The sequence below is a fragment of the Caretta caretta genome, chromosome 10, assembly GCF_965140235.1.
Source record: "Caretta caretta isolate rCarCar2 chromosome 10, rCarCar1.hap1, whole genome shotgun sequence".
NCBI lineage: Eukaryota > Metazoa > Chordata > Testudines > Cheloniidae > Caretta > Caretta caretta.
In genome coordinates this window covers 30,036,144-30,107,662 of record NC_134215.1, presented here as the reverse complement: position 1 = coordinate 30,107,662, position 71,519 = coordinate 30,036,144, and the positions used below count along the sequence as shown (strand labels likewise).

At 42.5% G+C, this 71,519-nt stretch overlaps 3 protein-coding genes across 4 annotated transcripts in view; 1 reads left to right on the top strand and 2 right to left on the bottom strand.

Moving 5' to 3' along the window:
- Positions 1-13,771: 13,771 nt before the first annotated feature.
- Positions 13,772-31,686, bottom strand: C10H16orf89 (chromosome 10 C16orf89 homolog). Of its 2 annotated transcripts, none has more exons than XM_048868075.2 (5): positions 31,404-31,686; positions 21,836-21,953; positions 19,611-19,746; positions 17,219-17,302; positions 13,772-15,867 (listed from the first exon to the last, which is right to left on the bottom strand). In XM_048868075.2, the coding sequence occupies exons 1-5, from the start codon at positions 31,577-31,579 to the stop codon at positions 15,800-15,802; spliced, it is 582 nt and encodes a 193-aa protein (XP_048724032.2). In that variant the 5' UTR covers positions 31,580-31,686; the 3' UTR covers positions 13,772-15,799. The 2 variants fall into 2 exon arrangements, with proteins under 2 accessions (XP_048724032.2, XP_074988901.1); XM_075132800.1 differs by lacking the exon at positions 31,404-31,686 and adding an exon at positions 22,176-22,564.
- A 2,752-nt stretch (positions 31,687-34,438) lies between these two features.
- ALG1 (ALG1 chitobiosyldiphosphodolichol beta-mannosyltransferase) lies at positions 34,439-60,475 on the top strand. The gene is made up of 13 exons (XM_048866387.2): positions 34,439-34,779; positions 35,690-35,767; positions 36,364-36,467; positions 37,917-38,065; positions 39,503-39,592; positions 45,210-45,320; positions 52,052-52,173; positions 53,000-53,038; positions 54,703-54,762; positions 55,541-55,651; positions 57,470-57,584; positions 59,668-59,743; positions 60,238-60,475. Exons 1-13 carry the CDS (start codon positions 34,557-34,559, stop codon positions 60,367-60,369), a joined length of 1,410 nt encoding a protein of 469 aa, XP_048722344.2. The 5' UTR covers positions 34,439-34,556; the 3' UTR covers positions 60,370-60,475.
- A 7,601-nt stretch (positions 60,476-68,076) lies between these two features.
- Positions 68,077-71,519, bottom strand: part of EEF2KMT (eukaryotic elongation factor 2 lysine methyltransferase) — a 14,713-nt gene continuing 11,270 nt past the window's right edge. The window contains exons 7-8 of the mRNA XM_048866390.2: positions 69,455-69,604; positions 68,077-68,744 (exon numbers count right to left, since the gene is read on the bottom strand). Of these exons, the coding sequence (XP_048722347.2) occupies positions 68,644-68,744; positions 69,455-69,604 (251 nt within the window). The 3' untranslated portion in view covers positions 68,077-68,643. The remainder of the gene's footprint in view (positions 68,745-69,454; positions 69,605-71,519) is intronic.

Genomic DNA, 71,519 nt, shown 5'->3' with positions numbered 1-71,519 from the left:
TTAAAAAGAAATACTATGTAGGGGGATTCTTTTTATTTACCTTCTTATCTTTAAGGCTTTAGGATTCACATGGGGAGGATGACACACATACACCTCTACCCCACCCCACACACGGGGTGAGGTGACACCCACACACTCCCATACATCATATGGGGGGCGGGCACGGGGTGACCGACCAACCCTCCCTGCCCAGCGCTCTCCACCCTCCAAGCCTATCTGGGTCCCCCACCTCTCCTGGTACCTGGTGCTGCATCTTCCTAAGGCAACACGTTGGAGGGAAGCACGCAGGGTCACATGCCCCCCTCCCCAGATTTCTGCCTGGGTTCACACCAGAACGTGGCCATCAGCAGCCTTTCAGAACTTTGTGGGAGGGAGGGGACAGGAGCTACTTCCAGCCACAGGGGCGGGGGTGGGGGATGGGCAAAGGGATGACCTGGCCTATGTCTTTGCAGAGCTCATCTCTTCTTTCCCTCCGCTCCCCCATCCCTGTGTGGCTGGAAGCAGCTTGTTCCTTTCTGCCGGCACAGTGTATAAAGGCAGCTAACACCTCTAGGCTGCTGCTGGCCACCAACATAACCCAGCTGTCTCCGGCTACAGTGTGGGCAGGAAGGGGTTAAGCCCTAAGGCTGCATTGTGCACCAGGGCTCAGGGAACCTGACTGCAGGGCCTTCAGCAAACCTGACCAGAGAGGCAGGGGAGGGTGCCTAGGGGATGCAGGGTTGGGGTGGGGTGGAAGAGGGTGCTAAGCCCCTGCCCCAGGAGCTGCTGTGCAGCCGGCAGGTTTGGGGTGGGAACAGGCTAGAAATCACTCCCCCTGCCCCCCACTCCAGAGCTTCGCTGAGGGGTGGAGAGGCTTCCTCGTGCCAGAGCTGTGCAGGATTTTGGTACATAAAGGGCTCGGTTCCTCCTGGCCAGCGCCCTGGGCTAGAGGGTCTTGAGGCAGTAGGGGAAGGAAGCAGCCTGCTGGCCAGGCTGTTGGTGAGCTGAGTGCTCCAACAAGGGGTTGGTTTTCTGCACAGTGCTGGGAGTGGGATGTGCCCCGCCAGGCCAGGTATGGAGAAGCAGTCGGGCTAGGGGGTGTGAAGGAGCAAAGCAAGGAGAGGACAGTGAGAGGGGGAGCACGTAAAGGGTCCATGGGTGGGCAGCAGAGGAGTCACGTAATTGGCCACTGCCTAGCGCCTGTCTGCACTCACTGGCCATTGCAGCTCACAACGCGCAGCCAGTGCCAGCCAGAAACAGGATGGGGGGTGGGGCCCCGCTGGCTGAGAGTCTGCACGCAGCGGGGGCTGCGCTGATGGACTAGCAGGGGGAGTGGCCGGCCCCAGGCACTGCATCTTTGCCCCGCCACCAGCCTTGCACACCCATCCCCATCGTCGGCCACTGGACCCACCCCCACTCATCGCTGGTAGGCAGATGGCTGGTAAGCAGGGATCTGTCCAGCAGCAGGACCCACAAGCACTGATTCATAGATATTAAGGTCAGAAGGGACCATTATGATCATCTAGTCCAACCTCCTGCACAACGCAGGCCACAGAATCTCACCCACCCACTCCTGCGAAAAACCTCTCACCTATGTCTGAGCTATTGAAGACCTCAAATCATGGTTTAAAGACTTCAAGGAGCAGAGAATCCTCCAGCAAGTGACCCGTGTCCCATGCTACAGAGGAAGGCGAAAAACCTCCAGGGCCTCTTCCAATCTGCCCTGGAGGAAAATTCCTTCCCGACCCCAAATATGGCGATCAACTGAACCCTGAGCATATGGGCAAGATTCACCAGCCAGATACCCAGGAAAGAATTCTCTGTAGTAACTCAGATCCCACCCCATCTAACATCCCATCACAGGCCATTTGGCCTATTTACCATGAATATTTAAAGATCAATTAATTGCTAAAATCATATTATCCCATCATACCATCTCCTCCATAAACTTATCGAGTTTAATCTTAAAGCCAGATAGGTCTTTTGCCCCCACTGCTTCCCTTGGAAGGCTATTCCAAAACTTTTCTCCTCTGATGGTTAAAACCTTCGTCTAATTTCTAGTCTAAATTTCCTAGTGGCCAGTTTATATCCATTTGTTCTTGTGTCCACATTGGTACTGAGCTTAAATAATTCCTCTCCCTCTCCGTTATTTATCCCTCTGATATATTTATAGAGAGCAAACATATCTCCCCTTAACCTTCTTTTAGTTAGGCTAAACAAGCCAAGCTCCTTGAGTCTCCTTTTATAAGACAGGTTTTCCATTCCTCGGATCATCCTAGTAGCCCTTTTCTGTACCTGTTCCAGTTTAAATTCATCCTTCTTAAACATGGGAGGCCAGAACTGCACACAGTATTCCAGGTGAGGTCTCACCAGTGCCTTGTATAACAGTACTAACACCTCCTTATCTCAACTGGAAATACCTCACCTGATGCATCCCAAGACCGCATTAGCTCTTTTCACAGCCATATCACATTGGCGGCTCATAGGCATGCTATGATCAACCAATACTCCAAGGTCCTTCTCCTCCTCCGTTACTTCTAATTGATTCACCCCCAGCTTATAACTAAAATTCTTGTTATTAATCCCTAAATGCATAAGCTTACACTTCTCACTATTAAATTTCATCCTATAACTATTACTCCAGTTTACAAGATCATCCAAATTTTCCTGTATGATATCCTGGTCTCTCTCTAAATTGGCAATACCTCCCAGCTTTCTATCATCTGCAAACTTTATTTGCGCACACCCACTTTTTGTGCCAAGGTCAGTAATAAAAACATTAAATAAGATTGGTCCCAAAACTGATCCCTGAGGAACTCCACTGGTAACCTCCCTCCAGCCTGACAGTTCTCCTTTCAGTAGGACCCACTGTAGTCTCCCTTATAACCAATTCCTTATCCACCTTTCAATTTATCCCCATCTTTTCCAATTTAACTAATAATTCCCCATGTGGCACCATATCAAACGCCTTATTGAAATCTAGGTAAATTAGATCAACTGCATTTCCTTTGTCTAAAAAAATCTGTTACTTTCTCAAAGAAGGAGATCAGGTTGGTTTGGCACGATCTACCTTTTGTAAAACCATGTTATATTTTGTCCCATTTACCATTGACCTCAATGTCCTTAACTACTTTCTCCTTCAAATTTTTTTCCAAGACCTTGCATACTACAGATGTCAAACTAACAGGCCTGTAGTTACCGGGATCACTTTTTTCCCTTTCTTAAAAATAGGAACTATGTTAGCAATTCTCCAATCATATGGTACAACCCCTGAGTTTATAGATTCATTAAAAATTCTTGCTAATGGGCTTGCAATTTCATGTGCCAATTCCTTTAATATTCTTGGATGAAAGAATATGATGGGGGGGTGGGGGGTGGACACAGAAACCACGGGACATTTTGCCCATTTTAAAGAAAAAGTCAGGACACCTGCAGGAGGGCTTAAAAACGGGACTGTCCCTTTAAAAACGGGACGTCTGGTCACCCTAAGCAGAAGTGAATGCATTTCTCCCAGAACAGTGGGTGATTTTTTTCAGATGACACACAGTGAAAACTCCCATTTCTTGTGAAATTGGCTCACTATCATTTGTCTGATGAGAAATATGTGTTTGTTGTGCAGGCTGTGCAAGATTGATGGTGTCCTCAGCTCGTCGTTTCCTTGCTGTTAGGAGTTTGGTTTTGTAACCATGTTATAGGTAACTATGCTGCTGTTTCTCAGGCAGGTGGCATGAGGCAAACTTGGCTCATCCTGTGCAGTGGAGTTCAGGAAGTAGACCAGACAGCTGCATAAGCAGAAACCAGTGCATTCCAAGATGTCATGATGAACTGTTTGCACTGTTTGGACTATTGTTCCAAGTGCCTCCCATTCACGTTGGGAGAGTGGAGCCTCCATAGGTGGTTAGTTTCATTCAGAGTTGGAAGCAAAGGAGAATACTGTATCTAGGTGAAACTGAAGGGTGAATGATTTCTTTCAGAGTAACAGCCGTGTTAGTCTGTATTCGCAAAAAGAAAAGGAGTGCTTGTGGCACCTTAGAGACTAACCAATTTATTTGAGCATAAGCTTTCGTGAGCTACAGCTCACTTCATCGGATGCATACTGTGGAAAGTGAAGAAGATCTTTTTATATACACACAAAGCATGAAAAAATACCTCCTCCCACCCCACTCTCCTGCTGGTAATAGCTTATCTAAAGTGATCACTCTCCTTACAATGTGTATGATAATCAAGGTGGAACAGATTGATAGAGCCAGAAGAGTTCCCAGAAATCACCTACTACAGGACAGGCCTAACAAAGAAAATAACAGAATGCCACTAGCCGTCACCTTCAGCCCTCAACTAAACCCCTCCAACGCATTATTAAGGATCTACAACCTTCCTGAAGGATGACCCAACACTCTCACAAATCTTGGGAGACAGGCCAGTCCTTGCCTACAGACAGCCCCCCAACCTGAAGCAAATACTCACCAGCAACCACATACCACACAACAGAACCACTAACCCAGGAACCTATCCTTGCAACAAAGCCCGTTGCCAACTGTGCCCACATATCTATTCAGGGGACACCATCACAGGGCCTAATAACATCAGAGCCTATCTATCACACTATCAGAGGCTCATTCACCTGCACATCTACCAATGTGATATATGCCATCATGTGCCAGCAATGCCCCTCTGCCATGTACATTGGTCAAACTGGACAGTCTCTACGTAAAAGAATAAATGGACACAAATCAGACTGGACTGTCTCTACGTAAAAGAATAAATGGACACAAATCAGATGTCAAGAATTATAACATTCATAAACCAGTCGGAGAATACTTCAATCTCTCTGGTCACGCGATTACAGACATGAAAGTTGCTATATTACAACAAAAAAACTTCAAATCCAGACTCCAGCGAGAAACTGTTGAATTGGAATTCATTTGCAAATTGGATACAATTAACTGAGGCTTGAATAGAGACTGGGAGTGGCTAAGTCATTATGCAAGGTAACCTATTTCCCCTGTTTTTTTCCTACCCCCCCCCAGACGTTCTTGTTAAACCCTGGATTTGTGCTGGAAATGGCCCACCTTGATTATCATACACATTGTTAGGAGAGTGGTCACTTTAGATAAGCTATTACCAGCAGGAGAGTGGGGTGGGAGGAGGTATTTTTTCATGCTTTTTGTGTATATAAAAAGATCTTCTACACTTTCCACAGTATGCATCCGATGAAGTGAGCTGTAGCTCATGAAAGCTTATGCTCAAATAAATTGGTTAGTCTCTAAGGTGCCACAAGTACTCCTTTTCTTTTTGAAGGGTGAATGCAGGTTGCACTCTGTAATTACCTAAGCTGGAATTTCGCCAAGACATTGGGGTAACACTTCTGGTCTTATGCACCGTTAGTTCTTTAATTACCATGGTTTTCCTTCTCATCCAAAAGACATCACCTCTGGCACCAAAGTGCTCCTTCACACCTGTTCCATACTGATTTAGAGAAGAAAGCACCACCTACTAAATCATCTGCACTAGCTAAGTGTTCCTTTAAAATACTGAACGTGCCCATTCTTGCTTAGGTTCTGAGATCTGATCACAGCGCCATGTGTAAGGGCTAGAGGCTGTTCTTGAAATCTAGAGGGGATACTAACCTCTTATGAAACTAGACTGGGAGAACAAACTCTTAAAAGAGGTTGAAAATTCTCAGATATTCTCTCTCTCTCATCAATCTGTTAATTTTGCAGTTTAGTTTTCTCCCCTGAGTAATTGCCATTAGTGCTTGAACATTAAGTATTCCATGGGGTATTATTAAAAATCAACTGCCGTGTTTTTAAAGATACAAACATTATATAACTTTCAAATACGGTACAGTGGATATTCTTAAAACTGCAGTTTGTTCACAGCAGACAAATAACAGAAGGCTGCCCATTAGAAGAGTTCTCTAGTGGCTCAATCTAAGTGCATCTCAAACATAGCCTTTCCCCACAAGACATGATTAGCTAAGTACTAAAAATAATTGTATTTGTGTGCAGGTAAATGAAAGCTGAGTCAAGCCAACTTATCCCACTCTGGCCCTCTTTACTGTGCAATGTCAACTTTGTACAGTAGTTACTCTGTGAGCTATTCATCACCTAAGGGGCAGATGATCATAGGCTGAGCAGCTGAGATTTTGGCTGAGGGTGGAATACTTATCTAGCTATCTATTCCTTCCTGACATCTAAGCCAGAGCCTCACCAAGGTTGACTTCAAGACATGGGATTCACTATAGCATTTATGCAGTGTCAGGTGGTTTTTATGCCCATGCCCAGTAGAGGATCACAAGTAGTACTACTGAAGTTGATCACAAAGGGTGAAATCCTGGCCCCAGTGATATCAATGATCAAACTCCCTTTGACGTTACTGAGGCCAGAATTTCACCCAGGAAGTAATCCTAGGTGCTGCTATCATTGCACATCCAATTGTGGTAACATTTGTCTAACTTCTGTTAGTGTCTAATGCTAGATGTTGGCTTCAGACTCTAGTACATCTTCCAACATCTGCTACCTAATGCTAGCATCAGTATACAAAGCTAGTTGTGCTGCTGGAGTTGGACACTAGGAAGCTACTAACTTCTTAGAATTGCACAGTAACATGTGAGGGACCAGGCTAACAGGAGCTTGGTAAAGGGGAAGAATGGGGAGAGGAGAATAAGATAGGAAAGAAAGACGAGAAAAACATAGCAGGGAATACAGGAACCAGAAAGAGATGCAGAATCCAGAGAGAGAGATGAAATGCGACCTGCAAGAAATAGCGCCTCTTCTCCGAGCCTCCCTCACAGCAGTATGACAAGATAAGCAGGTGATGGGGAAGGTAGACTCACCTTCCAACAGTCAACAAAACAGCATATGGAGAGATATTTCCCTTTAAAAAATTGGTGGGCCACTTACCACTTCAATGAATGTCTGAACCAAGCTCTGCCAAAGGTCTAGAGTAAGCAAACACCTAGCTTAATTTAGGTGCAATAGAGTTAGGGCTGCATGTTTCCTGGGCCAGTTTGAGGTCAGGGTTAGAAACCCCTGAGCGCCCACTTTGGTGCATTGCATGAAGGTATAGGAGCAGTGTAATGGTATGTATTGGAGGTATGACGAATGGGCTAAGCATTGTTCATATTAGAGAGAGGTCAAATCTCCAAGCCTCTCCACAAACCTGACCCCCAGCTTTAGTTCCAAGTCAGATCCCAAACTGGAAACCATCTATTTTCCAGTTCAGCCACAACCTAGCGAGAGCAGCCCATCTTGCCAAATGTCTGTGATTAGAGTGTCCATGTTATGAAAAGGCTGCATACTGGAATCCAGCTCCAAACCCTAATCCTGTCTGAACCCATCTCTAATAAAAATGGTATAAACTAGTTTAAACCGAACACTTGTTCCTTTTTATATCTGTAACCCTTCTGCCGGGTGGAGCCAGTGTCAACAAGGGTTGGGTTCAGTATCTAGGGGTTCCTTTTCAACAATACAACACAAAACTGGCTCAAGTCCCCACCCAGTGACCTGGGACAATTACACATTACCCCCGCGGCGCCTCAAACAGACAATACTTCCCCTCTCACAAGCACAGAGCCTGAGTGTAGCAAAAACTTTTAATAAAAGGAGGGAATTAACTCAGCATTAATTTGGGAAAACACTCAAATTCATAAACATAAACCATGAGCAAAAGACTCACCCCCAAATTGGGCAGTGTCTTTTTCCCCTCAGGTTCTTAAGTCCAGCAACCCAAAAGTCCCTTTAACGTGCCTGTCCCTTCTCTGCATCCCACTCACAGTTGCTCTCCATTGCCACTGCAGCCCCAGGGTCCAGAGGTTCATCTGCAGAGTTCACCTCCCACTCTGTGTGGCGGGGGGGTGGGTGGGTAAGGAGGCACCTTACCCACTCCGTTGCTTGGGCACTCGCTCGTCACCCCAACAGCCGCACCTCTCAATGGGGCTCTGCTCTGGTCCCCTCTGCCAGCCGCCCCGCTGGCCGCATGCCAAGATATCTTCAGGGTCCCCCACTTAACACAGCTTTCAGTGATTTCAGCTGTTAGTGGGGGGAGCCTCACTGCTGGTGCACACTGGGCAGTCTCCTGCACTAGAGACACTGTCCCAAAGCAGGTCTAATACTTAGACCTAGGTATCAGTGATGGCAGCTCTGCAGCATGTAACAAGACTCTAAATTGAGCCTAAAATAGCTCTTTTATTATACCATGGAGAGAGCAAGGGTCAAATGGGGTTTAGGACCCTTTAACACAGAGGTGGGCCACATCCAGCCCGTCAGACCATTTAATCTGGCTCTGAGCTTCCGCCAGGGATCGGGGTTATGAGTTTGCCCATTCCAGCGCTCCCGCCAGGGAGCGGGGTCAGGGGTTTTCCCCACTCCGAGTGGCTCCCAGGAAGCAGCCAGCATGACCCACCTGCGCCTCCTACGTAGTACAGAGGCATGGCCAGGCAGCTCTGCATGCTGTCCTGTCCACAGGCACCACCTCTGCAGCTGCCATTGGTCCCAGTCCAGAGCACCCTCCTGCACCCCAAACCCCTCATCCCCAGCCCCAACCCAGAGCCCTCTCCTAACCCTCTGAACTCCTAATTTTTAGCCCCAATTTCATGAGCATTCATGGCCCACCATACAATTTCCATACCCCAACATGTCCCTCAGACCAAAAAGTTTACCCACCACTGCTTTAACAGGACCCTCACTACCACATCCAGATACTTGTCCCCACCTCTCTCAACTCATTGGACTTTGGAACCCATGTCCCCTGTCTAGCCAGTGACATTCAGTTGAGGGTATGTCCCTCCATTGGGGATGCCAGATACAGTTCTGCTGCCCTCGGTTCACACAACAAGGATAACAACCCTTTACTACTTCTACCCCAATAACAAGGAGACTGGGGATCCAACAGCAGCCACAAGCGATCATTTGGGCAAGCAATCCCATCAGGCTGAGCACCTAGGCAGGGGGTGTTTGTGTATGCAAATGAGATCAGCTCCTGAAGTCTTTTTCCACAGCTCACCACTAGATGTCAGGGGAAAGCTCATTCAGACTCTGCTTACATATCATTTTAGAACAGTGGTCTCCAAAGTGGGGTGCGTGCACAAGACCATCCCTGGGGGTGCGCGGCAGGAGGAGCGCCGCCAAAGGACTGCTGCCGGAACGGTGGCAGCAACGCTCCCAGACCTTTGATTCTTCGGCAGCCCGCCGGCGGCAGCTCGGCTCTCCCCGCCCCGTCTTCGGCGGCCCGCCGGCAGTAACTCTTTTGGTTTTTTTTGCTTCCCTAGAGCTGGCCCTGGGGGTGCATGATCCAAAAAGTTTGGAGACCCCTGTTTTAGAATATTACTCAAGGGGAGAAAATTATTCCCTTAATATGCAGTTTAGTGCTGGGCTGGAGGCAAAATCCCCCATCCCCCATCTCCCTCTTACAGCTACTAGCAGGCACAGGGTAAAACTTCAGGGAGGTCAGCTCTATAAGATATACCTGATTGGGTAAACCAACTGATTACAAGCCTGAATACAAGTGGATCAGCTGGGATGAGTCCAGGCAGATTATCCTCAGGCTGTCAAGGCAACCAGCGTGAGGACATTGCTTTGTAGCCCCTTTCATATTTGTATGGGGAGTTTCTCTATGGGTCTGGGAGAAGATGAGTGATGCTGATGGAAAGCACCTGAGGAGGGGCTTGGCTTCCCCAGGTGAAAAGGAAATATTTTGGAAGAGAGGTATAGGAGCAGAAGGAATTGATTGGTAGAAGAAGTTGTGGGTGGAGTAAGGGGCACTTTTAAAATTCCACCAGTATCTTTAAGTAGAGAGGTTGGTGTTAGAAGGGTGCGTGAGGTGGTTTTATGGTAGTGGAGATGGCCCAGTACACCTGGTTTGTCTACTGCAAGCTGCAGAATTGGGGCTGGGAGAGGTGGTCTAATGTTAGCAAGGGGCATGCAGGCACAGACACACACACATCACACCCAGTACCAAACAGGACCTGCTGAGTAAAACAGAATGTTTTTTTATTTTAGGGCTTGGAGGCTGAGAGGAGCTATTGTATTTAGGGCTACAGAGTCCTAGCTTGGGCTACACTATAGTCTATTCATGTTCATAACAGTGAGCAACACCCTGACGATATTCAGCAATGTTAGGTTTTGCTTTAGCTATCAAGAGAGCTGGCTCACGGGAGTCTAACTGTGTTTCAGGCCAGAGTGAGACCTCATCCCAGCAAACAGATCTTGGTCCATGATTTTCTCCCTTCAACACTGTGCCAGTTGAGAGGCAGTGACAAGTATTCTTAGGAAATGCCGAGTTCCACAGTTATATATCCCGAATCAAACAAACCAACTATGAGCAGCATCGCATTCTTTGCCTGTGGTTAAGAGTTGCAGCTGTCACTCCTCTGCCTGCTGGTTTTATTAGTACTATCTCCGCCAGCGGCCCCACTGATTCCACTGCGGCTTGCACTGGTAGTTATTGATTGTGCCCCATAAGGAAGAAGTGCAAATCTCAGACTTGCTGTCCCTTCTCCCCTGGAAGCTGTAATATTCAAGGCCGTAGTGAACACTGGCTCGACCATGGCTGTGCCTGTTGCCCTACCCTGGACGTTTTAGAGGAGGATATGGAGGAATGGGAGGGAAAGATGTGGGAGGCTTCCAAAAAATCTGATGCTAGGATGGATTGACCCTGTTGAGTTGGGTGTGATATCCTTAGGCCTGGGGAGGCTGTCTACTGGTTCACCTCTGGGATGCACGTGTGAGACTCAGGGCTTCCCCTAAGGTGATGGGAGTATGACCATATATCATGGATGCTGCTGACCTCCTCCAGGGAAAACTCTTCCCTGAGAGAGCTAGTCACCAAAGAACTCCTACAGGGGAAGCCCTGTGTTGAGAAAGAGCTAATGAGGGAAACTTGGACTGAGAAGCTGAAAAAAATCCCCCCTCCAAAGAAGGCACAAGAGGAAATCATTATTTCCATGCTAGACCAAAGCACAGCAATCTCTGATGCATTTTCTTTCTCCTGCTACATGGACAAGAACAGGATCTGGAAGGACAAACCACCACCATCAGAAATTGCAGCTGCTGCTTGTACAGGGCCTCAAGGCAGAGACCGCAACTGCAAGCAAAACTAGGCATAGGACCAGCTGTGGCATATGTATTCCTCTCAATTAAGGAAAAGAATGACTCAAATTATTACAAAGCATCCATGTTACATGCACGCTGTGCTTTGTCCATTGTAGTTTGGAAACATCCCAGTCACCCGTCCAATGCTCCAGGGTCTCTTGACAAACCTGAAAATAGATCTACTAATAAGCAGTCAGACAGACTAACCAACCCATCACTTACCCCAATCAAATCAAATTAACCCAGCAACAATATGCATGTTGCAAGAACTAACCAGTCTCCACATACTGTCTCCTCTAGGGTGACCAGACAGCAAATGTGAAAAATCAGGACAGGAGATGGGATATAGGAGCCTATATAAGAAAAAGACCCGAAAATCAGGACTGTCCCTATAAAATCGGGATATCTGGTCACCCTCCTGTCTCCGCTGGAATTCCACACAGGAGGGGCCCTAGCTGTTTTGCCACCCAAGGCACCCTTTGTTTTAGGCACCCTGTTTGCCCAGCCCTAGAATCAGCCCTGATCTCTCATCCCACCACTACCCAAGCCTGCCCCAGGCAAGGGACCCCCTGCAGCACGCCCTGCAGGCCGACGAACTCAGGCTGTTACCGACTTGGGGAGGAAGTGAGTTGCAAAAGTCCAGGGCACTAAAGAGACGCCCTACCAGCTGCTTCCTCTCTCATATCAAAGAGGCTTCAGCTCAAGCACCTCTGCTGACTTCGAATGTGGTGCGTGTTCTGGGGCCAGAGACAGCCTCTTAGGCACTAAGTGCCCTCGGGCCTGCCTTTATAGGCCAAAGCAAACATCTTTAGCTCAGTCTGGAAACTAACAAGCAGGCAGTGTCTGTCGTAGCGTGTGGGTTTAATACATAAAACAAGGCACTGCCTGCCAAGTGAGCTGCACCAGCTGCAGGTTTTGAATAGATGTAAGGTGCATCCCCTTGCATACCAGGCGACAAAGGCATCCATGACAGCTGGAGGGTCTATATCCAAAAGAAATGGGCATAAACTTCGAGCGCTCCGTTGGTGGGGAGAAGGGCAGACTTGGTTGAGTTAGAGGAAAACACCATGCTCATCTTGCTGGGTTTGCATACAGCTGTTCCTGGGCCTCTCTCACATCCTGGTTCTTCTTTCTTCTCAGAGTCCTAGCTCCCAGAGTCACGACTACACAATGGCAGTATTCACCTTTTCTTTGTACTCTGTCAGCAAATGTCTGTGGGCTGAGAACCAGCATTTTGTGCTTTAGGCAGTACAACCAGTGTCATGCAAGCTGTATGCACAGAGCATAAGGCTGTAATTAGCCTTGGAACACATGAAACCTCATGACCAGCTCTTTGTGGAATCACCTTTTTGACCTACCCCCATTTAGTGTCTGACCACACACGAGGGCAGCAGAAAGAACAGGCTGTTCAGCCTGAATCACATCTGTGGGTTTTGCTGACACATCTACACCACCCTACTGCTAGTAAAGATGTTCCACTTCTTCCTTAAACCTGGTATTCTCTCTGCCAGTGCCATGGCTGATGTTAAAAGAAGAGGACAAAGCAAACTATTATGCTCTTCCATACTCAAAGGACAATGACGCGCTGTCAGTCTCAAAAGTCATGAGTCAAAATGGAACCCGATGTGAGGCTCAGTAGCATAAAAATGGTTTTATCAGTAGTGCATCATGGCCAGCAACCATTGAACTTCTGAGGTTTGAGATATGCAGGAGATTAGCTTATGATGGCTCATGCTCGTAGCTTGTGTGTTACTGTGTACAGTTCAGCACTAAACGAATGTTAGAACTGTGGCTTCTTGCTTGAGATGCTAACAGAAGCCCTGCTTTGGGTCACATTGAGAATCTTGGCAGTCAGGTGCTACTCTGACACACTGGTCTCAATGGCAGACCAGATGGGAAATCTCACAGCCTTCTCTCCTCAGCAGACCTGTTCTTCCTGTTCTAGTGAGACTTCCAGGCCAAAGAGATTTAGATGGGTTCAGAGAAACACCAGAACTTTTGGATGATGCTCCAGTCTGAACACTGTGAGGTTCACCAAGACTAAGTTATGGTCTCCTGGGTGATCATAAATGAAAGAAGCTTTTAAGTTACTTCGGCCACCATATCAACTTCATTTGACAAACACCGTGGGGCATTAATAGAAGAACCAAGATTAATCTCCAGCAGGGGGCTATTAAAGGAAAGGGTTTGTTCTAGAAATGGAGCTGAAAGAACATTTACTTCCCACTGACTTCAAATAGAAATCTGCCTTACAGCACTGCCGCAGAAAGCAGGTGACATACCCAGGCCGATCAATTAAGTAGATCAAAAAGGCCTATGGAACTAGGAGCATGCTGGTAATGGTGGAATTCACTGAGTCAGGGCAGGCGCTTGCCAGAGTAGATCCCAAGGACTGTTTCCTGGTGCCCCAGTGGCTCACATTCCAAACATGCTGGAGTAGGGCAGAGGAAAGGTGAGGCATCATGTATGGACATGGAACAGCTACTTTTGGAAAACCCTGCTGGAAATCCGGGTAGTTATCTGACAAAGAAACACTGCACATAAAAATTGGTTCGTTCACACTGCCCATCCTTTCATCAGTACTACCAGACCTTCAACTATAATTGAAGGCCACAGCCTAGTTACATCTCTCCTGAAGAGCAGAGAATGTGAAATGTACATTGCTATATAAGTGCTAAGCAAGAACTAACAAACACAGCCACTGCAAATCAAATCCATGTTTATTAACCTAGAATGCTATTTCTACAAAGCAAGTAAAGTGTCAGTAATTTAACAGACTGCTGAAGGTACATATGTATAGAACAGTGGTGCTAAGTTGCAGTCTGGTAGCTCACAGGAGCCTCATTTAATCAGCCATGTGACACAACACAGTTATAATCCAGACAAGGAAACAAATGCAAGAAGCAATTTACCTTATTGTTAAGCAGTGTAAATAACATAAGAAAGTAACTGAATTGTTGGAGACCCCAGGGCATGGCCACTAGTTAAGTCGAGGGGATGGAAGGCCATAAGGGTTGAGGAAGTCTCCCTGCTGAAGGCCTAAGGGCTTCTTCTCAACCCCCCTTAATAGAACTCAGGCCTGGCTGGTTTGAGTAAGCTCTTTTGCTCTTAAAACAATGTTGCAGCCGCAGATAATGCCTTATAGTGTAAGGTATGCTGACGCCAAGCTAAAGATAATAGGAGATAGTTACAAGGCCAGACAGAATGTGCTGGTTGTTTAAGTTTCTAGAAATGCTTGTTAGAGGTTGCAGGAAATAAACATTGTTGTAACCCATATAAGGAAGGCAGAGTATTTGTGCAAAGTTTTAATTGCCTGATGTGTAGTGCAGTAGCATTAAGGAATATAAAAGTGTGTGTAATGACCTGCTTTGGTGTGCAGGATTTGAGAATCTATTCTCCCTGTACCTTGTTTGCAGCTGCAAATAAACTTTTCTGCTTCTCCACCCCGTTGTGATTATTGAGTGAAACACACCGGGTAACGAACCCCTGCTGTTGTTTTGCCTCTCGGCACTGGGTGCTGGCAACAGTAGGATATTATTAGTGGGAATGAAAGCAGATTTCAAAAGAAGAGGCCTCACCGTGGTTGTGTGTGTGTTTATGTGTGCAAGTGCTTGGGGAGGGAAACAGGGCATTGCCCTGAATAAATCTGTTTCTTTATCTTACTTTTCCCTAATTGCAAAAAGGCAATAAGATTCCATTTGAGTAAGAGTTCTGAGCAAATATTCAGGACTTTATTATCTCATTCAGCCCAGCCAGGTTGCCCATACCTATAGTTACCTGTGATCTGCTGGTCAAGGAAACAGAAATTTCATTAAAAAGAAAATTATTAAGAAAAATGTATTTGTTAGCCTCTAAGGTGCCACAAGTCCTCCTTTTCTTTTTGCGGATACAGACTAACACGGCTGCTACTCTGAAACCAGAAATTTCATTGTTACCATGTACTCAGTGGCAGACAATACAGAAATTACTTCCAAGGGTAGCACAATATCGAACATCTTTAGTTACACTGATAGTAAAATAACAAAGAAAAGAATCTTAAGATTCAGCCATTGGGTAACAGAATAGTAACTTAAAGATTGCGCAGCAGTGGGGTCTGCACAGTGGTTTTCTTCACCTTATCCAAGAAACGTGATCTGTTCTGTGCATTGTGTGATATATCTTATTCAGAGCATGGGCAGCATGTCAAACCAGTCTGCAAAATAGGCCTGAATGCTGACCTCATCTGGTCCATGAAGATATTCCAACATCATAGAATTTAATGGGTGCTGAGGGTGCTCAGCACCTTGCAGGATTGAGGCCCTTAGATAATAAGGTGAGAGCTGCCCATGATAAACAAATTCATCTAACGTCACTGAAGTGGAAGATGATGCATTCAACGTCAGTAGAGATAAGAGAAGAATTGTCCCCTGTGTGTTCAGTTGTAATGGGAGCTCAGGAGGAAGACTACATTAGGAACTCTTGTTACTGTAATAACCACTGGCCCATTACAGTTTTGAAAACCTGCCAATAAAATCTCCACTGTGCTGCCAAAATAGCACTAGTCAGTGGCAGCGTGATTACAACTTGGCTACCATAGTGGGGTTGCTCAGTGTGTTGCAAGGGTAGATTTTGACTGAAAAGACTACTCCTATTGCATGCTAAAACTGGAGCTGGTATTGCTTCAGGACTAACCAATCACCGCTCTGTGTATGGGAAGTTCCAAGTTGATCATCTGTCACATATTGGCATTTTCAGTAGTAGTAGAGGAATCCCCACAGTACTCTGACCGCCGTGGCTGTGTTATGAAAGGAACATCCATCTGCGGAGAAAGGTGTTGAACATGGCTTACATGATGCCTACACAGGATGACTTGTATTCCCCTTCTTCATTCCTTATGCATTTGAAAGACCAAGGAGGCCTACTGCTAAATAACAGGACTGGGAGTCAGGACTCCTCTATTCTTTTCCCAGCTCAGCCACTGGCTTAGTGTTTGACTTTGGGAAAGCCAGTGGGGCTCTCTGTGGTCTAGTTTTCATAGCCGTAAGATGGGGACAATGCTACATTCCTACCTCCCAGGAATATTGTGAGGCTAAACTAATGTGTGTAAAGTGCTTTGAGAGCCACAGAGGGAAATCCTTATAAAACTGCAAAGTATTATTAAGAATGTGAAATCATCTGCATTTCTGTGTGAATGGCTTTAGTCAATGTGCCTACGTGCATTTGATAAATGTACAGGATTTCTGAATAGGATATGATCAATTAGAGGAAAAGCTAGCAACCAAGAGGATTAATATTGAAGTTTCTAGATAAGGAAAATAAAAGGCATCATTTCTGGTGTCTGCAGGTGTTAGATACCCTACTGGTAGAATTACAAAATTGTACAGTTTGAGTGCCACTGAAGATCCTTCTCATTAGCTTCTCACTATCTTAAAAATGCTAACTTAGACACAATGGATGGTGTTTACTCCATTACCTCCTACAGATGTTGTATTCATCAAGCCTTTCAAATACACTTTTCTTGACACTTGTGTAGTGAGGTGATATAGAATATACTTTGAGTACTAGTTATTTGTCACTTACTACTCGTGCTGTGGGGATTGTCACCTAACTCACCTACTTCTGCTCCCTAATTATCATAGACTCATAGGACTGGAAGGGACCTCGAGAGGTCATCTAGTCCAGGCCCCTGCACTCAAGGCAGGACTAAGTATTATCTAGACCATCCCTGACAGGTGTTTGTCCAACCTGCTCTTAAAAATCCCCAATGATGGAGATTCCACAGCCTCCCTAGGCAATTTATTCCAGTGCTTAACCACTCTGACAGTAAGGAAGTTTTTCCTAATGTCCAACCTAAACCTCCCTTGCTGCAATTTAAAGGACTCCCAGTCCAATAAAGAGTTTGCAAGATGTCCCAGTGTGAGTATCTTATTCACATGAGTGAATATTTTATTCACATGACTACTTGTGACACTGCCTCTGTTTGTGAACATTCTTGTGGGGGAGAAACAAAGTTGCTTATGCCCATGGGGGAAACAAACAAAGGTGGCTGCAAATATCATAGAAGCAATTTCACCAATTGTGTTTGTGAATGTTCTTGCAGCACACGTCCAGCTCCAATCACAATGAAGCTTATGGGGAGCCCAACACCCGAATGTTTTCACTGGCTTTACCTGCAAACACCTTCTCTCTTCTTTTAACTCTTCTCAATAGTTGCTCTTGGTCTTTCACCCTGGATGGGTGTTCAGAATTCTCATCTGAGAAACAGAAAGATTCCTTTGCATGAAAGATCTAGGGACACAGCAGGATTGTTCTTCTCTAGCATCAAGCACATACATTCTCCTTGAATTATGTATTGCCCGACATAGCTTTTAAGCCACTTCTTCCCATCTTCCCCTCTCGAGGTGCCTTCAGAACACAGGCCTTGGGGAACAAATGCAGAGGTTCCCATTTAAAAGGATACCTTTTAAAGACCTACTGAGGCCTCGTGCTGAATGTAAGATCGTTTATTTGCATTGGCCTTGAGTGTGTAATGGTGCTTTACATACAAATAAAGGTCTGGGTTAAAGGTGTTAAGAGATTACCCTGCTGAAATGCCCTATATTTCTTGTATTTATGTTTCAGATTAAAAAAAAAGTTTTATTTATTCTAGGCATTAGAATGAGTAAAAAGAGCTTAATTTCCTATGCCTTCACCTGATTCTGTGATCTGATCCAAAGTACAATAGAGGCAATGGAAGTCCTTCCATTAGTTTTAGGTGAGGCCCCTGCTGCTTACTCCCCTTCTGAAGTCACCGCTCTCTTGTTAGTAACATCACAATTGGTTGCTAAGCAGATGATTATAATGTCACAAACAGAGAAGTGTGATGTCAGCTGAGCAATATGCATCAGGAACATGCTAATGTTAAAAGAACCTATACGATCCAACACAATTCTTGAGCTGAATACGACTCAGTGATTGTAAGCGGCTTTGAACACGGAAAGGGATAAAGATTGTTTTTATTCCACTGGCAAACTATAGAACACATTTCAGACATAAAAAAAGTTTGGGGGCAGAAAGCAATGCTATGAAGCAGCACTTTGATTTGCATTGCATGCCTCACACTCTTGGATCAAGACCGCTTACAACTTCTGATTTCAAAGGACTAAGTCAAGAGATTCACTCACTGGGCTTCCCAAAGCATCCCTCCTCAGGCTTCTGCCATATGAGAATGGTCTCCAGCCAGCTAGGTTTGTAGAAGTCAGAGAATCCAGACATACCACAGAACATAACTGAGGGGGACATAAATCCACAATTCAGCTATCAAACACTACAGCATCTTTACAAGTTCAGCCTCCAGAAGGAAAGACACTCAAAAATCCTTGGCTAATAGGGTCCATAATCCTGCCATCCAGTCCTATTAGATAGGTGTCAGTTTGACAATTTGTAAGTTCCTCTTCCTTCAGGAGGCCACTCATACAAATAAGAGATTGGGGCAGGAGAGGGATTGTGAAAACTATTAGATTAAATAGTTCAACTCCTGGCCAATGCAAAATTGTTCCCGACAGCATATTTTTCTACTGTCTTTTACCCTTTAGTTTTAAAAGTCCCAAGCAGTATGTCTCCCACCACCATTAAAACCAAAAACCTAATTAGCCTGGGGCTATATAAAAGCCTCAGGGGAGGAAGCCAAAGGGGAGCAGAAAGAAAGGGAAAAGGCAGGGAGTGGAAGTAGGGTGGCAGTTCTCCCCTTCCTCCTGCTTGCAGATGATGAAGGGCCAACTGTACATGGTGAAACAGTGGTGGGAACAAGCCTGTGAATAAACTGCACCAGTGGATACTAATTCCAGAGTCGGAGTGATTTTGTGGACTTAGCAGAGGCAGGAGCCAATGAGGCCTTGCCACACTCTGCTACAGATGTCTAAAGACAGGCTTGTAAAACCATGGAGAGGCACCTCAGCAAGTGGTCTAATTTCTAGATGTGCAAAATGCACACTAGAGTCATTGTATGCAATGTTGTTGTAGCTATGTCGCGTCCCAGAATATTAGAGAGACAAGATGGCTGAGGTAATATCTTTTATTGGACCAATTTCTGTTGGTGAGAGAGACAAGCGTTCCAGCTTATAAAGAGCTGAAGAAGAGAGCTTGTCTCTCTCATCAACAGATGTTGGTCCAATAAAAGATATTACCTCACTCACCTTGTCTCTCTAGATTCATTGTCAGACAGCAGCTCTGATTGGCTTCCAGCTGACAATTTATTTAATACTATAGCTTTAGATACGTAAATCCCAGAGTTGAAAATATTGGCCTTCAATTTATAGTAATTGTATATAACAGAAGAACGTGAGCTTATTCTACGTGTACATGTCATCCAGCTGCAGTTAGTGAAGAGATGCAGAATGTAAGATACTAGTTAAATAACCCTTCATGAAGCTTTACATGGAGTATGGTTAACTTCTTTAGCATAACTAATATTTGCTGTACCCTTAGGTTAATATTTCATCATTGCTTGGATAAATAGCTTGATTTTATTATCATAAGTCACAATATGCTCTGCTATTGCTTCACTGGGAATAGGTTACATACTATTTTCCATGAAGAGGTCTCGAGAGGAAAACCTGAACCCAGTACTTTCGATCACCAGGTTTATTTTCATCATGCAAGCACAGAAAATATTCTTGTAATATTGGGCCCTCAGGAACAGATGATCCGAGCAGCCTTTCTAGGTATAGAAGAAAACCAGGGTATTGTATTGCATTTTGTTGTTTTTTTTAAATTTCACATTGGAATAGGGACGGTGAGATCTGATAGTTGTGATTTGCAACTGCAGATATGATTTTGGACTTAAACACTATGAAATAAGCTAGTCTGAGTATCCCATTCATCAGGAAGTCATCTGCTTGGACTGTGGTCTCTCAATTTATTTAATCTGGGCATCTTTACTAATCCAAAGCGGACAGTGGGGGCACACTTTTCTGCAACCTGGAATGGTATAGACATTGGAAGTACAGAGTGAGCATCAATCCATTGGCACATAGTAATGACAGGTGAGATGATAGCAGCTTGTTCTCCTGGCTATCACTCATAATGGTTGCCCAGTGCCTAATTACAGTTGTTTAAATACTGTATAGGTAAAAAATACCAAACAATGAAGTCTTGAAAACTGAAATGTTGAATGAACGATGGTAGTAATGGCAGTGGGGGCTGCCCCCGGTCATCACGATGGCTGCTGTGCCAAGCCTAGGAAAAAGATCCCCACCATGGAGCTCCCTAGCACCGAGTCAAATTTCTTGAAGTAGACACTAGGGAGAGAAATTGCCTAATAGTGTAGGTGGAAGGCCGAGTTGTGAAGGTTAGGGGGGAACATTGGATTAAAACATACAGGTGCTTTCCTTGGTGTCTTATGCAGACCTCCAGAATTTAGGGCAACTGTGTGTGAAGGGAGGGCCCCTTCGCCCCTTCGCTGTCATCTGGTTTATTTGTAACTGTAGATCTACCTCAACTTTACAATGCTCAAACCAAGTAACTTGACCCTCTCTTGATTGGTTAGTTAATTTAAACTTCTGTTGCTTTGGGATCCACCCTGTGGTGCAGTGTGCAGGGAGAATGGGTTTACTTCACTGGAGAAAAGGCCTCTTCATTCTTGCTGCTGGGAATTAAGTTTTTTCCCACCTCTCTACCTTCTAAATTTTCCCTCTGCTCACCTCCTGTCTCTCTCTCTCTCATTATCTTTTTATCACTGACCCCATTGCCTGCCCCCCGCCCCAATCCAGTGGGTCATGCTTTAGGGCTGGTTTTGGATTTAAAAATTGAGATAATTTAGTCTGACAGTCCCATTCAGCAGGGAGCCATCTGCTTGGACTGTGGTCTTTCAACATATTTCATCTGGTATTCTTAACTAGGCACTCTGGCCAATTTCTGTGTATAGGTTACAAACATAATCCTCCACACATTTGGTGGAATCTCATTCCTCTCTGCCACATTTTAAGCATCTTCTTGCTGTACATAATCCACTAAAATGATCAGCTGCCTCACAGACAAAACACAGCAGTGGCTGAGCTAGGTAATATGTGGTTCCTGTTTGTCTCCAGACACACACAAATGAGTAACTGAACCAGGTTTCCCTCATCATCCAGGTCTAACTCTGCTATGAGTCTGTATTCCCGGGTCACCTCCTGCCTCCCCACCTCCCACACACACCTGTCCTCTGCCAGATGAGCCCCACTCAAGGTCTTCGCCTCTCTTGCCTACATCCAGATACTCCCGCTTCAATTACATTGGAATGAAATCAATATTGGCTGTATTCACCCTAGAACTAAACAAATGGACTACCCTATAGTCTTTCCCTACTGGATCTTCCTCCTTTCCCTCTTAGCTGTTTCTAAAGTCCTTCATAGCTCCTTTCCAAGAGAAACAGATGTTTAATTCTCTGTCTGCAGCTGAAATCCAAAGTACCAGTTTAAGCGGCCAACTTAGAATATGATGGTGTCTCCTGAACAAGTTTGTCCTGTTGCCTCTACACATCTAGTTTGTCCCACATAACTATATTTTGTATGTCCATTTCCTTCCTTCCTTCCTTCCTTCCTTCCTTCCTTCCTTCCTTCCTTATTTCTCTCTGGAGTCATTGTTCCCAAGACCTTCCTTGCCCTCCTGCATATCCAGGTCAGCCTTCTAACTTCCCCTTTCCAACCCTGTCAGAACTGCAGTTAACAAACACTCAGAAAGTCCACCCAGCCACATCCCCATGTTGTATCATGTATATTTTTCCTGTGATAGCTGCTAATCCTCAGGTAACAAAACTTGGCACTTACCATATCTGCAAACATGAAGTAGAAAAGCTGATGTGACAGGGAGTAATCTGAGCATCCAAACTTTGTCATGATGTTCCTACAGGCCCTGGTGACAATGCAGGACTTGCCATTATCTTTCCTGTTGAACAAGCAGGACAATGGTAATGAATAGCTCAAGTGTCTGAAGACAAGACTCCAGTAACTAAATGTAAAGGTGTACTCTCCTCTCAATGCATGTGCAGAAGAGTTGAACTCCCGTTCATCATTTTATGAATGTAAATGCAGGTTAAAGAGGACGGAAGAAGTGCTCCAGAGAACAGAAGTGGTCAAAGAATATCTCTTGATAAGGAATAAAACCTACCAAGTTCCTAGCAAATATGTAAAGCATTTATCACTCATTTCCTCTGTAAAACAGCTGATGCCGTCAAACATAGAGTAGGCAAGTGAGGAGTTTGTTTGGTTCCACGAATGAGGAAGCATCCAAAAATTTCGTCCTAAAATTGGCTCAAATTCTGAAAGCAAATCTGAAAGAAGAAAACCCATAAATAATGAAGTGGTAGCAAGGGTGACACATTCCTTGTTATTCAACCTTACTGCCTTCTGCTTTGCATTAGCAATGGTAGAACATTTTGTGGAGGGTTCTCCCTATTGCCTGGGCACTCAGATACATCCCATATGCCTCCATTTAAAGATTTGTGCTTCTGTGTGCTTCTGATGAGCCAGTTACTGTGATGTACTGTACCACAGAATCGTGCATTCTCTTTATGTCCAAAGAAATGGGAACAAGGTTAGTCCTTAAAGTCAGTGATGGTCAGTAATAATTCATAGATTATATGAATCTATTTGGAAGGATTTTGAACCGTTATATCTGGGGATGCAATAAATCAATTGCAGAAAAATGTCATTTTTGGTTTTCAACAATAGTTAAAAGGCCATGCACCTGACAGCTCAGAGATGACATAGCTAGGGAAGACATGACATAAGCAGGTTTCAGAGGAACAGCCGTGTTAGTCTGTATTCGCAAAAAGAAAAGGAGTACTTGTGGCACCTTAGAGACTAACCAATTTATTTGAGCATGAGCTTTCGTGAGCTACAGCTCACTTCATCAGATGTTTACCGTGGAAACTGCAGCAGACTTTATATACACACAGAGAATATGAAACAATACCTCCTCCCACCCCACTGTCCTGCTGGTAATAGCTTATCTAAAGTGATCAATGCAGGAAATAGCCCGACTTGACTATGTAAAGAGTTGTCACTTTGGATGGGCTAGCACCAGCAGGAGAGTGAATTTGTGTGGGGGGGTGGAGGGTGAGAAAACCTGGATTTGTGCTGGAAATGGCCCACCTGTTGATCACTTTAGATAAGCTATTACCAGCAGGACAGTGGGGTGGGAGGAGGTATTGTTTCATATTCTCTGTGTGTATATAAAGTCTGCTGCAGTTTCCACGGTAAACATCTGATGAAGTGAGCTGTAGCTCACGAAAGCTCATGCTCAAATAAATTGGTTAGTCTCTAAGGTGCCACAAGTACTCCTTTTCTTTTTATGACATAAGCAGTGGATTTAGTACAAGTGACTTCAAAGAAACCTGTATCAGAGCCTTAGCGAATTTCCCAAGGCTACACAGTAAGCTGGTAGCAGAGCCAGGAACAGCACCCACAAGTTCAGACTCAGTTCCTTTCTAACCACTAAACACCTTCCTTTCCTAAGTGTCTACAGGAATATGATGCACAGCAGATGCCTCTGTCTCTGATAATTATTTGTTCCTATTCAGAAGCTATAGCACCTGCTTCATAAGGCAAAACAGATGGGGAAAACATTTCCGTATAAACACCTCCAGTCTAAATAATAAATGCCCTTTTGCACATACCCCCTCCCCCCCCAGAATTGGTACCACTTAGTTTTACTTTTGAAATACTCTGGGTCACTCAGCTCAAGAGAATGAGTCGCTTTTTCAATCAGAGAAGACAACTTCTTCACCAGCCTTTCAACTCGGACCTGCTGAGATAGTAATTCATGTTCTGAGGCCCATTTCTCCAGGGCTCCTTTCAAATGAACTACAGAAAGAAAGACAATGAGGTTTTGTGTATGATCATAGCCTTCAAGTGCTTTTGTATGTACAATAATAACCTGATTGAACTTGTGACAACGTCTCCACTTGGTTAGCGGGTTCTTCACCCTAGAGTATTATCACACTTGAAGTGAACTGTTCCCCTCCAGTGAATAATCAGTTGGATCCACAAACCTATCCCTGTTACCTTGGGAGAAGAAGGGAGGAAACTAAAGCCACATTAAATGGTTGTGATGATCTCTTCAGGGCACTCAGATACCGTAATGAAAAGCATGACATTATTTGGCAGGTGGCACAGTTATACACAGTCTTGCAAGTGTGTGTGTGTGTGTGTGTGTGCAAGCAAATGTTCAGTCCTGGGAGGACAAGCTGTGTTCATTTTTGATAATGCAAGATTCTGTGCAGAGGCAGCTGTCCTTGGAGAAGGAGTTGTAGGAGAATTTGCTTTCCAACTTGGGCTCTATTTAGAGTCAACTGTTGCTCCTTGGGAACCAAGCATTGGGGTTGGTCTTAGATTCTTGGAAGGAGGGATTACCCTGCATGCTGTTTGACCATCTCTGTTCCAGGACGTCTATAGGTGGGTAAATAAAACAAGTTATGCTTAGAATATATCCAGAGTCCATATCACTGGTTTCTACTCCACTGGGAAGCTGATCTGAAATGCCCCAGACATCCCCTTCCATACAGAGGAGGGATGCTACTAAAGTCAAAACAGGACACTGGTGTTTGAAAGTAGAATCAACACTCTAAATGCTTAGACAGAGAGAGAAAGACAAACTGTTAATGCCCTGTAACACAGTCAAGGATTTATTGCTGCCAGAAGCTTTCAATCTGCCTCATAGATAGAGCAGCCTAGACTCACACTTGTTCCTTTGGTGGGAGCAGTGTCAAGGGTCAGAAAAGACATGGTAACATTGCGGGTATCTGAAGGAATTGGTAAGGCCCCATTGTCTAAATGCAACTTTAATGGCACCCTCATACCACAGCGACTGATTCCCTGGGCGCTGGTGACAGGCAGCGCCATCCACTAAAAGAACAATTGGTGTCAGTCCTAGTCCCCCAGTGTCTTTCAATCCACACCCACCTGCAAGTCAGCTAATAGCAGAACGGTAGCCCATTGCAGTACCATCTTCCTGGGCAGAATGTCCTGTGCATAGCTTCTGGATGAGTGATGGCCTGTGAGAAGAATCCGGACTTCCCAGCCACAATGACAGCCAAGGTCCATGACTGTCAGGAAGCATTAATGTCTCATATGGGGAAGGCAGTGTTGCCAACTCTTGGGTTTTTTATTTTTAAAGCCCTACCTCCTGAAGTCATGGTATTACATGAGGCCCACAGAGCAGAAGGCAGGGAAAAAGGGAAATAATATATATCATCTAAAATCTCAAGATTTTAAAGCAAAATCTCATGATTTTTTGAGGATCTGACTGACATTTTTTGAACACTTGGGGTTAGCACTGCTGGGAAAATAAGATGCCTCCAAACTCTCATTTTCTGTGCTACCTACAAAAGCCTTGACAAGGGTTAGGCTTCTGGTGTGCACAGCCCACTGCCGATCATGCTGATCCATATTGTCTCATCATTCACTTGTACTCCCTTGTCTGACTGTATCCATCTGTTGTCTCTTGTCTTATACTTGGATTGTAAGCCCCTTTTGGGGCATGGCCCATCTTTTGGTTCTGTGTTTGTACAGCACCTAGCACAATGGAATTATGGTTCATGATGCCAATGTATTTAAAAGGGCTACAGAGATGATCCTGGCATTTACAGGCCGGAAAGCCTGACTTCAATACCGGGGAAACTGGTTGAAACTACAGTAAAGAACAAAATTGTTGGACACATAGATGAACATAATTTGTTGGGGAAGAGTCAACATGTTTTTTGTAAAGGGAAATCATGCCTCAGCAATCTACTAGAATTCTTTGAGGGGGTCAACAAGCATGTGGACAAGGGAGATCCAGTGGATATAGTAGTGTACTTAGATTTTCAGAAAGCCTTTGACAAGATCCCTCACCATTGTCACCAAAGGTTTTTAAGCAAAGTAAGCTGTGATGGGATAAGAGGGAAGGTCCTCTCATGGATTGGTAACTGGTTAAAAGATAGGAAACAAAGGGTAGGAATAAATGGTCAGTTTTCAGAATGGAAAGAGGTCAATAGTGGTGTCCCCCAGGGGTCTGTACTGGGCCCGGTCCTATTCAACATATTCATAAATGACGTGGAAAAAGGGGTAAATAGTGAGGTGGCAAAATTTGCAGATGATACAAAATTGCTCAACATAGTTAAATCGCAGGCAGACTGTGAAGAGCTATAAAAGGATCTCTCAAAACTGGGTGACTGGGCAACAAAATGGCAGATGACATTCAGTGTTGATAAATGCAAAGTAATGCACATTGGAAAACATAATCCCAACTATACCTATAAAATGATGGGGTCTAAATTAGCTGTTACCACTCAAGAAAGAGATCTTGGAGTCATTGTGTATAGTTCTCTGAAAACATCCACTCAGTGTGCAGCAGCAGTCAAAAAAGCGAACAGAATGTTGGGAATCATTAAGAAAGGGATAGATAATAAGACAGAAAATATCATATTGCCTCCATATAAATCCATGGTATGCCCACATCTTGAATACTGCAGATGTGGTCGTCCCATCTCAAAAAAGATATACTGGAATTGGAAAACGTTCAGAAAAGGGAAACAAGAATGATTAGGGGTATGGAACGGCTTCCGTATGAGGAATGATTAATAAGACAAACTTTTCAGCCTGTAAAAGAGACAACTAAGAGGGCATATGATAGAGATCTATAAAATCATGATTGGTGTGGAGAAAGTAAATAAGGAAGTGTTATTTACCCCTTCTCATAACACAAGAACTAGAAGTCACCCAATGAAATTAATAGGCAGCAGGTTTAAAACAAACAAAAGGAAGTATTTTTTCACACAACGCACAGTCAACCTGTGGAACTCTTTGCCAGAGGATGTTGTGAAGGCCAAGACTATTACAGGGTTCAAAAAAGAACTAGATAAGTTCATGGAGGACAGGTCCATCAATGGCTATTAGCCAGGATGGGCAGGGATGGTGTCCCCAGCCTCTGTTTGCCAGAAGGTGGGAATGGGCAACAGGGGGTGGATCACTTGATGATTACCTGTTCTGTTAATTTCCCCTGGGGCACCTGGCATTGGCCACTGTTGAAAGACAGGATACTGGGCTTGATGGACCTTTGGTCTGACCCAGTATGGCCACTCTTATGTTCTTATGACTAGTACTCTTGGTGCTACGATAATAGAAATAATAATAATAAATAATAATGCCAATCAGCCTTAAACAAGAGATGGTAGGCCTTTGTTCAAGAAGCCATCACTTGACATTAATATCCTTGCCAATTACTGCACCATCTCAAGGCTTTCCTTTTGGAGGAAGGCTATACAGGCTGTGCTTGGGCAGATCTGGATTCTTCCAGTCAGATCCTTACCAATATGGTTTCAGGTCTATGTATAATATGGAAATCGTTGTGCAGGTAAAAGATATGTTAATGGCCGCTTCTTGAGCAGGGAGGCTGGACTAGCCAAACAGAGTCCACATGGAAAAAAAGGAGAGTTTGTCAGTTGTCAAAAAAATCCCTGTATTGCTCAAGGGCTCTCCCGTGCCACTGAAGCATGTAGGGGCTGATCAAACAGCTGCAAAATGGTAGATAAACACCAGCTTGTATATACATATATAAGCTAACAGAATGAGGGTGTGCTGCCAACATTCTAACCCCCCTGGGCCATTACCAGCTGTCTATTACCAATACACACTTTCATTCTGTTAGCCTATCTAGCCATATATAAATAACCCAGTGGGTTCAAACTCATCCTGTGATGATGGCAAAATGCATTTTTAATTAGGGTTTGACCGCAGTCCCTATAAAAAAAGCATAAAATCACCTTTCTGTTTTTCTTTCTTCACTCTGTTTCAAAGATTCTTTGTGACTTGCTTTTCTCCCTAAACCCCCCACCTCCCCACACCTCTATGATCCTCCCTGATGACCAGCTGGAACAGAAACCCCCTCCCTGTCTGTTGTGTATTCTCTTCCTGCACACTCTCCTCACTTTGTTCAGCCCACCTACTCTGTATCCCTCTCCTGGATCTTTTGGTCTCACCTTTCCCCTCTTTTGCGTGTAAGCAGAGTCAGGATGGGCTCCACCCTGACATCTGGTGGTGAGGTGTGGCAAGTTGTGGAAAAGAACTTCAGGGGCTGATCTCATTTGCATAGGCACACCCACCCCACCTAGAATGAGGCCATAACTGCCCAAATGGTCACTTTGGCTGTTGTGGGATCCCCAGTGTCTCTGTTATTGGGGCGGGAAGAATAAATTGTTATTACCCTGATTATGGGAACTGTGCTTGGAACTGTACTTGGCCTTTTGTTATGATGAGGGGACTCACCATCTACTGAGTAGCACTCGCTAGGCAAGGGACATGGGTTCCAAAAGTCTGTGACTTGAGACAGGTATTAGTACCTGGTGGTGTGGGCCCCTTTGTGAGGGCCTGAAGCACCAATTGCATCTCTGTCTCTCTCCACTGTGGAATGTCAGAGCTAATTTTGGGTCTATTAAGAGTCTTGCTATAGGTACTGTGCTGCATTCACTTTGGCCTTATAGTGCACCAGCACTAAGGCTCCCACTACTATGAGCTGAAATCACTGAGCACTGTGTCAAGTAGGGGGGAGCCAGAAGATCTAGAGTGCAGTGGTGCTGTTCGTGGATAGGCTGGCGGAGTGTTCGTGAGACGGCAAGGTGAGCAGAGCTGTTCATGAGACGGCGAGCTGCGCAGAGCGGAGCTGGTCGTGAGACAGCGGTGTGTTCGTGAGACGGCGAGCTGAGCAGAGCTGTTTGTGAGACGGCGAGCTGTGCAGAGTGGAGCCGGTCGTGGTGGAGCAGAGTCGTTCGTGAGACAGCGTAGCAGAGTAGAGCCCTGTGGGGCAGTCAGCTTCAGGACACGTAAGGTGCCCCTTACCTCTTTCCCCCACACACAGGCACATTTTAGCCAGACTGGGGAGTAACACTATGCAGATGAACTTTTGAACTCTGGGGCTGGACTTTTTGGACTTTGGGTGATTTGTGGATTGCTGGACTCAAGAGATGTTTGGGTTCTGGGACTCAAGAACCCGAGGGAAAGGATGTGGCCCAATTTGCTGGGGTGGGTCTTTGCTCATGGTTTGGTTAATGAACACTAGTTGTGGTGTTTCCCCAATTTAATGCTGATGTCGTTTACCTCATGTTATTAAAGATTCTCTACTACACCGAGACTTTGTGCTTGCGAGAGGGGAAGTGTTGCCTCTTTGAGGTGCCCAGGCGGTGTGTAAGATTTTCCCAGGTCACTGGGTGGGGGCTCGAGCCAGTTTTGCATTTGCTTTGATGAGAGGGAACCCCTGTGTACTGAACCCGGCCCTTGCTGCTATCAACTTGGCCTGGCAGAAGGGTTACATGCATCTCCCTCCCCTAGATTCTTACCTCTCCTCCCTCTCTCCATTTGGCTTCCTATCTCTTTTTGTTTCTCCACTGATCTGTTTTTCTTGCCTTTCCTTCCCCTTTTACTCTCCCACTCCCCTCTGCTCTCGCCTGTCTCTCTTCCCACTGTTGTTTGGGTTTCACAGCAAAGCTTACTGCAGACAGTCTGCAGCTGCTCAGCTCTTGTGAGAGCAACCAGCTGGAATCTTCTGCAGTGGAATAAAGTCTCAGAAATGAGGCCGCCTCATCAGAGCCAACAACAAAGAGTGCTGGGAATTAAACTGGGAGAAAGGTATCAAACCTGAGCTGCAAGGTGTGAATCTGGTTCTGAATTTCTCTATAATTCAGGGTTGTCTGGACCTTGGATTTTGGTATGACCCATTGGAGAGATGGCTCTAGATTTGGGATCCTTTTGCAAAGTTTCCCAAAGTTTTGGTTTGTTTAGCTCCTGTTTTGATTTGGAATCATCATATAATTTTCATTATATTCCTTCTGTAGGCTTCTAGCTGGGGTAGTTTTACAGTTTGAGACCCCCTTATGGACCACTAATGAGACACCATGGTACTCTTCTGCTAATGTGATCAACCAGTGGTTCTGCCATTAATCATCAAAGCATAGCACCACTGAGGAGTGGCACTCTCAGGTGTACTTTGCCTTCCTGAGATACCTCTGCTCTTCATCCCATGCTCTGTAGACAGAGTGTAAGAGTCAGTTCACACACAGCTCTGAGCAGAGGACCGAGTACAGAGGTGACACAAGATTGGCTGGGTTTCAGAAAAGCACCTCTGGTTGTCTATCATCATGTTAGCAGGATAAATGTTATCTTAGCAACAATCCGTAAGCCCCCCTCTCCATCCCTTCCAAAAACTTCATCCTGCCAAAACCAGAAGGGTTGTCATGACTCATGCACTTCATGGTCCCTTATGGGCCCATATTTTGCTATCCTGTGATGCTGGGCTATTGTTGCTTCACTTAAATTCCCCACACAGCTGCTGTCACTGACAAGCCAAGCAGCACCACAGATATTCTCACTTATTACTGGCTGAAAGCAGTTTTTTTTTTTTTTTAAAGCAAACATAAAGTCAGTAAGTGCAGCACTCGGGATCAAGAAATGCAAACACTATGACTGATTTGCTGTTGAGCTCTGTTCATGCCCGAATTATGAGCCAGATTCTGATTTAATACTTGGATAAATCTACTGACTTCATAAAATCATAGAATATCAGGGTTGGAAGGGACCTCAGAAGGTCATCTAGTCCAACCCCCTGCTCAAAATGGAGTTCAGTGGAGTTACTCCTGATTTACACTAATATGAGAGTAAAATCTGACCCAAGTATGGACCAGATTCTAGCCCCCTGCAGAAGATGGTTGGCACGCATCCACAGGCATACAGTAGATACATAGGTTAGTCAGTCAGCATAGATAGCTCTACAACTTCTTCTCCTAGCCTCTGTCCTCCTATCCCTGGGCAAGTGGGTATTTGGGGAAAGGGTCATGGCCAGAACACTGCTTTGATCCCCAACCACCAGCATGGTCGTGGGGTGGCACTGCATCTGGGTACAATACAGAGCAGTAATACTGGCTGCTTCAACTTGCCCTAGCCCTACAATCTTGGAAGCATACAGCTGATGTTCATCTACCTTTGCCTCATCCCTGTTGGTCCTGCCAGAGGAGTATAATATCCAGTATCATCAAGTAGATGAAATATTCTTTCTTCTGCACATTTCATCCTATTTCCCCCTCAAACATGACAAAAACAAGCTGTGACACCTTTTAAAAATGACAATAACCTGTGCTTCCCTAAGGACATCTGCTCAATACAAAGGACAGCTGGAGCACTGCTGTTTTCTTTTAATTTGAGAAACTGATCATTCCAAAATAATTTAAATGGGTGTAAATGTATAAATTGAGAGCCCTTTAATGGTGCTATCAGGAACAAAGGCTTGTTAATAAAAACAGTAATTTTAAAGGAGAGGGTTTCATATCAGGGTAGTATGACATTTATAAAAGCAATTGAGTTACAGTACCTTGCAAAAACACGAAATCCCAACACTGCATCTAAATTGATGTCCCTGTATTTATTTGCCAGGAAGAAAGTTGTTTTCTCTAGAGCAGAAATGATAATGCTCCTCATATCAGCCTCACTTTTTGACAGATCAGACTTAAAGAGAAAAATCAGCAGCAAACAAACAGGGAACGACATTTCTGCTTTGCTAGTTTGCTTGGAGAAGATTGTGCAACTCAGAAGACGTCAGTTGTTCACTGCTGTGCTGGGTGACTGGTAGTTTTCCCTTCCCAGCTTAACTATTTTAAGTGTGCTATGGTCTCAGTGAACATACGCCTGGGCCAGCACAAGGGGAAGGAGAGGGGAATGTGTGGTATTTGGAGATAGGGGACAGAGAGGAGGGTATGTGATGGACTGGGCTGGCCCCCAACTGGTATAAGATGTTTGGATCTTATTTCAATGATGGAAGTTAAGAGTAGCAGGGGGCCTACTCCAACTTCCAAAACGGCTGGGTGGTTGAGGGATCAGAAAACAGCAACCGACTCACTCACACCACCACTCTGCACTCAGGTGCTGGGGAGACTTGGCCCCTGCATTCAACCATTCTTACTGTTGCTTGGCCATTCCATTCACCTTCAACCTTCCTTGCCACAGCTGTAAGATGCTGTGATGTGTTCCATTATGCTTTTGTGCAAACAGCCTGGTACAGAAAATGAAGTGTGTGTTTTTTTTATTACTGGGGGGTGGGGTGGGAGGGAAGAGAATCCAATCAAATTTCTGTCCAGTATATGTGATCGCCCCAGCAGCCTCCCAACCAAGTATTCACCAGCTTCAACGCTGCTTTGCTTCTGAGATCTGACATGTAGTAAGGTTGCTTATCGTTGCAAATTATTGTATAGATTACAAAAACAAAAAAACTGCCTTCTATATGACCAGCAGATTTCTAAACCAAGGATTTTTAAACAGGATTAGAATGTCAAGAGGGATAAATTCAGAATACTTTCAGAAAGGCAGAGGTCGATGGAGCATTTACTGGTTTCAGCAGAGAGCTGGTTGGTCACATGCTGCTGGTTCCACTTTCTTATTTCTGGCAGCTAAATCACATTTAAAGGTGTTAAAAGTACATTACTTTCCTAATATGACTTTCCCAGGTGAGCAATTGCTGCAGTACCCACAGCAATGGTTTGTGAATGAGAGGGGAGCTGGCTCCATGAGTCTGTGTATTAGCATGTGGTTCACACTATGAAGGGGTTTGTGAATCCCTTCTATACAGGTATATATGAATCCATTTGGTTCTGTGCATTCCCTGAAAAGCCCCAAATTCACTAAGGAAAATGTCCCACTTTGCAACTTCCAACTAGCAGCCAATAAAACTGCTTCATGTGAAGGCTGTTCCATGTAAGACCTAGATTTGAACCCAGATCAATTATAGATAAGAGAGAACCATAATTTCTGCAAGACTTATAGCTCCACTCCTCTGGCATGGTTCCTAAATACATTAGCTTAAACTATAATTTAAGAGAGAACATCCTATTCCTAGAAGCAGTGATTCTTGCTATTAGGACACAGTGTTGTACACATAATTTGATGCAGGTGAAATTAAATATGAAAGCTCATCTCCCCACACACAACAGATCTTTTTCTGCTCTGATAACCACTCCGTAAACGTAATCCTGCAAATATTAAAATGCGTACATGCTACAAACATAAGAGAAACTTCAGATTTGTTAATACTAAGTTAGGCTAATTCATATAGTTTCCAGCTTTGGTACCACAGACTCTTGGTTTTCCAAACAGGGCATCAATGGGAGCTAATGCTACAGTACTTGGCACTTTGCAGGACTGAGCTCCAGACAGAGTGGTTAGTTCAGCCCTGTGAACATGAGACTCCTCCTGTCTGAGCTTCTAATCACACTTACTGACTGATGTCCAACTACATGACCAATTTTCTCCTTGAATTCTAGAGATATGGAACGAGCCAGTCCCTCTTGGAACAAATACTGGTTATCCAATAGGATAGAACACCCTACAGACACTCAATGTTATTTTCCATCCTGTCTATTATCAATGCCTATGAATGCTTCTCCACCTGCTTAGCTGAAATAGATCCATACCCAAGATGAACCCCTGTAGCCATTTCTCTAAACTGTATACATCTGAGTGCTTCACCCTACTTTAAGAGCCTTCGGACCTGTGATCTGTTTAGTAGCTCCACTGTGGACCTTTCCAGAATTTGTGCAGTTGTGTAAACTGTTGACAATAACTCTTGATGAAAACCACACTTGGGAAAGACTTTTTTTGTTGTTGGCCTGGTCCATCAGTTCACAGTGCACGCTCATAATTTTAAACTTGCACATTGTACACTTCTGTCATGTCATTTTTCAGTGACTCACACCTTTTGAAATCTGAAATAACTTAAATTAATGCTCTGAAAAGGACTGGATATTTTTAGTCTAATACTGCTCCTTGAGAGTTTTAAGTATACTGACATTCATGTAACGAAAAGGCCTTTAATAAAAATCTTGCTGTATTACATTTACACCAAAAGACACTCCAAGGAAATACCCCGGATTTACATACATTTTCAGAATTATCTATTGTTTTTATATAGTTTGTTTAATTTTAAGGAGAAAAAGAGCTAGTTTTTAACGGAGCAATTATATAATCCCCCCCCCCATTGTTCCAGTCACAACGAGCTCAGCTGTTTCTGGCGACATGTACATGGCACTGAAGGGAAAGCAGACACGTTGTTGCATCGTTACGATTCCTTCTCAGATTGTGGGCTGTTCTCAAGGAAGAAATCCGCAACGTCTACGTGCCACACACAAGCGCTCGCAGCAATTAGCCCGCAGCCGCGGGGCGGGGCGGGGCCGCTGCGCAGCCCAGGTCCCGCCCCAAGGGGCTCCCCACAGCCCCAGCCCAGCGCGGCTCCACGCGACCTGGATCCCGCGAGCGACTCGCTCCTCCCGCTTCGTGCCCGGCTGCGTGCGCCACGGGCGGCCCCGCCTCCCCCTGGCGTCCCCGCCCCCTGGGCTCCGGGCCTGGCCCGAGCAGGCAGCCTCGCTCTGATGCCAAGATGGCGGCCCTTGTGAATACGCTCTAAGTTCTCTGCGCGCGCTGAGCGGCCCTTCCTCTCCGTGCCGCCTCCCCTCCCCCCCCACGTCAGCGTCACAACATGGCGGCCCCCGCGATGCTCCTGCTGCTGCTGCTGGCGGTGGCGGGGCTGGCGCTGTGCGCGGCGCTGCTGTGGTTGCGGAGGCGGCCGGCCGGGCCCGAGGGGGCCCGAGGGCGGGTGTGCGTGGCGGTGCTGGGCGACCTGGGCCGCAGCCCTCGCATGCAGTACCACGCGCTGGCCCTGGCCCGGCGCGGACACGGCGTCACCCTGCTGGGCTTCCTCAGTGAGTGAGACCGCTCCGGCCCAGCTGCCCCTGGGTCACCCTGCTGGGCTTTCTGTACCGGTCTGGTCCTGCCTCCCCGCCCCCTTCGGACCAGGTCCTGTCCTGTCCTGGGGCACGGCGTCACCCTGCTGGGCTTCCTCAGTGAGTGAGACCGCCCCGGCCCAGCTCCCCGCCAGCCCCAGCTTGTCCCCCCTACTCCAGGTATGGGGTCACCCTGTGGGGGCTCATCACAGTGTGAGACCTGATCCACTCCCCCCACGCACCTCTTCTGGTCCCGCCACTCGCCCCAGGCATGGCTATGGTGTCATTCTTCTGGGTTTCCTCAGTGAAACACCCAGGGACACCTTCAGTCCCAGGAGCCACATTGACCCATGCCCAGGGGTTTGGAGCCCACCTCTAAGCTGGGTCCAGTGGGGACCAGTGTAGATGCCCACATGTTTAATATCAAGCCACTGAACAGCAGCCACCAGTCCCCGATTAGCCTTGTTCCATACTAAGATTCATGCCCCTGCCCCAACCTGGGGGCAGCCTACCAGAGTGGCAGTGGCCAGCCTTATATTACAAACGTAAGCACTTTTCAGATGCTTACACTGACACCTCTAAGCGTGCTGCATCCCTGTGATCCAAGTGTTCCCTCGGCGGGGTGATTATTGGTCCCAGTATGAGAGCTGATCACTGGTTCCTTCACTCGGAACAAAGTACCGCCTGCTGCGTATGCTCATCTCAGTATTCTAGATGTTCTCTACTTTGAACTGGGTCAGTAATTGTAGGGATGTGTTTCATATTAAAATGGAGTTTTTTCTAAATTTGCTCTTGCTTTACAAGTTTAATAATATGGCCTGTTATAGTAACACTCTTGTATGTGTGTTCAATAAACATCTGGCTGTAGAACAGTTTCTTTTTCTTCCAGGCACAAAGCCACACAGTGATATTTTGTGCAATGAAAAGATACACATTGTATCTATTTCAGAACTTAAAGTATTGCAAGGTAAGTCCCATGAGTTAGATGATTTTTAGTTGTACACGTTATCAATATTTCAAATTCTATTTCTGTTCTGAAGATATTTATCATTATTGTTCAGTGAAAACCAATTCTTAGGGTCTGAGTTTAGCTTCCAGAGTATAGTGGGTATCATTGCTGCTTTTAAAGAGGGAGGGAAAATTTGCACTTTCATACAAGAGTTCTTTAAAAAAAAAAAAAAAACGGTTGGCACTCTTTGTACCAGAGTTCTGAACCTGGCTCAAAATTAGCATATTAGTTTATCCTACATGGAAGCTATATACACTTTCATCGTGTTTAACAATATGAGCACTCGCATGAAAACTTGGGCAATGCCTTTAACGTAAATTGGCCTACTTCTGAGCAAGTGGTTGGAATTACATGTTTATGCTGCGTATATCTACTTACATGCACTATGAATTTATCTTTTTTCTAAAACAAAGACCATGAAGTAATGTGTTAATTTTTAAAGAATGCCATCACTTAAAAAAAAAAATTGTTCCTTATATATGTTGATTCTAAATGAATTTCATATTTAGGGTGTGCTATGTGAAATTTTGACACAGATTTCTGTCATTTTACAGTTGGTCCTAAGATTTTCCAGTATATTACAAAAGTTATTGCACAGGCAATACAACTGTTCTATACAATGCTGAAGATAGATCGGCCATCTTATATTCTTCTTCAGGTATATATGTAGATATATAGCTATGTGTTTATTGTATCACACTGCAGTACATTTTCCCAGCAACATCAGAAAACATAGTGACTGATAAAACTACTAGTGCGGAAGGAATAGTCGAAACAAATTTGTGCAAATGTGAATTTTGTTTCATGTATTTGCAACCTTTGTGTTCACTTTTTTCATTAATTTTTGAGCATTCAGACTTTATTGGCACAAACACTAGCGAACTGAATTTAGCACAGATGCTTGAGTCTCTACAAAAAGCAAATTTCAATTGCATACTTGAGGGTAGAATTTGAAATTCATTCTAATGCAGAAAGCACAGATTGTGACTTAAGCAGTCAAATACAGAGTTCAAAATTACCTGTTAAATAATCTAATCAGAACAACACCACAATTTGTCTACCAGTGTAAATTGCAAATTCTGTGTTCTCTTGTAAAAATAACAATTCATACTTCTTTGATTAATCCGATGAAGTGAGCTGTAGCTCACAAAAGCTTATGCTCAAATAAATTGGTTAGTCTCTAAGGTGCCACAAGTACTCCTTTTCTTTTTGCGAATACAGACTAACACGGCTGCTATTCTGAAACCTACAAATGTTGAGTTATTCCAGTCAAATATTTACATACACACATTTAAAGTAAATGAATTTTAACTCACATTAATAGTTAAGGCCTCAGTCCTGCAAACATTTAGATAAATACTTTACTCATGTTAATAGTCCTTTTGAAATCAGTTTTCTAAGTGGAATTAGTGTTGGCTGCAGATGCCAAATTGAGATCATGGAGGGGTGAAAGCTTTTATCCACAGAACAAATATGACTTGAGTGAACAGCAGTATGAACTTCATAGTGCTCCTCTTCCCCCAACAATGTGCCTCGATCTTCACTTGGAGGTACCATATCTAGGAGTGAGAAAGTAGCTCTGTTTCCATAACAATGATTCTGGGTGTCTCTGCTGACATTTAGAGCTAGTTTTGGTGGTAGTTGTTGTGATTAGATGTAGGACCACGAGGGACTGAGATTATCCTACTCATTTTACATAAAAAGAAAAGGAGTACTTGTGGCACCTTAGAGACTAACCAATTTATTTGAGCATGAGCTTTCGTGAGCTACAGCTCACTTCATGCATCCGATGAAGTGAGCTGTAGCTCACGAAAGCTCATGCTCAAATAAATTGGTTAGTCTCTAAGGTGCCACAAGTACTCCTTTTCTTTTTGCGAATACAGACTAACACGGCTGTTACTCTGAAACCTCTTTTTACATATATTACTGAGTAGTTGCCTGATTCCTGTGACCAAAAGTTGTAACTCAGGGGCCGTATTTGAGCCGGAGATCTAGAGATTGTTTAAACCAGTGTCAGTCCAATCCTTTCCTTTTCTGGCAGCTAATAAGCAGTTTGTTGTTTGGTCATAATTGGGTGCTATTTTTGTTTGTTTTATTTATTAAACAGAATCCTCCAGGCCTGCCTAGTATAGCTGTTACCTGGATGGTTTGCCTTGTACGAAGAAGCAAACTGATCATTGATTGGCACAACTATGGTTATAGTATGATGAGTCTGATCCATGGAAAAAGTCACCCTATAGTACAAATTGCAGAGTGGTTTGTATAGAAGTCTTTATTTTCCTCTCACAAATTGTATAGTGTTTACTGCATGCAAAAAGGTGGAAGGCAGTGGTTAGGAGACCATTGACAAAGAGATGTTTCCTTAAAGAGGCACTTTATTTTTAGGTTCAAAATTGACGTACTTTACTTTTGGAGGTGTCCTATAGAATTAAATAGGAAATGCCTTTTCTGTGGGTTTTTGGACCTTGCTACCCAACCTAATAGAAAATTCTATCCTTGTTATACCATTCTGTAAAATGGTTCCAGAAAGCTATAGAAAACGATATTGTTCTCTGTTAAATTTTAGAGCCATTCCTATTCCTGTTATTCCTTTTGCATCCTATAGGAATTTTCACAAAAGGTTAAAATGGTTATACCTTTTTGAGGAATGTCCTCCAGTAACAGCTAAATATTGTGAGTGTACACGCATATACCAGTGTTCGTATGTGAAGTGTACACACAGAACTGTAAAAAGCCTGGTGACTTAGGCCTGGTCTATACTAGAAAATTAGGTTGATTTAACTGTCAGTCTCGGGTGTGAAAAATCCATGCCCCTGAGTGGTGTGGATAAGCTGACCTATGTGCCTGTGTAGACAGCACTAGGTTGATGGAAGAATTCTTCTGTTTGTCGAGCTATCACCTCTCTGGGAGGTGGATTACCTACGCCGATGGGAGAATCCTTCTCATCAGCACAGATAGTATCTGCACTGAAGCACTACTTCAGTGCACTGCGCTGCTGTAGCATTTTAAGTGTAGACAAGCCTTAAGAGGCCTAATTATTTCTGAACCTGAGTGTCTTCCACTGACTCTGAGCTGCAGTCATGCTTCTGAGATGCATGAGTTGCACATAAATAAAGTCAATAGTAATCTGGGTCTCTTTAGGTGGGTTGGAGTCATAATATGATGGTGTATATGGCTGTATTAATTCCTTATGTTACATATCTTCAAATTTGAATATATTCTGCTTCTTGCCTTGTTTGTTTTGACTAGGTTATGTTAAACACTTTATATTATAATTGCTTTCTGATTTGCTTGTTCTGTATTGCTGATTTGCGCAGTAACTCGTCTTTCAAGGTTATGATAGTAGGTCTCTTTTGTTGAATTTAGTTCAGGCCTTTGGTTTCTCTGGGCCTCAAAGGGGACAGCATGTACTCTACTGTATCTTGAATGTTGGCTCTACATACAGGGCTCTTTAATGGAGCAATATCAACAAAGACATAATTTACCTGTTAAGAGGCAAGTGAGAAATGAATTCTGTGAGATACAGCTCCTGATAATTTTAGGCAAAATTGTTTAATCATGTTAATGTTCATTCCAAAGATTAGACATTGGTATTAGAGAATCTCTATAAAGATTAGAGAAATTGGTATTCAGTGTTACAATCTCATTAGTTGGGAATGGTGTTTGGTTTATAACTGAAGTTTAATTTGTCAGGTATGAAAAGCTTTTTGGACGTCTATCTGACTACAACTTTTGTGTGACTAATGCAATGAAAGAAGATCTACAGATGAATTGTAACATCAAGTAAGTCAAAAGCCTTACACAAACGATTGTATACAGATTTTCACTTAGATGAGGATATATAGCTAGCTAGCTAGCCCTAATGATTTTAGATTCATAGAAGTCTTACTGTATAATCAGGTGTAAAGATGTTGGTTCTGGTGGGACCCAACTGAGAGTGCCAATTGAAGACAAATTGCTTAAAGCATGGCAGTTACAGCCCAAGGCTGGGGTTTCTGTGCACACCAAGGCAAACCAAACCAGCCAAACAGAGAAGACTTACCCCACTGGCTAACCACAAGTCACACAAGCAATTCCCTTAGACACCCCAGTATCCCCACCAGTGCCACTCGTAATGGGGACAAATGGTTATGAAAACCAATACCCCAGTAAAAGAAAAAAGGTTCTCTCGATCCCAAAGGACCCAGCCGCAGACCCAGGTCAATATACAAATCAGATCTTACCCACAAATCACGCTGTTGACAATCCTTTAGAATCTAAAATCTAAAGGTTTATTCATAAAAGGAAAAGATATAGATGAGAGCTAGAATTGGTTAAATGGAATCAATTACATACAGTAATGGCAAAGTTCTTGGTTCAGGCTTGCAGCAGTGATAGAATAAACTGCAGGTTCAAATCAAGTCTCTGGAGGACATCCACAGCTGGGATGGGTCTTTCAATCCTTGGTTCAAAGCTTCAGTGTAGCAAAGTTCCTCCAGAGATATGAAGCAGGATTGAAGACACGATGGAGGAGCTGCAGCAGCTTTTTATATTCTCTTGCCATGTGGTCTTTCTTTCGTTGTTTCAAAGACAAGCTGTCCATTACATGGCATGGAAAAACCTCAGAGTTCTGTCCCTTAGGCATGTCCCTGCATACCTTGCTGAGTCGCAAGGCATGTTTGCCTTCTCTCAATGGGTCAGTTGTATAGCTGATGGTCCTTAATGGGCCATCAGGCAGGCTGGGCAGAGCTGACACCAACTTGTCTGGGGTGTCGCCCAGAAGCATAGCATAAGTTTGAAATACAGACAATATAAGAGCCAATATTCATAACTTTAACTACAAAAATGATACACACATAACCAGCAAACCATAACCTTGTCTGAGACACCTTATTTTACCCCCTTTATATAAGATTTGGTACCACTACAGGACCTTGGTTGCAACCATGTTCCATATGGTCCCAGTTCAAGTCAATAACATGACATCAAGTATCCAAGAAGCTTCTTTCTGACTCAGAACTAATACTTAGAAAAGCATATTTATCATGAAAGTATTGTTACTGGTCCACCCCAGTGCTTCTGGTACTAGGAGGCCAAGAAATACAGGGTTGGTAGACGTACATGTCCCCAAACATTTCTTACCCTTTTGTTGTTTACTTTGTAAAACCTCTCAGTAGTTCCACAAAACTTAAATAAAAGTGAATATTTATCCCTCCTCTATAATTCCCCCTCAAAGAAAGTCTGAGAGGCCATTTGAATTAAATGTTAGTGACAGTTAGAGGGGGGATAGCTGGGGCTTTTGGCGCGCACATAGGTACGGAAGCGAGCATGAGGTGCTTGAGTGTTTTGGCAATGGTGGTAGTGAAGGACGAATCTTGTATTGAAATTTGAGCATTGGAGGAAATTGGAATTCCCAACTTCAGTAAGCCTTAATATCAGTACATTGTGGCGTCATTGTTTTAGACTGCGGCCCAGGGAGACATTACTGCATCAATTTACCATTATTTCACATTTTGAAAGTTTTTCTTTTGTGATCATAAGGGCTGGGGAATTTTTCAAAATTAAAGCTTAGATTCTTGGTCACAGTTATGAGGCAAGTTAAAAAATAAAGACAATTATACTGCAGTTTATATGGCTGTATTATGTGTGTCATGTATGCATTATGGATGAGTCCCTATTTGTAGGATTCACTCCACTATGCCAAACCTAGCTCTACCTTATGCCATGTGAATAAGCAGGAGTCTTGCCAAATTTGTAATATTTTTAATTGGTGTAGTTCAGTCTTCTAGATCTTGAGAGGGCACGAGCCAGAAGGGCAAATGCAGCCTTATGGCTTTGCACAAAAGCAGCTCATATTTTTAATGCAGAGGAGGGCAGCCTGGGGAGGTTTCAGCACTTGGACATTCTGTCCTGAGGAGTGCCTTTGCATCTGAATCAAGAGCTAAGTTGGCTTACTGAGGCCTCACGATGGTCACACCCTACCCAAAATGAGGGAGGCTCAATCTGTTCTGTGCAAACTAGGATTGATCTTCCATCTCCCAGTCACTTGTCAGGGCAGCCCTTGATGTGACAAAATACAGAGCATCCCACAGCTATAAATACTTTTGGAATGTAACACTCCCTGAGATTTCTTAAATGATATACTGTACTTCCTGCTTAGAAATTGTTTTTGTATGATGAAGAAGCTAAGGTTTGTCTCTGCTACAGCATGTGTGAGAGCTCCCTGGATAAGCACATAGTACTCCTGGGGGGATTCTGTGCCCATGCAGGAGCACAGAATTCATATGGCCTGCATTTTTCTGTGCTCCCATGCAGAAAAAAGTAAAAAAAAAAATCTGCTGAGGGACACGTGGCTCTTCCCCGGAAGCCCAGGCAGCAGGTCTGTTCTAGTGTGCCTGGAGCAGCCTCAGAGGCTGGGAGGGGGGCTGGGCATGCAAAGCAGCTTATTTTTGTTTCTGTTCTGTTTAGGTCCAGTAAAGAATAGAGACAACTGTACATTATTGTTGTTATTGAGTCCGCAAAAAAACCCCCACATAAAAAAATTAAAATGATATGGACATGTATGTGTGCGCATATTTATTTGTTTTTCCTAAAGTTAATTAAGTATTTTAGGAAAACTCCTCAGAGCGGCCACCAGCAAAAGTTGGTGGCTGCACTCTGAGGCTACCAAAATTATGTTGTGAGAACCCCTGGGCTAGAGGCACAAATGAAGCAGCCTGCCTGAGTTAATTTATCTCATTCTCTGCGTACAAATGTAGCACCCTGACTGTGTAGTAAAAGTTGTTAAAGTTGCTGTTGATGGTTAATTGATCTCCTTCTCTGAGGCAGAAATGTAGCACAGTGCTTATTGTTCCTATTGTTCGTTAACTGTTCCCATTCTCAGTCCGTTCTCCCAGGAGCATTAAAACCTGTGAAAGTTTTAAGGCCCCTACATTGCCAGAGTGATGTAAAGAAGTCTTAGCATATGAACTGGAACCATAAACTCATGGAACATTAAATCCCACCAAATGAGGGTAAATCCATCCTCGTCATTGTATCCACTCAGTATATTCCACACCTGAACATAGCCATGAACAACATACCCCCATATGTCAATGTCTGTACTTTGACCCGTTAAAGTTTTACCCCAGTCGTGGAGATTGCAGATTATGTATTCCTTACGCCGCCCGTTCCTAAACCAAATTTTACACCTCTTGATAATCTGTACCTTATTCCCTGATAACCAGAAACTTCTATGCTTAAACTCTGTACTGTTTTCTTTTTACTTCAACATCATCTTAATAAAATTATTAAATGACAGGAAGGGAATCCTCAGCTAGGAAGGTCTGTGTGCTTTCTCACTCTTTTCCTGTGCCAAAGTGGCACAATGGGTTTAGATTACAGCTCAGGATTTATTTTACTTACCCATTAAAAAAAGCTTTTGAGGGCAAATAAAAACATTTACCAAGCAGTCAATAAAATGTCAGGAGAATCAGAACTAAGCACTTCCCAAAGTACCCAGCCAGGTGCAGGACAATGATTAGCAAAACTGTGACAGGTTTCAGAGTAGCGGCCGTGTTAATCTGTATCTGCAAAAAGAAAAGGAGTTCTTGTGGCACCTTAGAGACTAACAAATTGATTTGAGCATAAGCTTTCGTGAGCTACAGTTCACTTCATCGGATGCATGCAGTGGAAAATACAGTCAAAACTGTATGACTTTCATGAGTGGAAGTCTGAGCAATTTAAAATGATATTTTCAAGTTGCAGTGGGGGAGGTTTAGATTGGATATTAGGAAAAACTTTTTCACTAAGAGGGTGGTGAAACACTGGAATGCGTTACCTAGGGAGGTGGTAGAATCTCCTTCCTTAGAGGTTTTTAAGGTCAGGCTTGACAAAGCCCTGGCTGGGATGATTTAACTGGGAATTGGTCCTGCTTCGAGCAGGGGGTTGGACTAGATGACCTTCTGGGGTCCCTTCCAGCCCTGATATTCTATGATTCTATATTCTACTTTTTTATTTTTTTTTTTTGCTGTTTGGTGTTCTGTAATGTACTGTATATACTCGTTCATAAGCCAAATTTTTTTTTATTAAAAAAGGAAAGCAGCAGAGAAGGGGGTCGGCTTATGAGCAGGCATAGAGAGGGAGGGTGGGACACAGCTCCTCCCCCCAACAGAGGGAGCAAGGAGAGGCAGCACAGGCAGCAGAGCCAGAAGGGAAGAGTTTCTCTGTTTCTGGTTTCGCTGCTCTCCCCCCAGCCTCCAAAGCAGCTGCAGCTCTGCCGCTCGGCCCTGCCCACCAGAGCAGGCTGTGGCCGCGCTGCCCGGCCCGCTGCAGCATGCTGTGGCCGTGCTGCCCCGTCTGGCTTGCCAGAGCAGGCTGCGGCCGTGCTACCCAGCCTGCTGGAGCAGCTCCGGCCAGGCCAGAGACATCCTCCCCTGGGCCTCCCCAGATAAGGTGGGAAGGGATGGGATGGGGAGCGTGTGGGGGGTGGTCACAGGGGTTGCTCCCCTGACCCCCAGCTTCTCCCCCCCAAAAAAATTTCCCCACCAGTTGCTGTCCTGGCCCATAAGGGGAAGCAGCTGGCACGCCAGGACACTTTGTTTACTTAGGTTTACCTCCGTGCCTATGGACGCTCGAGGTAAACCATCTCGGCCCACCAGCAGCTTATCCTGATGGCCCGGGAGCCAGTTTGCTGACCCCTGAATTATAGGGTCGGCTTATGAATGGGTCATAAACATTTTCCATTTTTACGTATCCATCTTGGGGGGGTCAGCTTATAAACAAACCGGCTTATGATCGAGTATATATGGTAATTTAAATGAAAATCCAGGATTATAACTGGCATGCAGGGTATTAGTTACCAAGTATTTGTAACTTAAATTTCATGTGTTTAGGAAATGCTGAATAGTTATTGTGACTTTTTTCTGTGTTGTAGTTTAAATAAATTACCAAAACAATTGAAACTGGTGTGACTATATTGCATTATTTTGACAAATAAAATATGCAGAATTTTGAATTTTTTTGGTGCAGAATTTTGAATTTTTTGGCACAGAATGCCCCCAAGAGTTAAATGGGACTTTTAAAAAAAAGTACGCATTGAAAAGCATTAAAACATTGAATAGATCTTTTTCCTTCTTGATAGAGCAAGGCCCCAATCCTGCAGATACGGGCATGTATTTAACTTTATGCATGTGATGAGTGGTCAGATTGAAGTCAAGACTATGGAGCTGCTTAACTGTTTACAGCTTTGGGGCACTGTTGTGCTCTCTTGTACATCCTTAGGGTGGCAGAAGTGTCCAACATTATAGCTCTTCTATTCCAAAAAACCTTTTAAAATATAGAGAGTTTTCAGAATCAGATAATTAATTATTTTGGTTTATTGATGCTTTTAATTGCCTTTTATATATTTTTTTATTTGACTAATGAATTTGTTTCACTACAGAGCAATAACCCTCTATGACAAGCCAGCTGCTTTTTTTAAGGAAACACCATTAGAACTCCAGCATAAATTGTTCATGAAACTTGCCAAAGACTGTGCTCCATTTAAAAGAGGGTATGTATAAGTAACAGATGCAGTTAGTCTTTATTAACTGAACTAAGGCCAGCACACTTAGTTTAGAAACTGAGTATATACTTCTTGCTTGTGACTCCCCTTCTCTGTTAACTGACTGCAGCTCATGTGATTCCCAAATGCATGTGGAGTGGAAATGGGGTGTTTTTTAAGGTGTCAAATACCAAATCATTTTATCCCCAAAGTTACTAAACATCTATAGTCCAGAGAAACAAAAACTGATAGGCCAAATCTAAATAATTGTTTTTCTTAATGCAAATCCAGAGATGTGATCCCCTACTATTTTAGTCACATGAGAGTCTTAGCATGCCTTAGAGCACACCACAATTAAAAACAAGCAAGATACTCGCAATTTAGTTTTGAATATTAGAAGAAAAAGGAAAACAAAACACAAGCAAGCAGTAAATAATGGTTACTTCAGTCAGTGTGTCTTCTGTACATCTCTCTGTGGAGAGCTTTCATCAGAGATTATACTCTGGAGGATTAGTCCTACCTGTTGGGGGCACTCTTCTCTACATAATTTGAGACCGAAGTGTATTGTTTTCCAAAATCAGTAGTCCTGTCTTAGTGTACATTGGTAACTAAAACAATTTATAGATTGGCAAAGGAATTTCATTTAAGGGTTGATGAATCCTGTTTGGTTTATTATGGATAACCTAAACAGTTTATAAATGGGCAGAGGTAAATGATCTTAACTGAGTCCTATGAAAAGGAAGAAAATAATTAACTCATTTATGTAAAGAAGCTATTCAACATTTTCTCAGATGAGAAGGCAGTGTTTGTATAAACCCATCAACTCACTGCAAGGACTGGTCTTAAGATAGGCAAACTAATGAATATTAGGAATCTGAATTTCAAAATAAATCCCACTATTTCTTTCTTTGTCAAGGTTATCCAATGTCTCCTCCCCAGGAATATACCATCTGAACAATCTAGTGTTAATACCTTAAATTATAATAGCACATGGAAATAATATAAGAAAAATTTAAATCTAATCCTTTGGCAGTGCTTTTGCAAACATTATCTCACCAGTGATGCTGAAGTCTTGGTGATGTCATCATGTTGCGGAAACAATGCTAGACTGCAAGGTTACTTCTTGATGTTGCATTATGGCTTCTTTTCCTTATTGCTGCTATTTGCTGCTTAAACAGACTGAGATGAATGTGCCAAATTGGTATCTCAGTTCAGAAAGATGTATACTCTTGTCCTTCCATAGTCCCACTGAAGGTAGAAGATACACCTCTTTCAGGGGAGTGGCAGGATCCAAATATTAGCTGTTATCACACTTTCATTGGCTCAGCACCTTCATGGGATGACATTGGTAACATCTTCAGCTCCTGAATATGCAGTCTGCTAATACATATGCAACAGCATTGTAAATCTTCAACTTCGTGATCCTATTGTTTTGTGTTTGTGGTGGGGAATTTTCAGGGTGTCTCTAAAGGTGGAGTCTTAATTCTTTCTTTTTAGTTAATCTTCTGAGATCTCTGTAATTCTATCAGGGTTTAATAAGAGATGAATTTCTATTTCAGATGAGTCTAAACACTCCTCCTTTCTACATAAGCCTTTTACTTTTAAAATAGTCGTCTTAAACTTAAGTGATTTTTAGAGTATTTAGACTCAAATAGTTCTCAAAGCATTGTTTCTTCTTAAGAATCCTTGGAGATGTGTTTCTTGTCTTTGATTTGTTAAGGAAGTTAACTAATTTCCCAATTAGTATAGATACCTTATATTCAAGTGGCTTCTTGTATGTTACATTAGTAACCAGTTAGAGCAATGTCATTTGATTCCATGTTAGTACATAAAACATCACTATTCACATAACAATGGCATCAGAAAGCTAGTACATTAGATGCATCTAGGTACAAAATATTAGTGAATAAACACCGCAAAAGGAACTTATGGCATCTAACAAACAAAGGTGTTCACCTTTAGTGGAAACACCAGGTTAGAAGTAATTAAAACATTTCTGAACTATACACGTTTTCTTTAGTGTTAAATGAATGAAGCTCTAGAGTGCTTATAGAAGAAGAAATTTTCAATAGGAATATTTCTGGAATCCTTAGTGTGGGTTTAAAACTGCGGTTTTTCCTCAGAAGGAAGAAGGAGAAGTAAGAGTTAGAGAGGCTCTTGGCTTAGCTTTTGTGGCCTGGATAAAGCAGGTGCTACATGTCTCCGTGAAATCGTAGACAAAGAATATCTTCATAGATGGTAAGAGGAGAGGGTGGGTGTTCTGCTCCTTGAGAAGACACTCCTTTTGGAAAAAGAAAAGGAGTACTTGTGGCACCTTAGAGACTAACCAATTTATTTGAGCATGAGCTTTCGTGAGCTACAGCTCACTTCATCGGATGCATACCGTGGAAACTGCAGCAGACTTTATATATACACAGAGAATATGAAACAATACCTCCTCCCACCCCACTGTCCTGCTGGTAATAGCTTATCTAAAGTGATCATCAGGTGGGCCATTTCCAGCACAAATCCAGGTTTTCTCACCCTCCACCCCCCCACACAAATTCACTCTCCTGCTGGTGCTAGCCCATCCAAAGTGACAACTCTTTACATAATCAAGTCGGGCTATTTCCTGCACAAATCCAGGTTTTCTCACATCCCCCCCACCCCCATACACACACAAACTCACTCTCCTGCTGGTAATAGCTCATCCAAACTGACCACTCTCCAAGTTTAAATCCAAGTTAAACCAGAACATCTGGGGGGGGGGGTAGGAAAAAACAAGAGGAAACAGGCTACCTTGCATAATGACTTAGCCACTCCCAGTTTCTGTTTAAGCCTAAATTAATAGTATCCAATTTGCAAATGAATTCCAATTCAGCAGTTTCTCGCTGGAGTCTGGATTTGAAGTTTTTTTGTTTTAAGATAGCGACCTTCATGTCTGTGATTGCGTGACCAGAGAGATTGAAGTGTTCTCCGACTGGTTTATGAATGTTATAATTCTTGACATCTGATTTGTGTCCATTTATTCTTTTACGTAGAGACTGTCCAGTTTGACCAATGTACATGGCAGAGGGGCATTGCTGGCACATGATGGCATATATCACATTGGTGGATGTGCAGGTGAACGAGCCTCTGATAGTGTGGCTGATGTGATTAGGCCCTGTGATGGTGTCCCCTGAATAGATATGTGGGCACAATTGGCAACGGGCTTTGTTGCAAGGATAAGTTCCTGGGTTAGTGGTTCTGTTGTGTGGTATGTGGTTGTTGGTGAGTATTTGCTTCAGGTTGCGGGGCTGTCTGTAGGCAAGGACTGGCCTGTCTCCCAAGACTTGTGAGAGTGTTGGGTCATCCTTTAGGATAGGTTGTAGATCCTTAATAATGCGTTGGAGGGGTTTTAGTTGGGGGCTGAAGGTGACCGCTAGTGGCGTTCTGTTATTTTCTTTGTTAGGCCTGTCCTGTAGTAGGTAACTTCTGGGAACTCTTCTGGCTCTATCAATCTGTTTCTTTACTTCTGCAGGTGGGTATTGTAGTTGTAAGAAAGCTTGACAGAGATCTTGTAGGTGTTTGTCTCTGTCTGAGGGGTTGGAGCAAATGCGGTTGTATCGCAGAGCTTGGCTGTAGACGATGGATCGTGTGGTGTGGTCAGGGTGAAAGCTGGAGGCATGCAGGTAGGAATAGCGGTCAGTAGGTTTCCGGTATAGGGTGGTGTTTATGTGACCATTGTTTATTAGCACTGTAGTGTCCAGGAAGTGGATCTCTTGTGTGGACTGGACCAGGCTGAGGTTGGTGGTGGGATGGAAATTGTTGAAATCATGGTGGAATTCCTCAAGGGCTTCTTTTCCATGGGTCCAGATGATGAAGATGTCATCAATATAGCGCAAGTAGAGTAGGGGCTTTAAGGGACGAGAGCTGAGGAAGCGTTGTTCTAAGTTTGTCTTTTTAACCAAGTGGTTCCCAAGATTGCAGTCTACAGTAGATTCACCCATAAGTTGCAATTGAAAACTCCTACCAAACATACTATGCAAGACAAAAATCACAACAAATACTCAGATCTTTCTAGCATCACACACAATAAAAATTATATAAAGTATTAAAGCATAATAAAAATTGTCATGCAATTTTCAAGGATCTGAAATTGCACCTGGAGGTGATAAGCACACAGAAGCAGTATTCTCCTTGAAGCTTTTTGTATCTGTCCATTATTGTAAGAAAGCAAGAAGTTCCCAGGAATTTCTTTAATTAGCCTGAATATTTCATTTACTAAAATATGCAACCAAAACCATAAGCATATGAGCTATTATTCTCCAAGCACCATGTGTACAAAAATAATTGGAAATATCTCACAAAATTCAGCAAAGGCAGGTTTATAGTAACATTAAATAAACGTATAGCTTATTATAATAAAATTATTTTGCATCAATTTGGAGGTTTATCCCTCACATGCAGTACTAATCCTTGTAACAATACCGTCTTTCTTGGAGATGGTATGAAAATTCAGGAACACCTGATCTTCTGTATTCGTCCATCTGTGGGCAAAAATGTCTCTTCTGTTTCATAGTTGCTTTCAGGGAGCGAGATCTGTTCGCTTACTTAGGTTTCACTCATCTGGTGAATACACATGAGCCTCTGTGGCTTGAAGTATGAACTTTGATATAGGGCCCCTAAATAGATATGGGGAAGGTAGACTGAGGCTAATGTGAGTCTTGGTGTAAAAAGCTCACAGACATAGTTGCTGAAGCATCCCTTACTAGAAAATCAAAAGAGAGAAATTTGGCAATTGTCAAATTCCCAGTGAGCTAAATATCATGTGCCTCATAAAGAGGGACCTCCTTCATATAAATCTCAGATTTTTCAAAATCCTGAACTAATATTAAAAAGATTTCTTCAACAGTTCGTGGAACGTCTGCCATAGTAAATATCATAGAGGTAAGATGTATGAGATAATATCTTTTATTGGACCAACTTCTATAACTGGTTAAAAGGTAAGAAACAAAGGGTAGGAATTAAATGGTCAGTTTTCAGAATGGAGAGAGGTAAATAGTGGTGTCCCCCAGGGGTCTGTACTGGGCCCAGTCCTTTTCAATATATTCATAAATGATGTGGAAAAAGGGGTAAACAGTGAGGTGTCAAAATTTGTAGATGATATAAAATTGCTCAAGATAGTTAAGTCCCAGGCAGACTGCGAAGAGCTACAAAAGGATCTCTCAAAACTGGGTAACTGGGCAACAAAATGGCAGATGAAATTCAATGTTGATAAATGCAAAGTAATGCACATTGGAAAACATAATCCCAACCATACATACAAAATGATGAGGTCTAAATTAGGTGTTACCACTCAAGAAAGAGACCTTGGAGTCATTGTGGATAGTTCTCTGAAAACATCCACTCAGTGTGCAGCGGCAGTCAAAACGAACAGAATGTTGGGAATCATTAAGAAAGGGATAGATAATAAGACAGAAAATATTATATTGCCTCTATATAAATCCATGAATACTGCATGCAGATGTGGTCGCCCCATCTCAGAAAAGATATATTGGAAGTGGAAAAGGTTCAGAAAATTCAGAAAAGGGTGACAAAAATGATTAAGGGTATGGAACGGCTTCTGTATGAGCAGTGGTTAATAAGACTGTGACTTTTCAGCCTGGAAAAGAGACAACTAAGAGGGCATATGATAGAGATCTATAAAATCATGATTGGTGTGGAAAAAGTAAATAAGGAAGTGTTTATTTACTCCTCCTCATAACACAAGAACTAGGGGTCACCCAATGAAATTAATAGGCAGCAGGTTTAAAACCAACAAAAGGAAGTATTTTTTCACACAACACACAGTCGACCTGTGGAACTCCTCGCCAGAGGATGTTGTGAAGGCCAAGACTATTACAGAGTTCAAAAAAGAACTAGATAAGTTCATGGAGGATAGGTCCATCAATGGCTATTAGCCAAGATGGACAGGGATGGTGTCACAAGCCTCTCTTTGCCAGAAGGTGGGAATGGGCGACGGGTTTGATCACTTAATGATTACTTGTTCTGTTTATTCCCTCTGGGGCACCTGGCATTGGCCACTGTTGGAAGACAGGATACTGGGCTAAATAGACCTTTGGTCTAACCCAGTATGGCCATTCTTATGTTATGCAGGTGAGAGAGGGAAGCTTTTCAGCTATAAAGATACTCCTGAAGAAGAGCTCTGTTTGGCTCGAAAGCTTGTCTCTCTCACCTACAGAATTTGGTCCAATAAAAGATATTACCTCACCACCTTGTCTCTCCAATATCCAGGGACTGACATGGCTACAGCTACACTGCATATAATAAATATCATGGCAGACGACGACTGTACCATGAGAAATGGCTTAAAAAATCCTCAGGACAGTCAGTCCAGCTTCTTTGTTAAAATCCTTAGTGCAGAATGAATTGACTCCATGCACGATAGGCCATCATCTTCAAGGTAAAACAAGTACAGGCTGGTGAATTGGAAGGCATGCTAAACACTCTCCACAGATTGCCAAGGGAACACCTTCGGAAGTTGTATTGTTAGGATATTCGTGATAGCTAGGAAAAGAATCATCTGAGTCGCATGATCATGATACCTGGATGCTCACCAGCAAAATGAATGAGCCCCCAGAGGTGCTGAATGACAAATTTGGAACCAGAATGTTGTGAAATTCATACCATTTGGTACAGTGTTTGATTATATCCATGCACATCCTTACATAGTATATCTTGGAATTAATAATTACATTCTTTAAATCCTGTTTACACAGAACAGACTCCATACATCCAGTTGTTGAGAAGTCTGCATTTACAGAACTAGACATCAGAAATGGAAATGTGACACAAGTCAAAGAAAGACCAGCTCTTCTCATCAGCAGCACCAGCTGGACAGGTCTTGAATCAAATTGGTGTTTATTGTTCATATTCTTTTATAATATCTTTACATTAAACAGTTGATAAAAATTAGAGCTGTACCTCCCTCCCCCACACATAAACTTTGATCTGATACAGGACATTACAGCCAGCAAAAACAAAGTTGTATACATTTCTTTGATTAACAGGAAGAATTTGCAGATCAGCTGTATGGACTATCTCAGTGTCTACATATGAGGACCCTAATCCGTTGAAATTTTTAGTTTAATTATGGAGTTATAAGGTAAATGTTGAGCTCCATGAATGATTAGAGAAACAAGTCCTACCCTCGTCTAACATTAGAAGTACATTTAATATGCTTGCATGGTGCTCTAGAATGGTTCTAATAAGTTACAATGTTTTGTCTTTCATTTCCTGGTACATTTATTACATATATTTATGCACTAAGATAATTATTTTGTTTGTGAAAAAGTCTAAAGCTGGAACAAAATCTGCTGTATTGTAATTGAGAATGGAAGTGTGCATCTTCCTGAATTAAAATTAATTGGCAATAATGTCTAATAAAATTGACAGTGAAACGTCATGCTTCTGAGATGCTGATTGGCTTTAGTATTTGTGTAATTGTCGGAAAAGTTTCCATTAAACGCAGCAAGTAGGAATAATATGAGAGTTATAGGCTTTTGTTTAGTAGTTTTACATTTATAGTACCTATCATGGTAAAAGCACATTGTATATTTAGTCACTTCAGTGAAGATGAGGAAAGTCATGATTACTGTCTTTTCAAAAGAATAAGGCATTACAGCTAAAAATGCTACGAGTGTCACTAATAAACCTTTCTTTTTCAGAGGATGAAGATTTTTCTATTCTTTTAAAAGCTTTAGAAGGTAAGTATCAAGGAGTTTTCTTTGGCTATTTAAAGAGTCGTCTTATGGATGTATTCTCAACAGTCTCTAAGAGCTTCTTCAAAGAACAGTGCCTTCATGTGCAAATGAAAATTCAAATGCATTTAAGGACCAGAGTAGTTTCTCAGTGTGGGAGTGAAAAAAAGCTTAAGATCATAGTGACATGCATGATACAATTAAAACCTTTGTCACAAGGAAATAAATTTCTAACCACTTGATAAAGTGGGTTACAGCTTTACTTTGTACTCATCATGTGGTGTGGCCGCTTGCTGAGCTCCCTCTTGTGGCCAGGGGTGCCTTTGCAATGCCTTGTGAATAATTTCTCTCTCTTAGGTTCCTTACACAGACAGGTCTGGGTTTATTCATAGAAAATCATTCAAAGTCCCAAATCGAAGTCCCCTAACCAAATGTTTCCTTTCTACTCCCAGGTCTCCTTGCCGGGAGAGCTTTTGTGCCCTTTCCCTAGCTTGCCCAGGGTCTCTCCTGCCTTAGCAGGCTATTCCTAACCCTTTCTGGCTGGAGTCTTAGTCCCAAATCCCAGGACTCTGCTGGAGTCTGCCCAAACCTAGCAGTCTCTGTTCTCCCTGAGTACCTCCCCTTCAGTGCAGTCACTGCTGTCCTTTATTGGGAACTACCTGATGTAAGATTCAATGGGTGAGTGGTTAAGTTGCTTGACTAAAGATCTGAAGTTCAAGTTTATGGGTTCAAATTGCACTTGATCTCCCACTGAAAGGCCATCTCTTGTTCACCCAGATGCAAAATGGGTACCTGTTCCACCAGGTTAGGGCTGTCAAAGGCGGTTGGACATATCACTCCCTTGTGTACCCTTGGCTGTGAAACTGACATACCTTAACCACATCAGCCTGATGAGCCATTGATTTGGGGGTACTTTGGCTCAGGTGGGGCTCATCCTGTAAACCGTGTTGGCTTAGATCCAAGGTCTCCAGCTCATGAGGCAAACCACCCTGTTATACAACATGTGCGTGCGTGCGTGCACACACACACTTTCAAATACCTATTGAAATGATTTCAAGAAAGATGGGAACCTGCATTAAGCAATTTGGGTAATCTGTGTCTGTGTTCTTGAACCTAACAACAAGAAACAGCTCGTAGTGGTCACAGAGTAATGTTGGGTTTCTGCAGATTTTATGAACTGTACATTTAAAAGCATGATGTCCATATAATTTATTTATATAGTATAAAAAAGGAAATATGTTAACATATATATTTAAAAAAATTTTAAATATCAGTTTTAAATTATTTTTGTAAAATGAAAAGTCTTGTTCCTTCTTTGAAATCAGTGGGATTATCTGTATGGGGTGGGGGGAGGAGAGCAGAATTTGGCTCAGCAGTGTTGTGGGTGGCAAACACCTACACCTTCCAGACAGTTTCCTTTAAGTATCAGGCATGTTTCAGAGAGGGCTAGGTGATTCCTTGTGAAGAATTATTACTTTGCATTATGGCTGTTACAAGAGGCCCAAATTAGGATCAAGGTTCCCAATGTGAATTTCCACATTTGCTAGTTTGCCTGAAGTGTTTTTTTAATTATTTACTTGAAATAGAGTTCTCATTTGTACATCAAAATTATTCTTAAATGAGGGGGTGTGTATCTAGATATACACAAAATAACTTTATCTGTTCTGCAGATTATGAAGAGTATGTCAGTGATGGAATCAAGCTTCCTTCTTTAGTATGTGTGATAACAGGTACCACTTTTACATGGTAATTTTCTGTTCCCTTTCGGTGCTGATGCTGGAGGATTAATTTTTATCATCCCATTATATTGACTCTTACATTGATTTTTGTGTGTCTTTCAAAAAATATTTGTTTGGCACTAATTTACCAGATCAGTGGTTGGAGAAAAAGCAAACCAATGGTGGCATGTTAGGCATTTTAAAATAAAATATACGCCACAGTATACGAATCTAGCCATTTTATTGTACTCTGTAATTCCTTTGGATGTATTTTCAGAATTTGAATAGTGAAGAAATGCTGGTAAAACAACTTAAAATGTGGTTTAAATGGTATTTAGCCTATTGCTAAGTAGGGAGGAATTTGGCTAGTACTTGGGAAGGAGACCAACCGTTGAATTTGAGGTTTTTGCAAAATGGTATAGATGGTTCAACAAATGGTATTCTTTCCTCCTTGTACTAAACTAATAACTTAGCATGATGATAAAAGGGCACTGTGCTGCTGGAGGGTGCCAGCTTTCAGTTGATTTGCATCTGATAATGGTGTATCTACGATACAGCATTTTATCTCATGGCTGCCCTCAGAAGACCCAGTCGGATTCACTATCACCATGCTAGGCCCTATATGAACACTGATGAATGATGCAGCCCCTTCTTCTAATACTTTACAATCTAGGAAGACAAATGAGGTTTGCTCTATATCCCTAGACTTTAATGTGCAGAAAAAAACCCACTTTGGGTGCTCACAGCAAAAACACTAATATATATTGTTTGTTTGTTTTCCTTTTAAAAGGTAAAGGGCCTCTAAAAAAGCACTACAACAGACTGATAGACAAAATGCACTTTAAACACATCCAGATCTGTACACCGTGGCTAGAAGCAGAGGATTACCCTGTTCTACTTGGTAAATAATGGATTACAGTTGCTGAAAAAGCTTTAAAGACTCAAGAACAATGTGTGAGGCTTAAGCAAAGGCTATGGATAGCTATTGATAATTTTGGGTAGGGATGGCGTGGTATTTATCAGAGATGGTTTTTACCAGGTAAAATCATGGTTTTTAGCGCCTCAGGAAAAACGAGTTAGTCCCAGTTTAAGGCATTTTATATTGAAATGATTTCAAGAAAGATGGGAACCTGCATTAAGCAATTTGGGTAATCTATGTCTGTGTTTAAAACTGTTTAGTTAATGATGCCACTTTATACTTATTTTTAGTTACATATTCCAATTGTGGTTATGTAAAGCAGTAGATTTGTAGATTAATGTAGGGTTGTACAAATACAAGGTAAAACTGAAATGGGCATAATATTAATATATGTAATAATACAGTACTGAACATCGACATGTCTACATTTTGGTTTGATATTTTCTGAAGGAAGTTATACATGTTATGACTCATTTCAGTTTTCAATATTATATAAACAAAAGTTGAAAACATTTGATTATATGAAAACAACAATGCAGACTTGTAGACTTAAAGCATTAAGCAATCAGAAGCATGCAGTGTTGCAGACCAACGGTCCAGGTCCACTTGGCCATGCAACATCCTGTAGCCGAAGACCAACTTCGATGTAGTGGGTAGGCCAAGCCTATTCCTCGGCTTTGAATGGATGTATCCAAAGTTTGAAAAGATTAATTCTGTATTTGCTGAACTTGCTGGATCCTGATGCAATTATTCGTCCCGCTTTCACCGTTTAAACTTGGTTTACGTTGGTATTTACCAGTGCCCTGTCCTAAACTAGTTTTTCCCGGGAAATGGCCAACCCTGATTTTGGGCGCTAGATATATGAATACCACAGTAAAATTAAATTGCTTGTTAAGAACAAAGTATATAACTGTAGCTTGTGCCTTTTGTTATGCCTGAGAAATTGTTTAATTTTTGAAACTGCAGTTTCCCCTCCTATTCTGGTAATTAGGTGTAGAATTCCATCTTGAAGGTTTGCCAATATATCTGTATTTAAAAAGCCTCTGTTTGCCGCCTTCTGTTCTTCTAGGTAGGCTAAAACATAGTGGGTTGTCTCTATTCAATGTATTCTCAAATTCTGTTCAGTAAATAACATTGGAGAGTTTCTAGCTGAGCTGTTGAAGGTAGCTGAGGAGATTAGGAAATAGAATGTTCATACTCCCTTAGCATTTTAGATAAATGAAGCTCAATAAAAGCTATGTATGGATAAAATACTGGTAAAATACAAGTTCTGCCTAATTTCAACCCCTCACTGTCAATTTATTTGGCTTGTATATCTGTGGTGATTTCTAAGTAATGAGTATTCATATCTGTAAACTTGGATTCTGTAAATTATCCATGTATTGTAAAGGCATTTGGATTGGCAGAGTTCTTTAGTGGGTCATCTAGCCTGTCCCCTGCATTGTGGCAGGATTGATTTAATTATTTACCATTTCAAATAGATGGGGGTAGATTATGTGTATAATGTCTGTTAGTTTTTTAATTTCTCTTCTTCCCTTATTTTAATATCAGTTACTTATGTTTCTAAATCTCAGCTGCTCTGAAAAATAAAAAATTATGTGGCTTTTACTCACTGAGTTCCTAAATTCTGACCTAAATCATGTTCCAAGTAGCTTTGTTTTAATGGCACCAAAGACATCAAGTTACATCAAAAATTGTTAATGTTTACAAAATTATATGTTTCAAAAATAATCTTTAGAGTTAATCACTTTCAAAATATACTTTTTAAAAAGTCAGTTTTGTTTCTTTTATAATTTGTAGGCTCAGCAGATTTGGGTGTCTGCCTCCACAAATCATCTAGTGGCTTAGATCTGCCTATGAAGGTGGTGGATATGTTTGGCTGTTGTTTACCTGTATGTGCAGTACATTTCCAGTGGTAAGAGCTTGCTTACTTTGACATAGCTTAAAATAACTCAAATAGATTTTTTTTAAACAAATATGTAGTTTGCTACAAAATCATATGATAATTTCTGCTGATATTGAATTGATTCCTAGTTACAACACAGTAATATGTTTGCTTTAGTTTGCTAAAGGTAAATAAAATTATGAAAACTGATTTATGACTTCTAGAGGTCATTTAAAAATTAACGCTTCTTTTGTGTGTGTGCGCACACGCATGCAAAAGTTAGGGCATTAACTGCAGTGTCCTAGCCAGATTGCTTTAAAAACAACCACCTGCAATCCCAATTGGAAATTATACTCTTCTTCATATCCTGTTCTAAACTACTGGATTTGTTTCTATATACTGTTTGAGAGATGCTTCATTGCACTTTGGGATTGTCTAAACCTTAGTGATGGATGAAGTGGTTACTGTATCTACAGTTTATAAAGTACTTGTAATCCTTTGGGAGAAATATGACTTTCGTAATGTAAAGATACTTTGTCTTGTGCTATAGCGTTGGTGGTGACAGCAGCATAGAATACTGTGTGATAGCTTTGTTCATGACTGTAATATATAATGAAGACTCTTTTCTTTTTGTCTGTGATCTTTTAATAAGCCTGTAAAATACACTAGCTTTCAGTATGATCATGGTATCTTCAGGTGAAAAATGCACATTTCAAATTTTAGAGTTCCACTTAAAAAAAACCAAAAAACAAAAAAAACAAAACAAAAAAAAATGTTGAAGAAAATTGCTGCACTATGTTACAGACTGCTGCTATTTAATCTATCCTGCTTCCTGGGCCAATTCAGAGGAGAATCAAATCTGCTGTAACTTATCCATTTTTCCAACCATCTCGGTGTGTAATGTATAACTTAGACTCTCACCCAGGTATCAAGTTTCAATGTGTAATTTTGCACAGTTTTACACATCACCTGCAAATTTGACTGACTTAGTCTAAAGAAGTCCAAGATGGTGTAATTTGTATGCTATAGGGATGGAACAGAGGGGTTAGAATGTAAATCAGCTAATAGAGGATGCAAATTAAAGTAAACGACCCTTACTGTAAATTACACTCTAGTATGTAAGCTACATGTTGGTAAATGTGTGTGTCCAGTGCAATGTAAGGGAGACTCAGAAAGTATAATTGAACCTCTTATATGTGAAGGGGATGAAAGAAGATGTATATTATTCTGTCTTAGCTTCCCTTGGATTCATTTAGACTCCATGACTGTGAAAGACCTGTGTTTCAGAAGGGTTACATCACAATAGAGTACTGAAGACACGTCATTATGGAAATGAATGGCTTCAGTTACAACAGGCTAACAAAGCATGCTGCACAAACTTCTACATTATTCTGTGCTGGCAAACGAAATAACATGTTGCCACTGTACCCTTTTTATTCCTTCCTAAGAGGAATTTCTCAGTACAGTTTGCTAATACACTTTGTACAGCAGCAGTTCTGGACAGGCTTATGCCTAGGGAAGGAGGACTAATTTGTTTCAATCATTTGCAGCTTGTACCCCAGTGCAAGGAATGGAATTTATGTTAAGAGATCCAGGATCTTAACAATGTGGGGCTTGTAGTAGGGCTTACAAACCCCATATTGAGCATAGGTAGAAGAGAGAGGAGAGTCTTCCCTGCTCACAGGCAACCAGACTGACCACACCCCAGCACAGCTGCCAGAACCACCTTCATAGGGGCATGTACCCGCAGCTGGGACCAATAAGGAAAACAAGCCCAGCTATAATGGAAGGAGCACAGAGAGATAGGGAGGCAGAAAGGCCTGAGATAGTGGAGCGGCAACAGCCCCATGCCATGCTGCCTCTAAGAAACTGACAAGAGAAGACTGCAAGCCCTGGAGTTTAAGGGCTGGTTGACTCATTTTAGGTTAAGTTGATGGACTGGGCTGATTTGAGTTGAATAGAGGGAGACCAATTAGGAGAAAGCTGGAACCTCTGGAGAGACTGTCCCTAGAGTATTTGATAGGGCTACGGTACATAAACAATCTCTGCAGGTATTTAAGTGGAGAAGCCTTTTATGTTGTTCTTACATTTTCTTCACTGGTTTTGTTCATAGTTTACATGAACTTGTGAAACATGATGAAAACGGCTTGATATTTAGGGACTCGAATGAACTTGCAGAACAGCTGAAGGTAAAGAGAGGCTCAAGTCCTTTTTGTTTCCTTTTTCTTTATGATTAATGGAAAGGTACTGTTTTTGCACATTTGGAGTTAGTAGATTATAGATCCGGTTGTCATGTTTTTCTCCCTCTGTCTTCTCTCACTGTTTACTTTTGGGCAGTGATGCTTTTTATTTGTTTATTTACTTATTTTTATATATTGTTAGTCAACATTGAATAGTATTGAGTATTAATAATTGTACTTTGTGGATTTAACTTTAAAATATACATTGTAAGACTAAATTCCCGCCTATAGTTATGGATTTTATTGGCCACATCTGTTTGTGTATGAATTTAAAGCAAGAAAGCACATTTTAAATATTTTATTATCTTGCAATACTTAGAGCTCTAGAGGGAAGAGTCCACTTTACTGCTTCTCTTTTAACAATCAAATTGAAGTTGGGAGGGGCAGGAGAAGCTTGAAGTGTGATATTTAACTACTTCTTTGTTATTTCTTTAATCTTGCAGATGCTCTTATTAGAATTTCCTACAGCTGAAAGTAAACTTTATATGTTCAGAAGAAATCTTCGGGCATCCAAGCAGCTGCGTTGGGATGAGAGCTGGGAACAGACTGTGCTTCCTGTGTTTAGGAACAATTAATGGTTTTCAAAAAATGGACAAAAGAATTTGCACTTATGATTTTCACATTCCCAAGTTTGGTTATACATGATGGAAATGGTGAATAAAACCTTTATATTTGGTCTTAGACAGGTGTTTTTTAAATCTCTCCATCCTGAAACAACCTTTGCAACACACACTTTGATCTGTGATTTGAACCAGTTGGATGAATAATTTGGTATGGTTTGAGATTTGTTTGCAGCTGAACTTATACTTTGCATTATGTAAAGATAGAGGAAGGACATGGTCCCTGCATGAAGGAACTTAAATTTCACAATCTCTTCAGACCATTAATCTACCTCTAGCGTTTGGAATGAATGGTTTGGATAGTGACATCCCTTAGGGGAGGCTCTGTTAATGGAGATTCTCTATGTCCTAGTAAGGAGGAGAGGATGGAAAATGATAAAATACAGGTAGAATCTGATGAGAAAAATTCTCATTCAATTACATCATATAATAGCAGACAGCTAAAAAATGACAAGTTTTTAAAGTGCTTATATACCAATGCTAGAAGTCTAAATAATAAGATGGGTGAACTAGAGTGCCTCGTTTTAAATGAGGATATTGATATAATAGGCATCACAGAAACATGGTGGAATGAGGATAGTCAATGGGACACAGTAATACCACAGTACAAAATATATCAGAAGGACAGAACAGGTCATGCTGGTTGGGGAGTGGCACTATTTGTGAAAGAGAGCGTAGAATCAAATGAAGTAAAAATCTTAAATGAACCAAATAGAAATTCTTTGGTACTATGGATAGTAATTCCATGCTCTAATAATAAGAATATAACAGTAGGGATATATTAGCAACCACCTGACCAGGATTGTGATAGTGACTGTGAAATGCTCAGGGAGATTAGAGAAACCATTCAAATAAAAAACTCAGTAATAATAATAATGGGGGATTTCAGCTATCCCCATATTGACTGGGTACATGTCATCTCAGGACAGGATGCAGAGATAAAGTTTCTTGACACCTTAAATTACTGCTTCTTGGAGCAGCTAGTCCTAGAACCCACAAGAGGAGAGGGAATTCTTGATTTAGTTCTAAGTAGAGACAGGAGCTGGTGAATATAGCTGGACCGCTTGGTAATAGTGACCATGATACAATAAAATTTAACATCCGTGTGGCAGGGAAAACACCACAGCAGCCCAACACTGTAGCATTTAATTTCAGAAATATCTACACAAAAATGAAGTTAGTTAAACAAATTAAAAGGCACAGTGCCAAAAGTGAAATCCCTGCAAGATGCATGGAAACTTTTTAAAAACACCAACTTGAATGTATACCCCAAATTAAAAAACATAGTAAGAGAACAAAAAAAAGTGCCACCATGGCTAAACAACAAAGTAAAAGAAGCAGTGAAAGGCAAAAAGGCATCCTTGAAAAAGTGGAATTTAAATTCTAATGAGAAAAACAGAAATAACTCTGGCAAATTAAATGTAAAAGTATAATTAGGAAGGTCAAAAAAGAATTTGAGGAACAGCTAGCCAAAGACTCAAAAAGTAATAGCAAATTTTTTTTTAAGTACATCAGAAGCAGGAAGCCTGCTAAACAACCAGTGGGGCCACTGGACAATTGAGATGCTAAAGGCGCACTCAAGGACAGTAAGGCCACTGAGGAGAAACTAAATGAATTCTTTGCATCAGTCTTCACAGCTGAGGATATGAGGGAGATTCCCAAACCTGAGCCATTGTTTTTAGGTGACATATCTGAGGAACTGTCCCAGATTGAGGTGTCATTAGAGGAGGTTTTGAAACAAATTGATAAACTAAACAGTAATAAGTCTCCAGGACCAGGTGGTATTCACCCAGGAGTTCTGAAGGAATTCAAATGTGAAATTGCAGAACTATTAACTGTAGTCTTCAGAGTACATTGCATCCGATGAAGTGAGCTGTAGCTCACGAAAGCTTATGCTCATATAAATTTGTTAGTCTCTAAAGTGCCACAAGTACTCCTTTTCTTTTAACTGTAGTCTGTAACCTATCATTTAAATCAGCTTCTGTACCAAATGACTGGAGGATAGCTAATGTGACGCCAATTTTTAAAAAGGGCTCCAGAGGTGATCCCGGCAATTACAGGCCAGTAAGCCTGACTTCAGTACCGGGCAAACCGGTTGAAACTATAGTAAAGAACAAAATTGTCAGATACCTAGATGAACATAATTTGTTGGGGAAGAGTCAACATGGCTTTTGTAAAGGGAAATCATGCCTCATCAATCTACTAGAATTCTTTGAGAGGGGTCAACAAGCATGTGGACAAAGGGGATCCAGTGGATATAGTGTATTTAAATTTTCAGAAAGCCTTTTACAAGATCCCTCACCAAAGGCTCTTATGTAAAGTAAGCTGTCATGGGATAAGAGGGAAGGTCCTCTCATGGATTGGTAACTGGTTAAAAGATAAACAAAGGGTAGGAATTAAATGGTCGGTTTTCAGAATGGAGAGAGGTAAATAGTGGTGTCTCCCAGAGATCTCTACTGGGCCCAGTCCTATTCAATATGTGCATAAATTATCTGGAAAAAGGGGTAAATAGTGAGGTGGCAAAATTTGCAGATGATACAAAATTGCTCAAAATAGTTAAGTACCAGGCAGAATTCGAAGAGCTACAAAAGGATCTCTCAAAACTGCGTAACTGGGCAACAAAATGGCAGATGAAATTCAGTGTTGATAAATGCAAAGTAATGTACATTGGAAAACATAATCCCAACTATACATACAAAATGTTGAGGTTTAAATTTGCTGTTACTGCTCAAGAAAGAGATCTTGGAGTCATTGTGAATAGTTCTCTGAAAACATCCACTCAGTGTGCAGTGGCAGTCAAAAAAGCGAACAGAATGTTGGGAATCATTAAGAAAGGGATAGATAATAAGACAGAAAATATCATTTTGCCACTATATAAATCCATGGTATGCCCGCATCTTGAATACTGTGTGCAGATGTGGTCGCCCCATCTCAAAAAAGATATATTGGAATTGGAAAAGGTTCAGAAAAGGGCAACAAAAATGAATAGGGTTATGGAACGGCTGCCATATGAGGAGAGATTAATAAGACTGTGATTTCAGCTTGGAAAAGAGATGACTAAGGGGGGATATGATAGGTCTATAAAATCATGACTATTGTGGAGAAAGTAAATAAAGAAGTGTTATTTACTCATAACACAAGAACTAGGGGTCACCAGATGTAATTAAAAGACATAGATTTAAAACAAAAGGAAATAACCTGTGGAACTCCTTGCCAGAGGATGTTGTGAAGGCCAAGTCTATAACAGGATTCAAAAAAGAACTGGATAAGTTCATGGATGACAGGTCCATCAATGGCTATTAGCCTGGGTGGACAGGGATGATGTCCCAAGCCTCTGTTTGCCAGAAGGTGGGAATGGGCGACGGGTTTGATCACTTAATGATTACCTGTTCTGTTCATTCCCTCTGGGGCACCTGGCATTGGCCACTGTTGGAAGACAGGATACTGGGCTAGATGGACCTTTGGCCTGACCCAGTATGGCTGTTCTGATGTTCTTATACAAGGGGGAAGAATTCAGGCTGCTTTAGGAATCCTAAACTTGGAATTTTCTGAGTTTTGCCATTTCAGTTTTAAACACAAAGGTCGCTTTCCTGTGGATTTTTACATGTGGTATAATGCTTAAATTTTCTGTCACTAGCATGAACACTTTGCTTGCTCTGGGTAATTACAGGTGGCTCTTCCACATGAACGGGAGACACTCTTCATTTTGAATAAGAATATTTGCTCATAAAGAAACATTCTATTTTAAATGTAACTTTAAAATAACTTATGTTCTTGGCTGTTCTTCCTCAGGAAAATGTTGAATATCTCCTTTTATATCTTTATGGTAGCAGAACCCCCAAGCTTTTTGAAGTCTTTCTCTGGCTGTGCTTGTACAATATCCTTCTTGCTGTTTGTACAGCACATAATGCCAGATCAGCTTTCTGGATGTTCATTCTCTGTAACATATCTTTATTGCTGGTATTATCACACATGCATGGTGGTGGTGTTCACATGCTCTTTATGATGTTATTGTTATGAAAAAACTGGGATGAAATAGTTATGTGCCATAATGCCACATCACCAGTGTATCTAGGTGTACATACACCTCTGCTCTGCCTCACTTTTTGCTTTGCTCTCATTTCCACACTCCTCCACCCCCCGGAAGTGCCCCCACCTTGTGCCAAGTCTCCAGATTGCATACAGCCACCTAGAAAGCAGATAGTGTTCTAAGGCTAGTGTATTTCATTCCCTACCATATGCCCAGTGTTGACTGCTGAGATGTGAGGGAGGACAGGGGAAACTAGATCTTTTAAGGAAGAAGAAGTCAAAACAAATGCGTAGCATCCAAGTAAAGATCTTGATGTGTCGGACTCAAAGCAAAGCACCCAGCACCAACCCAGCATGTCCTGAGGAGCCTCCACTGCATATAACTTTCCAGCCTCGGGCCTGATCCAATGCCCAGTGAAGTCAATGGGAGGCATTTCAAGAGATGACTTGGGGCTTGGCTACACAGGCACTTTACAGCACTGCAACTTTCTCGCTCAGGGGTGTGAAAAAACACCCCCTGAGTGCTTCAAGTTTCAGCACTGTCAAGTGCCACTGTAGACAGTGCACCAGCGCTGGTAGCTGTTCCCCTCGGGGAGATGGATTTTTTTTTATAGTGCTGAGAGAGGTGGGTTTTTTATAGCGCAGCTCTCTCCCAGCGCTGGTGCTGCAGCTACACAGCCCTGTTAAAATGCTGCCACAAAGCCCTTGCTTTGTGTTTAAGTACCTTCAGGGGCAAAAATACTGGGTTACTAAAGGAGTTTCTAGTCTAGCGGAGAAGAGCGTAACAAGAACCAGTGGATGGAAGCTGAAACCAAAAAAATTCACATTAGTTAGAAACAAAGCACAATTTTTTAACAATGAGGATGATTAACCATTGGAACCAAGTACCCAAGGAAGTGGTGGATTCTCCGTCTCTTGTGCCTTTCTGGAAGATGTACTTTAGTCAGACACAAGTTATTGGGCTCAGTTGAGGGGTGACTGGGTGCAGTTCTATGGTTTGTGCTATACAGGTCAGCCTAGATGATCTAATGGTCTCTGGACCTTAAAAATCTATAAATGAATTTTCATCTACTGTACTTCAGTGGTCTTTGGCCTGGTTCCTGAAGATGAGTATTGATGTAGGTGATGGGGAATAAGGAAAAAGTCAGAGACGGTATTTATGGAATTGGAACAAGAAAAAAATGACTTCCCTCCATCTTCACCCTCCTGTCAGTGAAACAGCCCTGCAGATTGGAGAGTCTCCATCGAAAACTGATTCCAATGAATGGATGGAGCATTTGAGTCAATAAAGACAAAGTGTCATTGAAGACCCAATATACGCAACTTAAAACCAGAATTTTGCCTAGAGTGATGGGAATATCCTATTTTCTCTGATGTAAAAATGAAATAGGTTAAGCCTTGTGATAGGGTGGTCCACTCAGCACAGGGATGGTGCCTGGTTCTGGCCACTCTAGAGATTAGCTCATAAGGTCGACGTCCCTTCCTGCAGTTGCACACTGTCACTCCTCTCTCTCTCAGCTCTGCAGGGCCTCTCGCTCCCGGAACTAGTGTCCCTCCTGACTTGGCCCTCTGGCCAGGTCTTCAAATGGTTTTCTCTTCCAGGTTTGGAATGTCTCTTCCTACAAACAGGCTCAAGCACTCTTCCTGTTGGTGTTTGTTTGCCGGTATATGTGCATATATATATATATCAGTATCCTGAAGTGTGGAAGATTAGAGTCTGGGTGGAGTTGATACATACTTTATTTTAAAAAGAAAAAAGTGTCAAGGGCGAAATGTTTCTTCATATCATTCATGTCCTCCATTTGTCAGTGTTTTCTTTTTGAGAGAATGTAGTGGTGAAAGATTCCAGATGGGGATTTCCAATAGAAGGTCCCAGCATGATAGACAACAGCAAAGCTGATTTTAAATTTGGGGTGTGAGAGAGCTTGAAGATAAGTGTTTACTGCCCCACTCAGTGATATGTTTTATCCCCTTTTATCTCCTTCCTGGATTCAACTTTCCATCTGTGCATATCAGCTTAAATTTTGAGAAAGGAGCGTAAACAGCTTTCTGAGGGTATGTCTTCACTACCTGCCAGATCGGCGGACAGTGATCGATCCAGCGGGGATTGATTTAGCGTGTCTAGTCTAGACGTGATAAATCGACCCCCGAGCACTCTCATTGACTCCTGTACTCCAGTGCCACCAGAGGCGCAGGCAGAGCCGATGGGGGAGTGGCAGCAGTCGACTCACTGCAGTGAAGACACCACGGTAAGTCGATCTAAGTACATTGACTTCAGCTACGTTACTCACGTAGCTGAAGTTGCGTAACTTAGATCTATCCCCCGCCCTCTTGTAGACCAGGGCTGAGGTGAAGCCATTGCCAGCAATCAAGGATCTTAAAAGCCGTAATTAATCACAAGAGAATTCCCTGAGGTGCAGTCACTGTAACCATTCTCAGGACAGTAAATATTTAAAATGGAACTGAAATGCTATCTGCTGAATCCCTTGTTGAGGGTTTTGGTTTCCATGACAATGGGAGAAGGCATGTCTTACGCCTGCTGGTGGGGAAAGGTGCTTCGTTCTTTACCCCATATTTGCGATGCCATCTGCGACAGGAGGGGAATTGCTGAACCTGCAACGCTGGTCCTGGAAGAGACGCAAAGGTTGAATAGATTTTTAAATATTTTTGTTGTAAAATTTTGTACAGCACCTAACACAACGGGGTCTTGATCCTAAATGGACCCTCTGAGTGCTGCTGGAGGGCATTCTCCAGGAGGGGCTGTTGCTTTTGGAATTTGCTCCTTCCCCTGAGACCCATGTAGCCCATGTTTGGTGATCTTTAGGGAATGCTGAAGGGTCTGTCTTTTCTCCTTGGGAGCAGCAGATTTGGGAGGCTGGGTAGTGGAGGGAAATATATTGTTGGCACTTAAATTTTGTATGTGTTTAAGTGTTCCCTGCTGAAAATGTATTCTTTTGACCTAGTTCCCATTAGCAGGAGGAGGCTCACTGAGTCCACTATCTGTCCATCTTCTGGTGTGGTGCAAAGGAAATGGGATCTTCTTATTGTCTATATGATCATAGAATTTTAAAATAGGATACTTCCAAAGATAGACCTACCTGCCCCTCAGTCATGTTAACCCCCCCTGTGCCCCTCTCCCCACGAGTCTGGCACAGTCTCCATCTTCTCATGGGCAAAATATTCTCACTTTCCTGCATAGCCCATGTTTAGAACTCCTGCTTCCAATTGGCCTTCTATAGCCAAACTTACTCCATTCCCACCCTGCTCTAACTTTCCTTCCCATCCCCAACTGGAACCACTATGACACACCTACAACAAAACAAATAAATGGCTCTGACTCTATTCAAACCCTGCCCTTCTTTTTCCCCCATCCCCTGCTGTTTGTTTGACTCCTCAGGTGTGTTATGTCTAATATGTGGCTTGAAGCTCCAAGTTGCTGAACAGCCTAAAACTCATCAACTTCAGTGAGAGCTGATGCTGCTCCGTGTTTCCCAAGAGAACACCATGCCGCACAGGACTGAGCCCCAGGGCTAGATTCTGATCACATGTCCACCAGTGTAAAATAGGAGCTAGTTCTGATTTACATCAGAATCTGACGCCCTGACTTATATTTCAAACCAGGCAAACCTATGGCACTGTATAAACAGCAATGCATTTATTGTAGCTATTCTATTATTCAAGTTGTGACAGGAAGACAAGCACTGCAGAAAGTCTGAACGAACAGATCATGGCTCAAAAACAATAGCAAATATAAATTATTCTTTAATATATAAACTTAAATTGTTCATTGCTCTATTTCACCATGCCGGGAAGAGAGTCATTGTTTTTGGTGTCACAAAACTTATTTCTAATGTGTGCATATCACACCACCATAGAATCACTACAGTTTACTTCCTTGTGCCCTCTGGAAGAATAAAATCTCAGTCTGAATGAGGCCCCATTCCTGCACCTGACAACCTATGGACTCCCAAGGAATCACACTGGAGGCAGCAGGGCTGCACACAGGAGAGGCTGTCCACTCACCCACTATCAATTGCAGCATTGGGGCCTAAAACACACTGACAACGTACAGAGCTTAAACTTGCTTTCTGAGTCTGCCACTCAAGTACATGTCCAGAATTCAAGGTCATTGTCATGATCATGATAGATCTTATGCTTAGTCTGTCAAAATGTCTAGTAGTAATATTGGATTTACAAAGTCTACGCAAGTAATTTTAGAAGAGTTATGTTTGAATGCAGGTCATATAGGAAAAGGTTCTTTGTGTGAATAGGAACAACCTGCCATCCGATCCCAACTTTATCTGGAGAGAGAAACAGAAATAATAACAATCACTCTTTTGCTTAGTAAAATACAAAACATACATACTACCGTGTGCCAAATCTTGTAATAATGGATCATTAGTAGGCGGTGAAAGCAAGAGACACAAATATTCACGGTAAGTAATTTAAAGAGATTTCTATTACATGCTTGTGCCATATATTCAGCATCATTTTATTAATTACCCACTTCTGAAGGACCAAACATCCAGCTTGTATTCTGTAGAAGTCTAGATTTTGAGGATGCTGTGAGGGAAATCCCAAACATCTCCCTCCCCCTGCCCACAATTTAATTGTATATGACCCTGTCTATATGGTCAAAGCCTCAGTTTTAGGGTTCAGCTGGAATGTTACCTGTACAACATTAGAGCACAGATGATTATTTACTGTTATTATTAACCCTCATTATCTGCTTGGCTAGCGGTCACCAAGCTTGCAATTCATTCTGAGGAGGCAATGTAGCAAATATTAGTCTCATTAGGACACAGTAAAAAGAGGCCCCATTCCTGAAATCAGCTCTATGGGGGGCAGATCATTTCTCCTATTCAGACCCCACAGGATTCAGCTGGTGTATTGGAACCTTAACTAAAGCAATGCCCACCATCAAAGATTGCTGTCTTCAGCTCTGTAACAAGATTAAGTAACTGGGAAGAAGTCCAAACCTATCATGGCATATATACAGCATAACTCTTACCGAGTTCAGTCTGGAAGAGGTGATAAGTGTCTGGATTACGAACTGTGAAGGCAATGTAGATCTCAGGTGGTTTTCCAACAGTTTTGGAAATGGAAAGTTGCTGCAGGACACCGATAAGGGATAAAGTTACCTGGGGATCATACACCACATCTACATAAAAAGGAAAGGGTTTGTATATTTATAAACAAAACAAAAAGCAGACTAAAAATACAAAATAAAAGGATTAAATGGAGGCACGGTCAAGTAATTTAAGATGAGAATTTGACCTGTATTATGGGAACATGGCCCTTTAAAAAGGGAACCAGGACCAGCCCCTATGACTAGGGACCAGCTCCTCAGGGGAGCCCATGTAGACCAGAGGGAATGTACCTGTGACTGACGAGTCATTTATTACACTCAGCTGGGGTGGAGACTGAGGGTAGGCCTATACTTAAAACGCTGCACTGGTGCAGCTGCATTGCTGTAGCTCTTCAGTGAAGACACTCCTATGGCAATGGGAAAGCGTCTCCCATCAGCGTAGTTAATCCACCTTCCTGAAAGGCAGTAGTTATGTTGACGGCAGAAGCTTTCCTGTTGACATAGCACTGTCTACAGCGGGGGAGTGGGTTGGTATAACTACGTTGCTCAGGGGTGTGGATTTTTCACACCCTAGAGCGATGTAGTTATACTGACCTAGGTCTGTAGCGTAGACCTGGCCTGAGAAGATAATATAAAAGAAGCAGGATTTAGCTAGTTCTCCTTGGCACTAGAGATAGACCTGTCTGGATAAGGGGTTCTGGCACGTCTGAGCTTTTAGGAGTTTGTGTTGGATGGCAAAGACTATTAAAGGTTTATTTTGATAAGAAGATGCCAGGAAGCAAAGGCCCTGGGCCTATCAAAGAGCTAGCGTCCTCCCTTCAGGGAGAAGAAGAGTAGAAGTCTGCGGAAAGGCTGGGACAAACAGTGGGTGAAAAGGAATCACATGAGGCTGTTTCATGTTATTCCTCATGGACTTTCTGTTGATGTTTGGGCGGGGTGAGGTGATAACCCTGTGAACCGATAGAAGAGCCTTGACTGGAGTGGCATTGGGTTGAAAGAACTGCTGTGGTGGCTGGTGGGGCCTGCAAGTGTGCGTACCTGAGGCGCGAGAGAGTGCTGGTACGGATGGATTATCACAACCTGTTTTAAAGATTGCTTTAATGCTGGTGGGTGAAGAGGTTCACTCCAGATTCCAACTATCAAAGGATTTTTAAGAAGTGTTTTTTTAAACAGACCTCTCCACTTTACTGAATTGCCCTTCAGTGAAGCTGGTGCACAAATAAGTAAAAAGAAAATTAGGTCCTGATCCTGCAAAGGATATTTAACCCTTACTACTATGCAGAGTGCTGGTGAAGGGGGAAAAATGGTCTGCACATGTGGATTTTACAGATTTGGCCTTCTCAGGTTGCAACTGAATTGAAAGCAGCTCACATTGCAACACCTCATTGCAAAGGCCAGGAGTTAAATTACAGTTGGTTGATTCTGGAATAATTTCTAAGGGTGGAAACCCTGATGAAACAATGTAAAAACTGCCCCTTGAAGTATCACAAGTGTCAATCTCACAAATTAACATTCTGATTCTGCAATTTTCTACTGGTCTTTCAGTTATGAGCCCTGATGTTCAGGAGTTGGTCATTTCAGTGTAATCCCTGTGATGTACAACTAGGGCATCCAAAAGCCAAGACCTGTGTATGGGCCAATGGTCAAAGAGATCAGTTACACTGGATTTAACCTAATAAAAATATGAACTGTGCTATCTAGACATACCGAGCATAACACTTTATCCTAAACTTTAAATTTCCTTGTTTTTATGAGCTCAAGTTAGGCTGTTTTCAGAGCCCCGTGTAATAGATTAGATATCTATGATCATTAATTTTATGGAATAAACATCTTTTTATGGCTAATGGTCTACACGTGATACATTGTATCAGTCCTCACACACCTTTCAGCACCTCACCTGAACTCTTAAGCAGCTTGCTTAGTTCACACACACCCAAAAAATGGGCTGAAATTCTGCCTTCAGCTACATCTGTGCAGCTCTGGAGCT

What these genes read in the sequence shown, in the direction of transcription:
- C10H16orf89 (XM_075132800.1), bottom strand. Translation starts at nt 22,357, where the DNA reads ATGGGTTTTCTTCTTTCAGATTTGCTTTCAGAATTTGAGCCAATTTTA. An exon ending in ACATATTTGCTAGGAACTTG is followed by an intron (nt 21,954 to 22,175) that starts GTAGGTTTTATT and finishes CTTGTTCAACAG; the next exon opens with GAAAGATAATGGCAAGTCCT. An exon ending in AAGAGAGAAGGTGTTTGCAG is followed by an intron (nt 15,868 to 17,218) that starts GTAAAGCCAGTG and finishes CTTTCTCCGCAG; the next exon opens with ATGGATGTTCCTTTCATAAC.
- ALG1 (XM_048866387.2), top strand. Translation starts at nt 34,557, where the DNA reads ATGGCGGCCCCCGCGATGCTCCTGCTGCTGCTGCTGGCGGTGGCGGGG. An exon ending in AGAACTTAAAGTATTGCAAG is followed by an intron (nt 35,768 to 36,363) that starts GTAAGTCCCATG and finishes GTCATTTTACAG; the next exon opens with TTGGTCCTAAGATTTTCCAG. An exon ending in TGTGCAGTACATTTCCAGTG is followed by an intron (nt 57,585 to 59,667) that starts GTAAGAGCTTGC and finishes TTTTGTTCATAG; the next exon opens with TTTACATGAACTTGTGAAAC.